General features: G+C 37.2%; 1 protein-coding gene across 2 annotated transcripts; it reads left to right on the plus strand.

The window, feature by feature from the left end:
• Positions 1-1,108: 1,108 nt before the first annotated feature.
• LOC309823294 (phospholipid scramblase 2) lies at positions 1,109-32,056 on the plus strand. 2 transcript variants are annotated; one of them, XM_082655481.1, is made up of 9 exons: positions 1,109-1,647; positions 7,792-7,817; positions 10,306-10,386; positions 15,004-15,206; positions 17,191-17,233; positions 19,965-20,185; positions 21,710-21,871; positions 28,524-28,685; positions 31,055-32,056. In XM_082655481.1, the coding sequence occupies exons 2-9, from the start codon at positions 7,805-7,807 to the stop codon at positions 31,106-31,108; spliced, it is 939 nt and encodes a 312-aa protein (XP_082511607.1). In that variant the 5' UTR covers positions 1,109-1,647; positions 7,792-7,804; the 3' UTR covers positions 31,109-32,056. The 2 variants fall into 2 exon arrangements, with proteins under 2 accessions (XP_082511607.1, XP_082511608.1); XM_082655482.1 differs by having other exon boundaries at positions 1,109-1,458.
• The last annotated feature ends 40,033 nt before the right edge of the window (positions 32,057-72,089 follow it).

Raw genomic sequence — 72,089 nt, forward strand, 5'->3', positions numbered from 1 at the left:
CCAAGTGGTTCTCAAAGTGAAGTCCATGGACCAACATTATCAGCACCACACATGAACTTATCAGAAAAGCACATTCTCAGGCTCCATCCCAAATCTACTGATTCAGAAAAACTGAAGATAGGGCTTCACAAATTGAGTTTTAACAAGAATTTCTGGTGCTTCTGATGCACATTAAAATTTGAGACCCACTACTCTACCATATAAAAGCAGATACTGAGTTTGGGGTAGGCAACTAATTGTTTATGCTATGCCTAGACATTTTCTAATTAAAGATATTTTCTAATTAAAAGTACTTTTCTTTAGAGATCATAACAAAATGAAAGCAAATACAGTTAAAACAAAACGAACAAAAAACCAAACATATAAAAAGCACAAGAAGAACAAGAAAATGTTAATGTACAGAGGGGAATAAAATCTTAACATGTTTGAGAAAATGGAAAGAGGCAGATGTGGTAACTATTTTATAACAGGAAGTTACAACGTGTGTATAGACAGATGTAAGAATAAAGAGATCCAACTTACTACCACAGAATCCCAGAGAGACTGAGGACTTAGTGACTTCAAGTAAAAGGGAGAATAAAGTTGAAAATTAAAGATCAAAATGAGAAATGCTTGAAAGTCTATATTCACAGGTCTATTCACCAACCCTCATTCACTCTCGCCACGGAGAGAATGTGGCAATGGTATATACCACCCTAAGCAAGGTGTAAGAGCTTTTTTCTGTTTAAAAGATAACGGAAACTTCTAGAGATTCAAAAACAATATTCATGAAGGAGGAGAGGTTAAAAAAAAACATTGAAAATGGAAGGTACTGGATCTCTACCGTTTTCCTATTCCTTCTGCAGCAGATATCAGCAGTCAGAAAGCTAAACGGCAAGGTACATATCACTTCTTTTCTCCATATCCAGCTTTGTTTGGAAGATCATGTGTTACTTTGGTAAATAAAAATTTTACTAGAAAAACAACAATGAATCCTTCAGGTCAACAAATATTTTCTTACTGCGCCAGTTTGCCAGTAGGGGCGCTGGAAATAGTGAACATTCTAAACACATCTGGTTGATTGGACTCTCCAAAGGAGTTAACATCATTTAGTGGAAAGAGAGAGACAGAGAGAGAGCGAGAGAGAAACAGAAAAGACACCATAAAGAAAAAACAAGTTTGACTCGCCCTCATTTGTACTCTGTACCGCTTCCTGCTTCCTGGCGAGGCCACCCCGGGGGCAGCCACTCCCCTGTTAATGACCAAGTTCCAGCTGGTTTCGACCTCCCAGTTCCTCGCGGCCCTGAACCTCAGAACCAACGTTTTTGGAGCCTCCCAGGGATCAGAAAGGGAGCTGACAATCTCTCCGCGCTGCACTGGGGCGGCGGTCCCGCCTTGGGGTCTCAAGCCTCCCGCAGCTACGCGGAAGCGCCAGTCCGGGGACGAGGGCGGGAAGCCCGTTTGGAACTCAGGATCTAGGTAAACGAAACCAGAGGCCACGGGTTTCGTCACCACGGTCTTTCGGATGTCTCTTTCCTGGTAACTTCAGGGAAGGTTGTGTAAGGAGCACTCTTGACTGCCAAGGGTCGGAAGCCGAGCATCGGCTCCGCGCCCGGGTTCCCCGAGCTCGTCTCACCGCAGGCAGCGCCGGAGCTGCGGCGGCCACAGGTTGGTGGGCGGCGTGCCCGGTCTCCTCCTGCCGGTGCCGGGCGCGGGGCTGGCGCGGGTTCCCAGGCCAGGCGGGGGGCACTGGGGGCTGCTTGGGAGCGAGGGGCGCGAGGGCCGGCGGGTTGCGTTTGCGCTGAGGTTGGGGGCGGGGGGCTCGGGCCCCAGTGGCCTCGGGAAGCGACCGCAGAAGCCGACCAGGGACTCAGCAGGGAGCCCGGCTGACCTAGTCCTGTCCCGGCCCGTCCCAGGACCTTTCCAAGGCCAAGGTGTTTTCTGCCTGAAACCGCCTCGTAGGTTCGAATGCGCTTAGTCCATCTCTTAATAGCGCGGAAGTGCGCTGGATCATGGCCAGAACCTGGGCTCAGCGGTATCTGCGAGCATTTAGGGGTATTCAGAGGGACGATTAATAGATCCTGCTAGCTGTCGTTGAACAGTCAGTATTAATGAGGAGTGTGGCTGCAGCCAAAACTATAGTAGGCACCCTGGGACACCAGACGAATTGGGAAGACAGGCGGTTTATCACATAGAGGCTAAAGCCAGTAGCTCAGGAGCCCACCTGCCTGACTTGAACCTGCCTCTACTACTTAATATCTGTGGACCCCCAGGCAGTTTCTTCCTACATGTTCCTTCCTTGGCTCATCTCTGAAACTGGGTGACGATCAAAAGTTACAAGAGTTAGAGTGTGACGTATAACTTTGGCACTGCAGAGTGTACTCAGTAAACATTAGATTTATTACTTTAAATATTTGAGCAAGTCCCTGATCCTCCAAGCTCACTGTCTGGTTCCCATGTGGTTTTATTTAGACAGCTATTCCAGCAAATCCTGGAATGGCCACTTCCCAGTTCCGGGAACAGGCAGTCAGTGTTTCTCCTAGTTGAGCAGTTTGAGATACATGGTTAGTGCAAGTGTCACTTGCTTAGTGTGAAGTATCAGGAGATTCAGGGTCCCCTTGTTCTTCCTGGAGCTTTCTTAACAATGGAACTTTCTCTTAATACCACCCTGGTGAGTATGACAATTGTAGGGCTTTGAACACTGAACAAACACAAGGAAATGAAAAATAAATGAAAAGGGAAGTGAGTGGGTTTCTGCAGTTGGATAGAAGTGTCACATGAAACAGCTGAGTCACAGATTAGCCAGCCTTCACATCTGTAAGGTAACTGTCCTTTCTGACTGAAGGGAGTGAAATAATACTGTACACAACTATTGAATCAGCAAGCACCAATTAAGCGTCTTGTCCTGACAGGCCATGCTCTGGCCTTTGAGAGCTTAGACAGGAAACCTGTAAGAACTGTTCCCTGTTCACCTCTCCATCCTCTGGTCCAGTGATCTCTCTCCTTCTATGCTCTGTGACCCACAGATCTTTATTCCCTTGAATGAGCCAAGCTCCCTCCCTCCAGCCTCAGGACTGCTACCTATGCAGTTCCCCCTGCCTCTAATGCCTCACCCCATCCAAATACACACCTCCATAGCCTAGTTGATTTTAAACTGCCTTTGGCTCTCAGATGTGACTTTCTGACAACCCCACTACACTATCTAAATTAGTGCCTCCATAACTCTTTTTATAGAACCATTATTTTTATTCATAGCGCTAGTATTTGTAATAATATATTGTTAATTGTCTGCCATTTTGTTCTAGTGATTGTTATAGTGCCTTACATGCTCTGTGCCTTCAAGCAATATTCCTTGGAAAGAGGCACAAACTTTATAGTGAGTGACTATTTACAGACACATTTATATGTGTATATGTGCATTTATATATGTGTACATGAGTGTGTATACTCTACTGCATTTTCTTTAATAGTGCTAAATTTTAAAAAACCAAAGCATTGTAGTTAAGCAGTGCTAACTATTGTGCTTTACATTTTTCAAATTTTTCAAATACTAAGTACTTACAAAAAACTCTTGCCTGGCCTAGTAAAAAAAACAAATAGGCAGCAGTAAATCTGAAATTCCTGCTCTCTGCCTTACATAAGAAAAACACCATAAAGATAGTCTCTTCACAAATTTCTCTGAAAATTGGCAATTTGGGATAATGTCTTTTTTTTTTTTTTTCCAGTGAATCAAGGACATGACTGCAAAGGAAATGAATCGTGAATCATTCATATGAGCTAGTTACTGAGCCGTATGACATTAAGTAACCATTAACCTCTCTGGCCTTAGTTTCCTCATTTTTAAGGAGGAAAGGGAACAACACAAATTTGTGAAAGAGCTCTCAGTTGTCAGGAAAGGCTCTTCAGGAGTAATAAAGCAACCAAACTAGGATAGCTGACATAAAGATTAGTTTATGTGTCTTTGGTCTCTTTGGTTTAGTTGCTAGTTTTATACAACACTTGACCACCTCTCTCTCTGTTGGTCCCAGCTGATGAAATGTCTACGTTGTTCTTCAAGGTTTACTATGAAATGCTATCCCAATGTGGTTCTGAGCATATTTGTTTTGATTTCTTGAATCTAAAATACAGAAGTGGTATTTTATAGGCAGAGTCTCTCTTATCAGGTTCCTTGCACTGGTGATGGCCTCAGCCACCCCACTTCGGTCCCCTGTCTTGGACATACGTGTACTGGTATATTCAAATCCTCACCAACATCTTGGCCACCTGTTTGTGTGAACCCATCTGTTTTTGCTCTGCTTGTGTTTTACCAAAACCACAGTTCAACAGATGAAGTGCTTTTGACCTTAGGTGTTAACCTTTCTAAATGCATAAAATTTACCTACAAACATAAGCTGAACAACATGGAAATTGCTTGATTTGTGACTTACCTCAGCAAGGGTTGGGTTCTCCGCTAGCTCTGTCTAATTCCTCCTCTCTCCCTAGTCTAGTATCTCATTTTCATTTATTCATAGGAAGTTAGGGATATAGAATTCTGGGATTGTGTTTAGAGCAGTAAAGTTTTGTTAAAATAATTAAGGACACATATCTCCATTTTGGGACTCTGAGAAAAATTGTCAACTGGCTTGGTTTTTGGCAGTTAAGTAAAATTGGATAAGTAACCCAAATCTAGTTTATGCCTAGTTCATAGGCTTAGTAGTTTCAGGATCTTTCAGAATTAGGGATGTTTCCCCTTTGGGTTGCAGGTTATACTTTAATATTTTTGACGAAATAAGATAGAAATTTCAGAACCCCAAGAGATGGGTCAAAGGGTTTCCTGTAATATGAATTGTGGAGCCACAACTGGATATCACGTGCACTATTTCCCCTTCACCCGGGTGGTAGAGGTTTATGATTATCTAGTATCCCATAGCACCAATAGAATAAGTCGTAATGGTGTCTGATAGAATAAATTTAACAGATACATGCTTATATGTATAGTATATGATGCCTTAATTTCCTCAGAAGCTCTCATTTAACAAGTTAGGATAAGTGTGTAGTAATCAGATTATAATTTGGAATTCTGTATTTGTCCTGAAGTAATTATGATTCCAGTGGTACAATGTATAATATGACTTCATTAGAGTTCTTTTTCTTTTAGTACAGGATAAATATGATTTTCTTGCAAGTCTTGCTGTGATTTGTTTCTTACTAGGAGTAGTGGAAGACATTATTTAAAAGTTATAATATTAAATTAATTAACTAATAAATTAATTCATCCAGGACACACAGCCCGATCATTCCCAAAACTGAGTGATGTTATGTCTTGTAATAGAACCATTAAGTTTGAGAAAACCAGACATCCTTAAAACAGCAAAGGAGAGCAGACAGGGATGAACACGGGGGATGTCTTTAGTCCACAAGTGCGTTATTCTGCCTGTGGCACACATACAGGTTCAACTGTCACTTCACATTTTGCACCAGAGCTTATGATGTAACATTTTTCATGCTTGAGATATTAGGAACTTGTGAAAATTCTAAAAACTACAGGAAAATGAGGACCCAGATTATACTGCAGTAGTTTTGCCAACAGGTACTCATCCTCACAAAACTATAGTTTAAGACTCAAGATATTGTGACCAAGTAGGAAGGAAAGAGTAAATACAAACAAATGAGCTCTGTTTGAGTCTGTTTCACTTCCTTTTCTTTGACTTCTGTGCAAGGAGAGAATTATCTCTGGCTTCATGAAAAGTAAATACTCATATTCATAGTTGGTACTCATTCTGCAAGGACTTGGGTACTTATTGCTCCATTGCTTAAGAGCCTCCACCTGTTCCTAATGTGATGCCTAGCACTCGTGTATGAATTCCCTCTCTTTCTAGCACATTCTTTATTTCTGACTGGCACTGAATTTCCCAGGCTCAAACAACTAAATGCTAAGAAGAAATATATTTTAAATTAAAACTAATTTTTTTTTCCTCTCAGATGTATAGACTTGCCCTCCAGAAACTATGGAATTTTTTTGCCAATTCAGTGATTTGTTCACAAAACTAAATTGTTTATTTCTAAAAATTAGACCTCAGGTATTATTTCGGATTTTTCCTTGAGCTGAGCGCCCTTCTGACATTTTAGGCAAGGCAGGAATGACTGAAACAGTAGTCCCTTAAAATTGCTAAGTTGATTGAAGGACCATATAACATTTTTTTAAAAAACTAATCATATTATGAAGTGGTCCTATGAGAAACAGTAGTTAAGTAAAATCTTGAGCTGTTTAGTCCAGTTTGTTAACTAAGGGATACTATGCATTTCTACTCCAGAAATGGAGTAGTTTTTAAATGTTTTATGTATGTTAGGGTATTGAAGATAATGGGTATGAATTTTAATATACAGTCTTTGATCACAGAACTGCATGTTGACAAAAGTAATCATGGTCTATTGTATATAAGAATTTAGTCTCCTTTCTTAGTTGTCCTTCATATGATAGAACATAAAACACAATAATGGCCTTTGAAAACTTTTGGTATGCTTTTGTTACATGTGTTTATTAGCTTATTGTTCACCTTCTTGAATAACTGCAGAAAAACATAAATCTTAATCTTTTTGTTCTTTTGTCCTGAGGAGGTCCATAGCACTTGGTTTCTGACCAGTTAATGCTAACAGGATAGTATTGTTCTAAGAAAATCCAGGAAGTCAAATCTGTAACAAAAAACATATTTTTAAATTTATTCCAGGGCCAAGAAAACCCATTACTGAACTCCTTGAGTATATATAATTAAGAGGTGACTGTAATTGGAATATTCTTAAAAGTTTTACTATATTATTAAATTTTATGCTTATAACAGGCAATGATAAATCGATAACTTAGAAAAGGAGAAAAGGGATATGGTTTCCTCTTGGGAACATTGGATTTTAGTTAAGGATATGGAAGGATCAGTTGACTTTTATTTACCATTTAGGATAACACAGTAGAAGGAGCTAGTAAAGGGGCAGCAAAAACTGGAGAAGGCCTGGGAAGGGTGGAGCCAATTCATATTAGTGTGTGGGTCCCAGATAAAACAACTGAGTAGCAAGTTTTTGCCTAATGTGTTAATTGTAATTAACAGGCAGATAGGGGTTGGGATTTAAAGTGGAGAGATAGGAAAAGTAGTGACTGGATAATTGTGGGAAAGACTAGGATGGGATCAAGGCAGTAGAAGGCAGAAGTATTGAGTATAATGTTTTTTATCATTATTTTTCTGTAGAAATAAGCAAGACAAAGTTTCAGTTGGATTATCATGGTGTTACAGCTACTATAACCCCTGAGTATATGTTTTTAGGCTAAAATCATGTATTGATACACAAACAGGGGGTCAGGCCTTCTCAAATTTGTTGCTGAAGCTGGGCAGAACATGTCCTCAGGACCTGGAATTTCCAGAGATATTTACAGCAGTGTGACCTGATAGCTAACCTTTTTCCTTCTCCTGCTGGACCACGCCTGCAGCCCAGCCCTACAGCTGGATGCTGGATTGCACGCTCCCTGTAGATTGTGTAGGTTGGAAGGCTCCAGTTTCTAACTGGAGGGCCTTGGGTTCACAGTGTTTCTGTCTTTCTGCCTCATTGAACCCTCTCTTCCCAAGATTTTTAGAAATTGTTCACCATCCTGGACTGACCTACAACTTGTAAAATCCTACTCAGAAACATAGCAGCGGGGAATACAGTCAAGACTGAAGGGTTTAAATGACCAGATTCTGGAAGACTAGATGAATAGAGGAATATCTCATGTGTATATAGTTTCAGAGTATCTTGTTTCAACTGTCATATTTGAATTATATATTTATATCAGGTCTTCTTTTTCAGAACTGTTTAAATCATGGACAAACAAAGTAAGTAATTTAAGTGTTCACTTTCCACCTATAATGTTAAATCTCTTGTTAATGTGTTATTTGTCATAATGTTCTATTCAGTTTCTGAAAGGATATAATTTGCTTTGTGTTGTTTATGTTCCAGAATCCTAAGTCTGGGCCAGTGTTTTGGCTATAGAGAAGATGTACACAAATATCCATGACCACTAATTTTTCCTTTAAAAATAAAAAAGCCTTCGATAAACCTAAGAAATTTTAGGCTTACTGGGAAATATGTTGTATAATTTATATTACATTTCATCTGAATTACATTTCATCTGAATCAAGCTTCCCTTTTCTTTGTGCATTTTATATACAGAAAGACTGTTCCTATCATATTGTTTAACAAACAATGACTTTAATATGCCAGGACATTGTAATAAAATGCTCAGATACATCCCCAATGTATATCTCATAAAATACACATGTGAATAGGTTTAAATAAATACAACTTTATTTTATGGCTTTTTTTTTCAAGAAAATTCTAAATAAGATGAGTATTAACCAAACATGTAAAAAAAGACTTTTTCTGAAGAGAAAAAAAATCCTATGGGAAAAATAGGGAAAACAAAATCCTGTTTTCTGAAGGATCTCTATTCTCTATGTTTGTTTAGATAGCTAAAGAGATGTTTATCTCTACCACAATGCCAGCCTTGCTACATATACTAGATACTCTTTAGGACCAGAAACCTTGACTTTCCTTCACGAAGTTTCATGATTTTTCTTAATGCTTGCTGTACTAATTTAATTGTATTAACAATACTTACTTTACTTTTTAAACGTAAATTTATATAGTATTAAGCTATTTTCTTTGCTACAAAAATAGGATGCTTCAAATCACTTAAAAAAATCATTGGGTCATGGTGACAATTAACCTTTTAACTCTTCAGCTTCCTATATACAAATGCATGTGTTTGTATGTATATGTGTGCATAAATTGAAATAGAATGTATGTATGTATATAAATATAGAGAGAAATAATAATAACTTGTTGACAGTATGAAAGTCCTGTGATTTTTGTAAGTTATTCTAAGTTGCATTTCACAAATGCAGAAATCCATCCATAATTCATATGCTCTCTGATCTACTTGAGCACTCGCCCATGCATTTATTTTCTCTTTGTATAAATTCCCCTGGAATTCCTGAAACCAGGATCATTGCTCTAGTACCAAAACCCCAGGGATTATGAGCTCCTAATTTCTTGAATATGTCAACTCCTTGATATGTGTGTATATTTACTCTTGTTTAAACAGTGGTACCTGTTAAGAGGTGCCAAAATGTGACATATCATTTAAGGATGGGTCTTTAAGTCTTTCAGGGCCCATGATACATACAGGAAATGTGTCAGATTGAAAGTTTGGTCAACTTTTTCTTCTGCACCGTTGCCATGTCCCCATTATTCAAAAATAAACTATTTTGAATTTACAGTTAATAAGCCATAGGGAAGAGACAAGAATGTGGTGTAAGTGTAGTGTCCACTAGACCATAAATTCCATGAAGGCAGAGCCAGTGTAGCCGGAGAGCCTAACTGAGGGTGACACAGGAGATGCTAGTACGAAATATTTATTTTCTGGCCAGGGTGCTTGCTAAAGGAATGATTAGGTAAACACAAATATGAAGAACTAGGAAACTGAACCATTTGTACATACATATTAAAGATTATTCAAACTACATTGATTAGCAGATAACAAAAGTTAGTATGTTTATTTATTGTAACTAAGTCAGTTATGATTTTTGTAGTTCAAAATCAGTCAAATACTGGGAATTTCCTATAGTTCAAACTTAATGGGGTAGTTTCAGAGTAAGCATAAAAAGGATATTTAAATACTGAATTGCATGTATTATTTTAAATATTTAAAACATAATTCTTATAGCAACAATTATAGATATCTTTAAAATCACCTATTATCCTTCTATTACCAAACCCACATCCAACTAGGTTCATTTATCTCCTTCTTCACAGTCTATGTAGTTGTTTTTTTTTTAACATTTTTATTGGAGTATAATTGCTTTACAATGTGTGTTAGTTTCTGCTTTATAACAAATTGAATCAGTTATACATATACATATGTCCCCATATCTCTTCCCTCTTATGTCTCCCTCCCTCCCACCCTCCCTATCCCTGAGAAAACCATAATTCAAAAAGAGTCTATGTAGTTTTGAAACAATCTATTTTTCCTAGTAACAACAAAATCAGTGTATGGGAGAGAACACTCATCAGGCATATTTGAAAACTAGAAATTCAGCCCCAGTAATTAGCTGCCTATTTTATCAGAAGGGAATTTGTTTGAAACAAGATTCTACTGCAGACTAACTCTGATAACAGGCATAGCTTTTGTTAAGTGAAGAATTCACTTTGTTTCAATACAACACAGGAGCATATAAATGAAATTATCTAAGAACAATGCATTTTTTTTTCTGATATGTATTTTTTTAAGAAGATATATGTTTACCTCTCCTTGAATTGCAGATGTGCAAATGAATGATCCTCACCCAGGAACACAGTTGCCAGGCGGGTATCCCCCTGAACATCCTCCGGCAGCTTTCCCAGGTAAAACACTGGCTTAAAGAATAAAAAAACAAAATTTATGAGTTATTGATATTCCCCAAAGGGTGTGTGTGTGTGTGTGTGTCTGTCTGTCTGTCTCTGTATTTTAGTAGTGTCTTTTACTAAAAGTTCAATAATGAAATTTGTAGCCTAGTTCTGGATATTTTTCTTTGACTATACGTTATCATAAATATCATTAAAATATTTTTTATTTATACAGAATAGTAAAAGTGTTGTGTTAATAAAAACAGTAATGAATTGACATTTAGCAAATAAGATATAAGGTTGCACATAAATTAAACCCCAAAATACACATATTAAGTAACAGATTTTATCGATTCTCCATTCGTTCTGAAAATTATCGTCATGCAGTCACATTTAGGAGATTTATCTCTGGGTGTTTTTGAGTCATTTATTATCTAGGGTTAATTATGTTAAGTGATTGTCATGCAAAAGAGATGACTGCTTAAGCCTGGAAGCTTCAAGCAATAGAAACATAGCTACCTGGGATAATTCTCATTTTTATTTTGTAACATACAAAAATGTGAAACCTTTGCTTTTATATACATGCCTTGCCTTTCTAAGAAAAGTAACTGAGTCATATCACTACAAACCAAGTAATATATTATTTCTTTTGAACCACTGCATAGAAGACTTCAGAGATTTTCATTTAGACAAATGCAGTTATCAACATTATCAGAACTTGGGCTTCCCTGGTGGCTCAGTGGTTAAGAATCCTCCTGCCAATGCAGGGGACATGGGTTCAGGCCCTGGTCCAGGAAGATCCCACATGCCACGGAGCAACTAAGCCCGTCACACCCACTGAGCCTGCACTCTAGAGCCCGCGAGCCACAACTGCTGAGCCCGTGTGCCACAACTACTGAAGCCCATGCGCCTAGAGCCCATGCTTCGTAACAAGAGAAGCCACCACAGTGAGAAACCCGCACACTGCAACGGAGAGTAGCCCCCGCTCTCCGCAACTAGAGAAAAGCCCGCGCGCAGCAGCAAAGACCCAACGCAGCCAGAAATAAAATAAAATTAAATTAAAAACGTTACCAGAACTTTACCAAATGGCAGAGTTCATGGTGCACCTACATTTGCAAGTAGGCTGGCTACCCACATCTTGAGAGACCATCCTGAGGACTTAGGATCAAAAGGAGTCTTGTTTGGCCAGAAGGGTGTATGCATTTCTTATTCTACTCTGAGCAAACAAATCTGTTTAGGAGCTGAATGGCTTGTTTAGTTGTCTAGCCAGAAACCTCAGTGGAGCCTGGATCTCATCCAGATGTTTGCATTTAAACGAAGGCGAGGTAGAAAGACTCCCAAGGCTCTAAGATGATAGTTCTCAAAGGTGCCTATACTTAAGTATTACTTGTAAACTGCTGAAAACACTAGTACCAGGGCACTATCCCAGGAAAACTGAAACAGAAGCTCTGGTTGTGGGACCCCAGGATTGGTCATTTTTTAATTTCGCAGGTGATTCTAACGTGCAGCCAGGGCTGAGAACTGCTGCTCTCAATTTTTAAATGGTTGGTGTTTGAAGAATTATTAGCAAGTCTATAGTATGCACCCAAGGCACTTGGAGGATATTTTAATCCACCCATGGCTAAATAATAGTAGGCGATACATAATTAAGTTATAATGAGACTTGAGAGTCTGTGAGAAAAATAGCTCAAATTTATTTCTCAAGTCGAAGGCCAGTATAGCACAGGTCTTTTATGACAGTGATGCTAACAATAGTAATAGATTAAAACTGAGAGTTTATTGTGCCTAATGTGAATTAACTCATTTAATTCTCAGACAATATTATGGGGTAAATACTATTAATTATCACCATTATGCAAGTGGGAAAACTGGCATAGAGAGGCTGGATCAGGCTTCAAGTTCTGGCTTCTGTACTTAATAGTTGTGTTGTGGTTTTAAGCAAGTTGCTGTACCTCCAAGCCTCAGTTCTTATCTATAAAATGGGCATAATATTTTCTAATTCAGGCGTTTTGGAGATTAAATGAGAGTATGTGTAAAGCAACTAGCACAATGCCTTACAATTAATAAATGACAAATATTTGCTAACTATTATATTAATAATATATTAAATCAATTGGGCTTTAGGTAAATTAAATTTCAGGTAATTCTATATGCTTAATCCATTGATTTGGGAAATAATTATCCTCTCTAAGAATCTCGTGAAGGTTTAATAATGCTAATAATGTAACCAGTTAATTCACATCTCCTCCCCCTCACTGGCTTGCCTGTGGTTTCATCTTTGCACTGTAGTCAGTGATGTTTAAAAATAGTTATCTGTTAATATTACAGACAGTACCCAATGGGTACATCATTGGCTTCCTTTTGCTTTCAGGATAAAGACCAAAATGCTTAGTTTGGTCCACCAAACCCAAGGGGCTCCCCTGCCTTCTCCTTATCTGTCTCTTAAGATTGTCTCTCCTGTTCAGGTAGACTGGCCTTTTTGCAGATTTTTAAATGCACTGTGTTTGTTACTATCCCAGGGCTTCTTTCTGAAATATTCATTCCCTGCTGCCCACCTACTCAACTCCTTTGTATCCCTCAGATCTCAGCTGAGGGTGGTCCTCAGGGAGGCTGTCCCAACTCCCTCCCTCTGTCTCTCCCCATCTAAACGCCCTCCTTTGGCCCATAAAACCCTGGTCCCTCCCTTCAAAGTGCTTGTCTCTGATTTTAGTTAATCACTTACTGACACTGGTGTTGTAGATCCCTAGAGTAAGGGTGAGTGTAAAATTCTCTCTCCCATTCGGCAATGAGGGCAGGGGTTGCATTTGCATTTCCCATTTTAAATCCCAGTGCTTGGTACTCCTAAAAACTTTGCAAGATATCACACAGATCATGGAACTCAGTCTTCTGTTTAAAATCCCTAAAGCCTGTCAATCACACTTGGAATAAAATCCACACTCCTTATTAAGGGGCTCTCAAGATGAATTGATCCTATTTCTTTACTGACAGCTGTTTCTGTTCTTCCTCTCCCTTATAACGTCCCTCTCTTTCTCAAACATGTCAGATTTATTCCTAAAGTCAGAGATTTTGTATTTGGTATTCCTGCCTCCTGGAATATTTCTTACCACATCTTCACACACACTTTTTCCCTTCTCAACTTTTAGGTGTCAACCATAAATTTTATCTATCTAAAGTAATTGGTTGATACCTTGCCCTTTTCCCCATGTATTTTCTCCATCAGGTCAATCTGAAATCTTTTTTTAAAATTTATTTTCTGTCTCCTAGAAGTTGCCTCTAAGCTCCCTGAGAGCAGGTTGCCTTGTTGATAGCTGTATCCTCTGATTCTAGACCCAATCACATTATAGATCATCTGTAAATATTTATTCATTTAAGAGGGAATAAGTTATAAAACTATACTTAAAAGACATTGCTATGAGGTTTAGTCTGTCTTCTGAGTCTTACTTTTTATTGTTGTATGTATTTTGTCGTCAGTATTCCACTTAAAAGTATTTACAATTTTCCTGCTCTAAGTGTTAAGTTTTGCATAGCCTTAACTGTTAAAATATTGTGGGACACAGTTCTTTGCAACTACATCCTCCATTCCTGTGGAGCAGCTACTCTGCAGACTATTCATTTAAGTTATAAAGTTATGAAGTTTCATATTTGTAATCACAAATTCATGTGGAATAGAGTATATACGCATTTCTTCCTCTACTGTGCTTAATAAGTACTTGAGACAATTTTGCCTACTATAAGGTTTTACCTTCCTTGGTTCTCAAACTGTATTTTCGAGAGAGCTTAGGGTGCCAAACTGTGAAATTTACATTTGTGACCTAATATCATAACTTAACTTTTTTTTTTTTTTTCACGTGGAGGGTTTTAACACCCATGGTGTTAAAACTTCAGGCAAATTGTTAACCCAGAGGAGTATCTGGGCAGTACTGGAAGGAATGACATACCCTTACCACTATACTAGGGTTTCTCAACAAAGATACTACAGTATTTCAGGATGGATAATTCTTTTTCTTTTTTCAAGGCACCGTTCTGGTCCTTGTAGGATATTTAACAGCAACCCTGGCTTCTACCCACCAGATGCCAGTATCCCCTTCCCTTCAATTATGACAGCCAGAAGGGTCTCCAGACCTTGCCAAATATGCCATGAGGGGACAAAACCACTATCAGTTCTATACAGATAAGAAATGTCACATGTTGGAATTCTAGAATTATCATTTTTTACAGGGTGGTTTGGTCCTAGAAATGCTGACTCAAAGCCTTTATTCTGGGCTTTCTACTCAATGCCATCCCTCTTTTCCTGGAAGCCATTCCAGAATTTTTATGTACCTGATTCTAGATCGTTGTTGACTTTCTTTCACTTTATTAGATTTCAAGCATATTTTCACCTCAGTTTTGAATGATAAGGGTAAGGCTGTGGGGCAACTCTAAACACAGCCTAAAACCCTCAGAATAGGAGTGGACCTGAAACCACAGGTATTTCATTGAAAAGTCACTGAGAGAGAAAAACACAAACCTTAAGCTTCATAGAAACAGGATTTCTAAGTAGAAATTGTAGTTTGTAGATAGCTGGGTGATCCTAAAAGAGTTGAAGTTTGCATTTTTCTCTGCAGTTACAAATAATTTCACATGTTCATATTTCAGGACCTCCAGGATATACTGGCTATCCTGGCACCCAGGCTGGCTATCCAGTCCCGCCAGCTGGCTATTCAGGTGCTGGCCCAGTCGGCTTTCCTGTCCCATACCAACCAGTGACTAGTCAGCCAGGCGCACCTGCAGGGGTACCATGGATGCCAGCACCATCACCTCCATTAAACTGTCCACCCGGATTGGAATATTTGACTCAGGTAATTCAATGCATAAAAGACTCATTAAAAACAAAACTGTGCTTCCAGTTTACTTAATGAGATTAACAACTGGCTAATTCACAAAAGTCTGAAATGGTAAAACAACATGTTTTGCTTACAGATTACTCTAATTCTTCTAGGTCAGGTTTACTTTTAAAGCAAAATGAAAATGTCTTAGGAAATTGTATTTTCTATGATCTTGAATATAATCTGCAATAATAGCTAATAGCAAACCTTTATTAAGCTTCCAGGCTTTGTTCCTAAGTATAATTCATGTACTTACTCATTTAAATTCTTTTTTAAAAATTCTGTGATATACAAGTGCTCTAATTATCACCATTTTACAGAAGAAGAAACTGAGGTCCAGAGAAGTTACATAATTTGCTTAACATCAAAATGCAGAGGAATTGGGAATGGCTTTTTACTTCTGGAACCTTAGTTCTGGATCCTGCCCTTTAATCCCAATACTGAATAATTTCCTAGGAGTTGGAAAGAACCATCAAACTTGATTTAGTGTTGATTTTCCGTAAGTGGTACCAAGAAAGGAGTTATTGATTTGTGTATAATATGACCTACCTTTCATTATACTTAAGAAAATTACATTTTTATGTTCCTTTTGTTCTTTGGAAGACCCAATTTTATTAATGCTACCAATAAGAAAAAAAAAATTCCTGGATTTTAATGTACTACATGATAGCTTATCTCAGCAATGTGAGATTTAGTATTTGTCTGCCATTAGAAATCTGGTAGGTTAGTTTTCAGTAAATGAATTGTCTCTCTTGCACTGTCTGCACTAATTTAATTTACCACAATGCACTTGGGCAGCCTATAATATAAGAATTTTGCACTGTTGGTGGGAATGTAAATTGATACAGCCACTATGGAGAACAGTATGGAGGTTCCTTAAAAAACTACAAATAGAACTACCATATAACCCAGCAATCCCAGTACTGGGCATATACCCTGAGAAAACCATAATTCGAAAAGAGTCATGTACCACAATGTTCATTGCAGCACTATTTACAATAGCCAGTATTTGAAAGCAACCTAAGTGTCCATCAACAGATGAATGGATAAAGAAGATGTGGCACATACATACAATGGAATATTACTCAGCCATGAAAAGAAACAAAATTGAGTTATTTGTAGTGAGGTGGATGGACCTATAGTCTGTCATACAGAGTGAAGTAAGTCAGAAAGAGAAAAACAAATACCGTATGCTAACACATATATATGGAATCTAAAAAAAAAAATATATGGTTCTGACGAACCTAGGGGCAGGACAGGATAAAGACGCAGACGTAGAGAATGGACTTGAGGACACGGGGAGTGGGAAGGTTAAGCTGGGACGAAGTGAGAGAGTGGCATTGACATATACACACTACCAAATGTAAAATAGCTAGCTAGTGGGAAGCAGCTACATAGCACAGGGAAATCGTCTCGGTGCTTTGTGTCTACCTAGAGGGGTGGGATAGGGAGGATGGGAAGGAGACGCAAGAGGGAGCAGATATGGGGATATATGTATACATATGGCTGCTTCACTTTGTTATATAGCAGAAACTAACACACCATTGTAAAGCAATTATACTCCAATAAAGATGTTTAAAAAAAAAAAAGAATTTTGGTAGCTCCTAAGTTCTCTAAGAAATACCCTAAGCAGATTTTTTTTTTAAATTAGGCCCTTACAAAATATTTGGGGACGTTGTCACCTACTACAAATGATGATATCAAAAGGAAGAAAAAATGTTTAGATTTGTAGAAAAAAGCTCTTTAAATGGATGAAAAGGTCTTAATATTTCTTAGGCCCTTCTGGAAGGAACATATTAACTTTAATTTTATATCTAGAAGTAATATAAACAATTATTAAATATTGATAAATGTTGATAATTGATTACATACATTCTTCTAAAATATAAGAACACTAATGTTAATTTGTTTGGCTTAATAACATATGGTTACAGCTTAATTTTTTTTATTATAATAGATAGATCAACTATTGATTCATCAGCAAATTGAACTTCTGGAAGGTATGTATTCATTGTATTTATCATATTTCTAGGAAGAGAGGACATTTATGCAGATAAAGGCATATCACCAACCACAGATATAACACCTTCAGTGATGCTGGATATTAAAACTGGTTATTTACAAATGTCTCTCTTCGTGATAATGAATTGATAAGGATTATCAGCAGCTCATTTCTTGAGTTAGGAGCCAAGTGGTAAAATACTATTATGCTAGACATCTCTCCTCATGATACAGACCCTAACTTAGAAGGAAACCAGTCAAAACTTACTGTTGTTCCCCCTTCTCTCTAGAAATCATTTCAGTGATTCTATCACTTTGCCTAACCTCTGTCCCTTCAACCGTTTTTTCCCCAGTTTGTGATGTCCTTGCAGTTGTCACAGAGCCACATGCAATAGTTCAGTTCCCTTAGTAAATATATTTCCAGAGCAAGTGAACTCTGAATTTGGATGGATGGGAATGTTTTGGAAAATTGCATTACTGCCCACAGTTTCTCTTGGGAGTCCAGAGGAACCCTATAAAACCCTTTTTTCCACAGGCTGTGGATATCACCTTGGGCACAGGGACACTGCACTGGAGGGTGTTGACCAGCCGGCCAAGAGGCCTGACTTCCTAGAATGCCACTGGTGCTCCTTTGAACAGGGCCTGACTCCTACAGCTGTTTCCTTAGGTCCAGTGCTCGTCAGGTGCAAAGTAAACTTAAGAAGCCACTAGATGTTTCAGGACTGCTGCCGGGGGAAAGGGAATCTGGGTAGATTCATGCACTACAGTATCCTCCTTATAGGTATAAAGAGGTCAGTGAAAACTCTAATAGATTTTAGAATATATCTATTAACTCTTTCTTCACATCTTTGCAAAGTTCTTTTCCATTGATAGAAATTATGTGAACTGTGCTACTGTAGAAATACGGTTGATATTTGGTTAGAATATATAATTGTTGCTTATTACACTTAAATTACTTGTAATGTACACATAGATATTTAGAATGTTCTCATTTTCATTAGTTTGTTTATATTACATTTTCTCTGGAAAGGAACTCTTCATATGATAATTTATATTCTTAACTTTTTTAATGATTCATTTTAGGGAATTTATTCTTGATATTATAAAAAACAAAAAAACAGACACTATACATTATATAGCACTCCATTTATAGTTTTAAGGTTTATAAGTTTTATGTATATATTTGGAAATATATATGTATTAATCATGAAATATAAATTTCAAATTTAGTAGTTATAAATTCTTCAGTTTTTTAAAGAAGGATGTCTAATTTTCTTTTCTTTTTGTCTCCAACTGAAAGTTTATATTTTAACATTATGAGCAGTGTAAAGAAATAAAGATTACTCAGTTCATTTTTAGCACCTGAGACTATGACAGGCACTTATACATTTCCCAATTCAAAACTTAATAGACAATAAAGACATAACCATAGAATTCTCTTGTTTTATTTGTTTTCATTTTTTAAGTAACTAGAAGGAAGCTTAGATTGTGTAAGCCCACTGATCTCATTACACAGATAAACAAGCTGAAGAATTTTCAGATTAAGCTACTTAATGAAACAGTTAGGTAATAGATCCCATTTCATGAATCAGTTTAATTTTTTCACATGAAATATTTGACTGGCCGATATTGAGGTAAAGGGTGGTTCTATTAAAGGCAGGGTCAGGGCCTGTCTGAGTCAGAGCAGAGATACTTAAGGGAGGTCATGGTGATAAAATTTGTGAAGAACATCTCTATCTGACTAAAAGTCCATCCACACCAATATTAGAGAGTGATTTTTTGTCTCTATGTTTCTTTTAATTGCTCATTATGTTGGTGGCTTCTAATACCCTATGACCCACGTTAATCAGGGCTATGGACAAGTGGCACCATGAATTGCTCCCTCCTGGCTTTAAGCAAGGAGAGGTTTCCAAAGTGTGGTTCAATGTGGGAAGCCCTTTGGTAAGATACCACGTGGGTGTCAGATGTCAGCCCATCTGTTTCCCCTGTGAAGAGATTAGCCCCTGCTAAGGTACAGAGTTCACTTAGGATGCCAGTGGCCTGGAATCCTCCGACTTGCAGCCTTGGTTGCCAAGGGCCTTTCCCCTTGTCTAACACCCATTTGCCACTTCTGAACAACCACTGCTGAGCTAAACAAGGGTGCCCTGGGCCCAGGGTGACGTTCTACCTCACCTTGCATTTTCACTCTCTCCCTCTTCACGTGTGCATTGAGAGAAAGCCCTCTCACACCTTCCTCACACAGTGCAGAAAGAGAAGCCATGACTGTGGTTTATAAAACTAAATCTCAAGCCAATTTACTTAATATAATACTATACGGTGCATAAACATAGCAATCTTCCTATATTCCCCTCCATAGCTGAATACATGAACAAGTAGACATTTTCTGCATTCACTTAAAAGGACTGTCGCCATCGGCAGCACTGCACCATCCCTCACAGCAAAGTCTCCCTTTCTGACATGGGTCTATGGAATTAGGAAGATACGAGTTGTTTTCTCTTTCATGTCTCATACAGGAATTCCTAATTTCTTTGTACTTTAATACCCTCTCATCCATTCCCTTTGCCTTTTTTTCTCTGTTTAGATCATCTCTAAACATCTTTCCTTTTCTTCCTCCTGTATTATATGAAGTATCATCTTAAAATGGTATAACTAGATATTGTAGTATCTTAGGATAGACTGATTATTCTTTTAACACAATAGTCATAGTGAATCCCTCTTTTATGTTTTTAGTCTTAACAGGTTTTGAAACTTGTAACAAGTATGAAATTAAGAACAGCCTTGGACAGAGAATTTACTTTGCAGCAGAGGATACTGATTGCTGTACCCGAAATTGCTGTGGGCCTTCTAGGCCTTTTACAATGAGGATTCTTGATAATATGGGCCGAGAAGTCATAACTCTGGACAGACCACTAAGGTGTACCAGCTGTTGTTTTCCCTGCTGCCTGCAGGAGGTCAGTGAGCAATTACCAGGGTAATTTTTACAAATACTTTGCAAAGTAGTTCTGCAAGAATTTTCACCTTATTGGTGAATTTATATAATCAAATGAGATTTAAAGGAAAAGTGGTCCACCAGCTATTGGTTTATGCTTGAGGATAAATGGTAGGAAGGAAGGCAGGTGGAAAAGAGTGAGCAGTTAGCCCCATGTCCCTGAGCAGTGTGCCCCCCGGGGGTGAGATCAGGGATCTCAGAGACCAGACTTCTTGATCTTCAGGGAGAGCTGAGAACGTAGGTCACCTTGGTCAAGTCCCTCACCTGAAATGACCATGAGGGCCTGGCCAAAGCCAGAGGAGGGCCCAATAGAGAATATCCTCGAATGCCATCCCAGAGGCAAATGGACAGAAGAGTGAGGGAAAGAACACATATGTTCAGTTCATCTCATTTTTTTAGCCAACCTACAAGGAGCAAACCTAGGAGAGGCCCCCTCTGAGAAATCTCAACTCCTGTATTTTTCAGTTCTCCATTTGAAAAAAACAAGTAATATATTTGAGTCCCTGTAATAGGGGTATGCGAATTGTGAACACCTTCAGCTCCATAAGGACCAGGTGTCTCTTTCATAGTACTTGACAGCCCTCTGATAAAGAACATGGATCTCAGGGGAGACGCCAGGGCACTGAGTGTTTATAGGAAGTTGGCCTTTGCCTGTATCTCCACTGGCCTGAGACCAGAGCTGCCTGGGTCACTCAGTCATCCTTACTGGTAGCTGTGAGAGCAGGGCACACAAAGATACAAGCACATAGAGATTTGATGTCTAATACTGCTCTTATTTTGAAAGGATAACTGAAGTTGTTCATACTGAATTATTTTGTTTTCCATGTCAGTTAGTTTAGATGTAATAATATTCATTGGAATAGCTGAGGGAAAACTGAGTGTGATGGAATATGCTCTATAATTTATAGAGCACCTTAGCATACATTATACAATTGGTCTTAATAAAGAGATCTAGGAAGTCCTCAGTTACAGATAAACATGTTGAGATGCTGTCAAGGTCACCCAGCTAATGTTCAGAGCCAAGATTCCAGGCCCCATTTTCTTTCCATGCTAGCACTATTGCCACTTATATTTGAAAACTGCCCCAGTGATCAGGGCTCTGTCCATACACTTAAGCCACTGTTTTTAAAGGAATTTGAGGAAATAGCTATTAATAATTTAGACATTTTTTATAAGTATGGAAATTTTAAAATATACAAGACCAGTAGAGCAGTGCTTCAGAATGGAGACAGTGCATGCAGCCTCCCCGAGTCTGTGTCTCATCTCTTCCACTTTGCAGCTGGGGAATCTGATACAAGTTAATTAACCTCTCTGTTCCTCAGTTACTTCCTGTATAAACAGGGATAATAGTACCAACGTGGTAAGGATGTGGAGTGAGTTAAGTGGTGCTTAGAACAGTGTCTGACACTTAGAAAGTATTCAGTAAATGAGAGTTCTTATTAGACATTGTTATGATTACAGTTTATATATTCTTTTGCTTTTGTAGATAGAAATCCAGGCTCCTCCTGGTGTACCAGTAGGTTATGTTACTCAGACCTGGCACCCATGCCTGCCAAAGTTTACACTTCAAAATGAGAGGAGAGAGGATGTGCTAAGACTTACTGGTCCATGTATTGTCTGCAGCTGTTGTGCAGATGTTGATTTTGAGGTAAGAGGTGTGATAACGTTTATGGGTTTTGCTTTCCTAGTATAAGAATAACATAAGCTGGGAGGATGTTACAAACATAGTAAATGAATACGTCCTGATATCTCAAGAGGGTCTCAGTGTCCTTCATATTTATCTTTGGTCAGAGAGATGGTTATTGCTCTGATTAAGCATCAATGTTGATTGTGTTAAATGGAAAAAAGAGAAACAGAGATTTGTAGTCAAATAAATATAAACAAAGCATCTAACATTGGTGGTTTTTGTGTAGAGGTACTGTACGTTATCCATTTTAAGTGGAACATTAACCTTGTCATCAAAGTCTGATTGCCAAAGCATATGGTTCTTCCTTAGCATGAAACACAGGCTGCCAGTGCTCTAGGCCCTCTTCAAAATCTCCGACATCTTTGAGTTCCTACAAAAAGCCCAGTTATGCAAAGAGAATTTTAACAAATATATGATGTACTACCCAATCATGCTTCTCTATGATCTCTCCTTTATCTTTGTATTAAATTCATTCATTAGAAATCACAATATATCTGTGTATTTACTACCTGGAGGAATTGTATCACAGCAGTTTTTCAACAAATGGGGCCCAGACTTATGGCCCAAATTATTTAGTTGCAAATACTTAAAAGTTGAGAGATTATAAAACTTAATCTTGATACCACGATTCTCTTGTATAAGCATAAAATCTGGTAAACTGGACAATTTCCACAGAAGGGACAAAAATCTAAAACTGAGCAGGACTGCCCCCTTATGATAAATAAGTGGGAACTCTGCCACTGCCCCTGACTTGACAAGGTTTTCCACTATCCAGCTTCATTCTTTTATATTATCTGCCTGTCTTTGCTAGTCATATGATTTTTAATTCCTCTGTTATATAAAGATGGATCACTCCTCTCATTGACTTCAGTGTCTAATGAGGCAGACAGGCAATTCTAAGAAAAGTACATATGATGTAATTAGAGACTTTATAAAGACTCTTACAAAGAATGCATAGTGTGTGGGGGGGATATAAACTATGTATGTTTAAAGATTTTATAGGTTTGTGTATAATAACAGTTCTCTATGTAGGGGTTATCATTCCCATAAAAGATTCAGAAGACTGAAAGGTAATTGTTGTTTCAGGGAATATTAATGGAAGTTTTGCTGACATATATTTTATCTATGTAAAATAAGTAAAAATACTGGTGAAGTAAGTCACACTGGAGTGTGAAGCTCTTATATTTAATGATAAGAAAGTTGGAAATCATTCAGCAACCCTTCTCAGTGGGTACCTTAAAGCATCTATTATAGGCAATGAATTAACTTCTCTCCTGTGCATCTAGAATGGTGCTAACTAGATAACATCTTTGAGGGAATTGAGAAAATAGTACCTTGAATCACTTTCTATATACTAGATAATAGAAATTTTGAAAGCAGGAATTATCAGTATGAGGGACCACTATGGAACATGGAAAAGAGTCATTCTAAAGGAAAAAAATAATTCAGAGACATTTATAAGTGTACCCAGTGGTACTGATTCATAGATTTGATGTCAGTGGAGGAAGAAAGAAAATTTAGACATGATTCTAAAGTCTTATTGGTCTGATGTCTGATGTCTGATGTTTAAGAAGCTGAATGTTTAAGAAGCTAAATGATGATGCCATTGACCAGGGTAAGAATCCTGAAGGAGAAACAGTTAATTTGTGGGAAGCTAATGATTTGTTTTTGAGTCATGTTGGTTTTAGGTGTGTAAGGGAAAATTTTAGAGTTTTTGGCATACTGGCATGGCAACTGGCATGGCAGTTGAAGCCATGAGATTATCCCACGGGTGAGTAGAAGAAGGACAAGTAGACTTTGTAACCCTTAGAGATGAGGGAATCTGTCTTATTCCAGGGCTATTAGGAGTAGGAAAAAAATATGCCTACATGAAACTGATATCCCAATCTAGCCCCCTCTATGAATTTGAGGTCTGAATTTATAACACCAGTATGGGGCTTCCCTGGTGGTGCAGTGGTTGAGAGTCTGCCTGCCGATGCAGGGGACACAGGTTCGTGCTCCGGTCCGGGAGGATCCCGCGTGCCGCAGAGCGGCTGGGCCCGTAAGCCATGGCCGCTGGGCCTGCGCGTCCGGAGCCTGTGCTCCGCAGCAGGAGAGGCCACAGCAGTGAGAGGCCCACGTATCGCCAAAAAAAACCAAAAACCAAAACAAAACAAAACAAAAATTTATAACACCAGTATGATTCATGAATCTTAAGACATAGAAACTGATCTTGAGTGGTGATACACATGGGAGAATTGAATGCAAAAACATACTAGATGGAGATTGATCACCAAGGTCACCCTCTATCCCTACAGAACAAACCTATCTCCACATGAGCAAATTCAAAAATTAACATACTGTTCTAGGAACTAATCTACCAAAACCAAACCGCATATAATAGAACAGTCTGTTACCAGTCATACAAGAAATACCTAAATAGACATTAAAGAGCCTAACAAAGAAACAAAAAGGGTCATAAGGGGAGGATGAAACAAATAATAAAGGCCAGGAGGATATAAAAACAAGCCAAATAGAACCTCCAGAAATGAGGAACAGTCATTGATAAAACCTCATTTGAAAGGATGAGCTACAGATTAGACACAGGTGAAGAGAGAGTTAGTGAACTGGATCACCCATATTAGGAATATAAAGAGGAGGTTGGTGGGCAAAAGATATAAACTTGAAGGAACATGGAAGCTAGAATAAACTACTGCATATGCCAAAGATGAGTTACAAAAAAAGAGGAGACAGAAATGTTTTGATACAATATTCAAAGAGATACATAGCTAAGAATCTTGCAGACTTGATGCCATTGGTTCTCAGATTCAGAAATTGCAAGGAGTTCTGGTAAGAAAAAGAAATAACACCCAGATACAGCTTAGATAAACTGCAAACTGCAAACTAAAATAGGAAATCTAAAATCATCAAATGGGAGTGGGGAAGATTATTTCTAATACGTAATTCTCTGACCATTAGGGATTATGAACATTTCTCTAAGTTTACTAGCTACTTGTATTTGCTCTTTGAATTATCTTTTAATATTGGTTGCCTGTATTTTCTATTGGGTTGTTTATTTTTTTCTTGTCAATTCATAAATATAGTTTGTGTGTTGAAGACATTGACCCTGCATCTGTATTTCTGTCCTCTGATCTGCAAATATTTTCCACAAATCTACCCCTTTTGTACTTTGTTTTATAAATATATCTCAGTTGGCTGGACAACTGTGTCATCACAATTTATTAAGTAAACTATTCATTTCTTGCTAAGCTGAAATGACATACATTAAATTTCCACAAGCAATTTCTAGATTCATTCTTCTATTGCATTGTTACCACTTTTCTTACAGTAATGCCTTATAATTCAATTATGGTAACAGTGATGTATCCTATATTTAGTCATAGCCACACAGTCACTAATCATTCTGTTTTATCATATTTTCTTGCTATTGTCAGATGTTCCCTTTCATGTGAACCTTAAGATCATTTCATTAAATTTTTCAGAAGTTAGAATCCAATTAGTATTGTATTGTCTATGATTTTTTTAAAATTAATATATTTATGATGCTAAACGTGTCTCATCCCAAAAGTGTAATATATTTTAATTCATTTATATCTAATTTTGTACTCTTCATAAGACCATATAGAACTTCTATCTCTTTTTTTAAATTTTTGTAAGTAATTTATAGGCATTATCACTACTAATCAGGAATATTTCTATTTGTAGGTACTTATTGTTAATATTGAGAAAAGCTATTTATTTTTGTTTACCTCTTATTCAGCCTTGTGACTATATTCTAGTATTTAATTTGGAAGGCATTTTTGCTATACTTACTTGGTTTATCTAGGTATAAAATCATATAGCAAATGGAAGCTCTTCTAATTTGCCAATTAACTTATTTTCTTTTCCAGCCTACTTCTTACAGCAAAACTGAATAATATTTGCCAATTTTGTGTATACCTACTAAGTTGATGATTTCAATTGAAATAGCAGCAAATGTTTCATAATTTAGAAAGATACTGGCTATTTTTCATAGTATTTTTCTATTCCTGTTTTACCTAGAGCAAGAATCAACATACTTTTTTTTTTTTTTTTGGTAAAGGAAGAGATAGAAAACATTTTAGAGTTTTGGGCCATATGGTCATTGTTACAACTACTCAGGTCTGCCATTTTAGCATGAAAGTAGTCATACACAATACACAAATATTGGGTGTAACTGTGTCCAAATAAAACTTACAAAAACAGGGTGCAGACTAAATTTGGCTCATTGACCTTTGCCTGCTGACCCTGACCTAGATTTTTATTAAGAATTGATACTTAACTTTCTAAACAGCAGAGCATCATAACAGTCATGAATATAGACTCTGGAGAAGAACACCTGGGTTTGAAATCCATTTCCATGACTTCTTATTTGTGTGAACTTGGACAAGTGACTCACCTCTCTTTGCTTTGGTTTATTCATATGAAAATTGTGTGTAATAATACTATATATCCTATAGAGAAATTATGAGGAAAAAATTACCTAAGACTTGTAAAGCATTTATATGCCTAGAATATACTAAATGTTATATAAATGCTTAATTAGTAAGTAAATAAAATACCTTTTCAGGACCTATGGATACACTCATATTTTTGAATTATATGATTTTTTTTTTTAGTATTTTGTACTTTATTATAGTATTTTTTATACTGGGCTCTATGTGCTAATGTACTATTTGGATTTTTGTATTTATATTTATGTTGTGAGATGAACCTATAGATTTCTTTTTAGAATACCTTTATCAATTATTTGTATTAAATTTATAGGTTTATAAATTTAATAGTAATATAATACCAGTTTATTACTTCCAGAAGTTGCAATCATTTTATTATGTAGATTTTCTGTTTTTAAAATATTTTCTAGAATTTAGCTAAAAATTATCTAGTCCTGTTGACTTTTCAGGTGTAGATCCTTATTCACTTTTCTGTTCCTTTCCTTTAAAACATTATATGTCTACCTCTTACATAAATTTTTGGTGAATTTTTAAATTTCTTGCTATAGTAATCAAAATGGGGAAGTGTTAATATCTGGTAAGTGTAGTAGTAGGATTATGATGGCTGATTATCTTTTGTATATTTTGTTAAAAATTATTTTTCAAAAATTAAAAATAATTGAATTAAAAAATAAAATGTAAGGTGTTATTACTAGCTTCAAATCCTTACATGACAGCTATGAGCAGACAAAACATGAAGGTGTGCAATAGGGAATTTGTATTAGTTTGTTTTGCCACAAGAGCGTAACAAATAATCCCTAAAGCTCAGTGGCTTAAGAAAACATGCTTATGGGTCTGAAGGTCAAATGATATACCTAGGCTCAGACAGATGGCTCTGATTTAGGCTTCCAGTTGGTCTCAGGTCTGCTCCAGGTATGTTCATCCTGGAGCTTCAGCAACAGCAGCTGCCTGGATCATGCTTTCTAGTGGCTGATCACTGGAGAGCAAGACCAAGGCAGAACCACTCAGCCATGTTTAAGGTCTCTGCTGGTGTCACATCCACTAACACTCCACTGGTCAAACAAGGCACAAGGCCAAGCCTAATTTCAATGTGCAGGAAAGTATACTGGGCTTACAGAGGGAGGGGACTGAAATGACTATTTGATGAACAGTAATCCATGCTATCACAGTTTTTTTCATATTAGAGGTTTCAAGTTTTTAAAGAACTTAACCACCCACATCCAAATAAAATGAGTCAACTGTTTCTAATTTGCCCACATTTATGTAGCTGTCCCAACCTAAGCTAGGTCTTCAAAGGTTGTTGCCAGCACGTGTGGTACCTTGTGCATATTTGAAAAGGACACTTCTCTTACTGGTTTGACACAACTCTGCCTATATATACCCTGACAAGTGTGGACTACATTCAGCCTCCACATGCCCACTTGGTGGGGTGCATTTCTCTGGCTATAAGCTGTTCAACTCTTTATCATGGCCCTGAGCTTTCCTCAGGCAGAACTGAAAAATTAGAAGAACTTTACTTTGGAGCTTTTTTTGTTCCATACACATTTCCTCTTTTGTTGTTCATCCTCCTCCTGTTGTCGAGTCGTACCCCAACCTTTGACCTGAGGCATCTCATCAAGTTACTATTGGTTACTTAACCTTCACTCAAAACTGCCAGTCCTCTTTACCAGGCTCTTGGCATTTCATGTTTTCCTCCTGACAGTGGGTGATAATGGGGCCTCCCATCACCTTTAAAACTCTGACTATATCAACTCTCTGTGCTTGTGTTAAAGCAGAAGTCAGATAGGAGTTTCACCTACTACCTTCCTGATGGCTTCTAGAAATTTCATCAAAGAAATATTTCCTGCTTAAATTTTATTTTGGCTCAATTCAACTAACTTATTACTGTATGTCTTAATGGAGAATAGAAAATGTTAAATATTTCAGCTAAACTACTTTCATATTCTCTGTACCAAAGAAACAGTTTTTTTAAATGAATCTATAAATGGATATAGGAATCTACATGCATGTAATGAGTGATATAATGTTCATAGTTATGAATGGCGTATAATTTTAATATAATATTTGTTTTATTTTACTCCTACTTGGAAAGCAGCTTTATTATTAGTTTTCTAGAATTCTTTGTCTTTTTTTAAAATTAGATTAAATCTCTTGACGATAAATATGTGGTTGGCAAGATTTCCAAGCAGTGGACTGGCCTTGTGAGAGAGTTATTTACAGATGTCGATAACTTTGGCATCCAGTTCCCTTTAGACCTTGATGTGAAAATGAAAGCTGTGATGCTCGGCGCATGTTTCCTCATTGTAAGTTTATTCTTGCTAATCTGGGGTATAGATGGTTTCTCTAGGATCATTCTGAAATAATTTGGTAAATTTTACATTTTTAAATGACCTTAAATTTGTAGGTTTTATTGAAAGTGGTCCTATTTAATTTTAGCTCTGAAATTCCATTTTCTTCTGCTACTCTGGGTTCACAAATGACTAGCTTCTCTCTGGAGGGTCTGTACAGTTTCACATTGTAACAAGAGGATCTTATATATTAAGGAGAGGCTCTGGTTTTAGTAAAAAAAAAAAAAAAATTGGTGATTTGGAAAAGAGTCTGAATCTTCCAGTGTGTTTAAATGGAATAAGTCTCAGTGAAACAAAGAGATTTATGCCTGATTCATTATTAAATTAAACCATCTAATACAGAAATACAAATTGTAGTAAGAATCTACATTCAGTCAAGCCTTAGACAGAACTACCAATTAAGAGGAAATATATGAGATACAGCAATGACTTTGAACTTGTCTTCACATTAAATTACCTAGGGAGCTTTTAGTAGTAGGCCATATTCCAGTTTAACTAAATCAGAAGCTCAGAATTAAAAGTTTGTGTAGCTCCTCAGATGATTCCATATACAGCCGATGTCAAGGGCTCCTGGGACAGAGCAGTGGTTTTCAACCTTAGCTGCACAGTAGAAACACCTGGGTAGCTTTCACACTCCCTGTGTCAAGACTATGTACCCAGATCTAGTAAACCAAATCCTGAGGTGGATCCAAGCCTTCAAGCTGTTCGAGCTATCATATGATTCCAAAGCAAGAAAGGTTTGGAGTCACTAGATTAATACCTTAAATATTGGCATATGGATGCAATCAGAAAAAAAATAAAAAGTAAAAGAACATACAGAAAAAGGATCCAGTTACTTCAACAAATACATATCAGAAAAATAAAATAAAAATAAAATAAAAAGAGAGAAACATCAGCTTAATGTAGTTTGTAGACCATGTTTGGAAACTGATTTAAACAAACCAATATAAAGAGACATTTACAAGACACTCAGGGAAATGTGAACATTGGCAATTTGATGATATTAATGAATTATTAAGGTTTTTTAAAAAAATATGATGTTATTGTGGTTATACAAAAACAGTCCATTTTCTTCAAGGGCACATACTGAAGTATTTCGGTATAAAATGATATGGTATCACAGATTTGCTTTTAAATAATGGGGGTGAGGGAAAAGGGACACAGCGGATGGAGTAACTGGTGAACCAAGCTGGGTGAGTGGTCATTGGGACTTTATTTATACTATTCTATCTACTTTGGGACAGGCTTAGTATTTTCTATATAAACTTTTAAATATAACCTTTTAAATAAACTTTTAAATATAACCACAGTTCTATCTAAAAACTATGTTTTCAGTAAGTGTTTATTTCACATGAGAAGAAAATTTTAACCTTAACTTGGGGAACTGTTTAACCAAAGGTTTACACAGCATAACCAAAGATACGGTGTGTACAGGGTGGAGAGAGTAGTCTGGGGTGTTTGGATAGGTGAGAAATGGGATAGGGGTGGTGGTGGTGCGGTTATTAGGAAGTGAATATGGGGTAGATTGGGCAGTCTTCCCAATCTTATAGACCTTGGGAAGATACTGAAAATTGTTTAGTTAACTGGTTAATTTTAAGCTATGCATAAATAAAAGAGTTATAAACCCAAATTTTAGAAAGATAAATCCTGGTGACTGTGTACCAAATGGATTGAAGAGAGGTAAAATTGTAATAGTGCAATTGCAAGTGAATGGTGATAAAGATTCAATTATTTCTTTGTAAAGAGAAAAAGGAAAATGATAGATGTGAGAGAGGTACAATCCACAGGACCTGACAGAAGTTGTAGGGGAGAGGGTCTGGTTAGAAATTGATGGAGTAAGACAAGCTGAGGAACACAGTGGACAACAAGTTTGGAAGAGAAATCATAAAACTGGGCCAAAAAATTCTAAGATGTTATTCTAACTCTAAGATGGCTGTCATTCTCCAGAAACAATCTAAAAATTGTACATGGAACTCCAGTCACAACACAAGTTATATTACTAGAGAAGGAGTACAAAAAGTTGAGGAACAAAGATTGAAAGAGGAACATTCTAAGAGGCATGAAAAAAGTGGAATTTAGAGAAATTACCAGAGGATTAATTAAGTTCATACAGGTATCAATAAGTGAAAAGAATTACAGGATTTAATTGCCATTAAAATGGAAAGCTGAAGCTATCAACCTTTCCCAGATCTACCTATTAGTTGATTTTTCTTGTTTAGCAGATACGTTATTGTGTTTCATCAGATCCCTTAGCATTTATGCATCTGAGAGCTGATCTCTGTTTTGTTGCTGAAAACCCATTTCCGTATTTTGTTTTTATCTAGGACTTCATGTTTTTTGAAACGACTAGAAATGAACAGAGAGCAGGAGTGTGGTAATGCATTCATTGACATCTCCTCAGAAAATCTGAAGTCCCTATATCGATTGGGACTATGTAAAAGAAGAACTGGTGGATTTTTCTCTTTATGTAAATGACTTATTATAGCATATGTGAATTACACTGTGATGCCTGAAGCTCCAGATATATGATTTTACTTTTCAAATTAAAGAGTTTATTTTTAATATCACTTACTTATAAATGTTTTTACACATTTTCTTTTATACATTTCCTGTTTCATTGTGTATTTTGGAGAAAGGATATAGAAATTTTTACATTTAAACATAACTTCCTATGATTAATTACTTTGAACTACAGTCTCTGCTTTATTTTCAATTTGTATCGCAAAATTAATTGAAGACTTTTTAAAGTAATTTTAATATAAACTTACACATTATTTTATTAAATCTAGTTACAATTTATTTCATATGTAACAACTGTTATTTTGCAAATACCGTATATTCAAAAGAATTCAAAATGAACATAATTTCAGTGTTTTTTTAAAATTACATTCAAATAATACTCAATATTCTTATGTCAAGGGAAAGTAAAATCATTTTTTTGATCAGAAAATCACACTACATTTAACTTCTCCTGTAAGCTAATCTGCAACTATAAATAACATTTTCATTTTGACAAGACTATAAATTACCAATTTTTGATAACGATTTTTCATGAAAAAAGAATGATTCTGTCCCCAAGAAAGACACATTTAAAGACTCACTCACTCTAAAACTGGGATATTGTTATAAGTTTTGAAGTAATTATTTATATATGGAATGGTTAGCTCCTGTTCTGTATTCTGTCATTCATGGAACATTAATAGTTTTCAGATCACTCAGGTGTTAATTAAATAGAACATATATATTCTGAGTATAAATGCCTACAATGGTCTATTAGATTATTTTTACCAACAATCAAATAACTAAAATAAAAAATTGCTGATATATTTCTTTGCATATTTGATTTTTGTTTTTAAACAAACTGTGAACAGTTAACTCACATGATATTCTGAACTTTACACATTTACCTTCCCTTTCGAATCTTCTTTAAAAGAGCAAAAGCATAGGATAATCTTTAGCAAAATATATACCTGTGCTGGAAACTTAAGTTTTCTTCCTGTCAGAAAGTTAAAGGAATTTTTATACTTCCTGTCAGAAAGTTAAAGGAATTTTTATACCCTGTTTTGTAGGGAAAACTGAATCAAGTGAGAGGAGATGTCCAACCCACAGTTTACCTCATGGAAAGGAAAAGTGTGTTTAGGAAATAAGAACTTAGGGGAGAGATTCCCTTTCATCCTCAGCAGAACTCCAACACCATCAGCTCCTAATGTTGAGAACACTGGGATGGCAGGAAGCTGCAGAAAAGGTGATGTCCAGACCACCTTTCATTAGCCTAAATAATGCACCAGATGCCAGATTCCTATGATGACGTGTAACCGAGGCATTCACATTCAGTTTATAGTTGGTACAGACAGCATGCCAGGTAAGGCGAGGTACTTGCACAGCTGGACCTAGTGGCATTAGCTATGCCAGTTAGAGAAGGGAGGGTTTTCCAAGCCCGCTGTCAGGTACCACAACCAACCCAAAATGAGGCTAAGAGACTGACATTATCCCTGTGACAGCTACATCTTGCTTTCACTTCCCCCTCCTCCTCCCAATCTCCCCTACTCCTACTCCTTCTTTGCATAGGACTCAAGATCTCTGGTTAAGCAAAGTAAAACTGCAACTTATCTGAACAGCTCCTTCCTTCTTCAACTATGCAAAGAAGGTCTGAGCAGAAACCCACACACTATCAGCAGAATCTATTTAAGTTCAAATACTAGAAAAATGTGCTCTCATTAAATATTTACAAAGAAAAGACTCATCATACATGGAAAATTAGAAATTTAAGTGAGAAAAATATCAGGACTTGAAACAAATGTCTTCATTTGTAATCTCAATGAGATTTGAGGAAATGTTGCATATTTATTTCTGGAACAGGCAGTAGAGAAAAAGGAACATTCTGGGCTTTCCTGGTGGCGCAGTGGCTGAGAGTCCGCCTGCCGATGCAGGGGACATGGGTTTGTGCCCCGGTCCGGGAAGATCCCACATGCCACGCAGCGGCTGGGCCCGTGAGCCATGGCCGCTGAGCCTGCACGTCCGGAGCCTGTGCTCCGCAACGGGAGAGGCCACAACGGTGAGAGGCCCGCGAAAAAAAAAAAAAGGAACATTCTGATGATGCGAAATTTTAATAAAGTCGAAAAGTATGATAACCACACTTTAAAGTATGATGGTGGCACTGGTATAGTCGATTGATTTAGGTAGAAAAGTAACACAATAAGATAAAAGAGATTTTTAAAAATTCTCCCAGAAGTCAGATAAACACAAAGTATAGAGAGGAAAAGGTGATTCCTGAGGAACAGATACATTCACTTCATGTTATGCACAACAGAAATTCCACAAGCAGAAATTAGATGAGGTCAAGAGAATATTTCCAAACAGGCTGTCATCGCTAGGTGAATGGATTTATCACATACCAGACAAAATTAATGAAAATGATCCATTTCTTTGTTACTTTTGAAGAATAATTTCACCATATACAGAATTCTGGGTGGTTGCGTTTTTTCTCTCACTCTAAATATTTCACTCCACTCTCCTCTTGCTTGCGTGGTTTCCAAACAGAAGTCGGGTATTATCTTTGTTCTTCTATAGGTATGGTGCTTTTTCCTCTGTCTCCTTTCACAATTTTTTTTTATCTTTGATTTTATGTAGCTTGAAAATAATATGCTAGTGTAGGGTTTTTCACTTTTTTCCTGCCTCATGTTTGCTAAGCTTTCTGAACCTGTGGCTAGGTGCCTGACAATATGAGGAAATTCTCAGTCATTATTGTTTCAAACATTTCTTCTGTTTGTTCCTCTCTTTCTCTTCCTTCTGGTATTCACATTACATTTATGTTGCACGTTTGTATTTGTCCCATAGTCCCTGAATATTCTGTTCTGGTTTTTTTCAGTTTTTGTTCTATTTGCTTTTCAGTTTTGGAGGTTTCTATTGAGACATCCTCCTCAGATATTCTTTCTTCAGTTGTGTCTAGCCTACTAATAAGCTCATCAAAGGCATTCTCCATTTCTGTCACAATGTTTTTTATCTATAGCATTTCCTTTTGGTTCCTCCTTAGGATTTCCATCACTTTGTTACATTGCCCATCTATTTTTGCATGCTATTTTATCCCTTAGAGACCTTAGCATATTAATCACGGTTGTTTTAAATTCCCAGTCTGGTAATTCCAACACCCCTTCCATGTCTATTTCTGATGCCTGTCTCTTCAAATTGTGTGGGTTTGGGGGGGGGGGGGTTGTTTTTTATTTATTTATTTATTTTTTTTTTTTTTTTTTTTTGCGGTACGCGGGCCTCTCACTGCTGTGGCCTCTCCCGTTGCGGAGCACAGGCTCCGGACGCGCAGGCTCAGCGGCCATGGCTCACAGGCCTAGCCGCTCCGCCGCATGTGGGATTTCCCGGACCAGGGCACGAACCCATGTCCCCTGCATCGGCAGGCAGACTCTCAACCACTGCGCCACTAGGGAAGACCTCAAATTGTGTTTTTTGACTTTTGGTATTCCCTGTAATTTTTTCCTGATAGCTGGTCATGATATATGGAATAAAAGGAATGCTGTAAATAGGGCTTTTCATAATGTAGTGGTGAGATGCAGGGGAGTGGGAAGTGTTCTGTACTCTGATGATTACATCTCAGTCTTTTACTGAGCTTTCCCTTCTGGACTGGGAACTACACAGGTGTTTTTTCAGTATTTTTTCCTCCCCTCTTTGATGGAACAGGATGGCTATAGTGGGCTGGAGTTGGGTATTTCCCTTCTATCACATGTAAGGCTACAGCTGACCGGAGTTGGGTTATTTCCTTTCCACCAGGTCATTTAGGCTGTGGGTAAGTACTTTTTCCTGAGGGCAGACCTTGTTAAGAACAGAGTGCTCTGGTGTGTTTCAAAATGATACCTTTTCCCCTCCCACGCAGGAAGCACAAGGGGATTTTATCTTTTTAATTTACTGTGAGAACTTGATTGAGCTTCTGAGGGAGAATCTCACAAAATTGTGTCCCCCATCTCCCCACACCCACCAATGACAGGGTCCTTGCAGAGTTTCTAACTCACTGACTTGTGCACACTGAGTGTCAGTACATTAATACATTTTCCTTTTCTGGCACTGGTTCTGCAGTGGTTTCCGCTCCTGAGCCTTAGCTCCAGTAAGCCGTGACTCCCTGTGTTCACCTGTCTCTCCAACCTTGGGGACAGCAGTTGGCCTTGTATCCTCACTTCTGTTGCAGATCCTAGAAGAGCTGTTAACTTTTCAGTCAGTTCAGCTTTTTACTTGTTAGGATGGAGAGCGACTTCCAAGCTCCTTACCTGTGGAACTAGAGTCAGAAGTGGCTCTTCATTTTTTTAATGTCAAAATTGTTGCTACATCAGAATTCTCTGATTTTCGTTCAGTCTGTATTTCTTCTTTTCATGCCATAAATAAAATGGTAATTTTATTATGAATATGAGCACATTTTACCCTATATTATAGCTATGTATCTTCTGTTTATGATTTATTTTCTTTACTACAGTGTGTACTCCTTCTGGGCAGACTCTGCCTCAAAATCATTTTTGTACCTATCCCCAGTGATGCCAAAACATTGTGACTTGCATATAGTTAATTTCAATAAATGTTTCTCTTCTTGTTGTGGAACAAATGAAAATTTTAAACAGATACATGTAACATCTCAGACTTGACTGAAAATCATGAAAAATTTTGAAATTGAGAGATACCAACATTTCATGTAAAAGGAGAACAGGAGTTTATTTAATGACAAACCCAAGAAACCTCCAAAAAAACTACAGTTTTTAAGGATGAACTGACATAAATATAATGTGCACAACAAGATTGGTAGCTATGGCACTGGATGTGTCTATAATCCTCATCCTGGGTGTTATAAATACTATAATAATACTATAATAAGAGTATCCAAACTCTTAGAACTCTGGCACCTGAGAAAATATGATTAAAAGGATGAAGAGTGTGGAAACCATGTTCTTTGAAGAATGACTAATGGTATACAGCCTCAAGAAGGGAAAATGTGGGTGCTGAACTATGGAAGTGGGATAAGTTTATTCTTAACTGCTCTGTAATGCCCCAGATTTCTCAGCTATAAAACTGATACAATAATTGTATAACCCTCATAGAGTTGTTGTGAGAGTTAAGTCACTACATGTTAAGCTCTTAAAATAGTTCCTGGCACACTGTAAACACTATAAAAATGTTAGCTACTATTACCACTATTATTCCTCCAAAGCGTTGAACAAGGACCAATGATATACATAGACAGATTTTTCTTTGTATAAGAAAGTGCTTCATCATAATTAGAATTTTCCAACCTCTCAAAATAGTGAAACAGTTCAACTTTCAACTTAAATGCTTCTAGGTCAGAAACTTAGAGTATTTTAGTCTTGGGAAGAAGTCAGACTACACAACCTCCCAGACTCTATGTAGGGACTACTGATGACCTGAATGCAGCTGTAACCATAAGTGACAAGTGCCTTGGAAAGTCACTAGTGAGCACTCTGCATGTGTTTGCAAGATGGTCTGGAGCATTCCATGTTCCCCTCCCGGCGCTGAGCTGCAATTACTTATGCTTTCAGTCAGCAATGTCTTCATACTGGTATGTTTTCATGGTGAGATTTATGACCATATGAACAGAACACTAAAATTAGGATTCTTTAGACATAACGAACAATGAGGGTATGGGTTTAAGAGAAAGCTAGAAGGAAAAAATAAGGCATTGACAAGGTGTCTACTTCATGACTCTAAAATACACTCTAAAGTACACCTTTTTTATAGAGGCTAAGCAAAGGCATCAGTTGGAGAATATGCCATTGAAAGCATAATGTCCCTAATCTGCCTGGAGTTCTCTGATCATCCAGGAGATAGCCAACTAGAGTACCTAACAGTGTTTTATTTCTACCTAGAAAATCCACAGTCATGTAGAGGAGAGGCTATGTGCTGGTGTGTGTGTGTGTGTGCACGCGTGTGCGTATTGGGGTTACTAGAAAGAACTATGAACAGAATATGTTCTTTTTCCATATTACTCATTCTGTTGTTAAAAAGGATAACACGAGAGACTCCAGGATTCAATTCAGCACTAAAAAAGTGAGCCCTAATTCTTCATAAAGGAAATAGTTCATGTCATAAGCTCAGTAATTACACTGAAGTCATTAATTCCACTTACGTTACCCTAAATTCTGCTGTCTCAAACCATTCAGTTATTTGCACATGGAAAGATGTCAAATAAGTTCTCTCCCATCCTACCCTTGGCAAACACCATAATGAAAATAATAATCAAGTCATATTTAATATGGGCATTACACATATGATAAAAATGCCATCTTAAAGCAGTGGTAAGAAGTCAACTACTTTTAAGATGACATTAGGATAATCAGAAAATATTTGAAAAAAGAAAGAAAAAGTTAAAATCCTTGTATGTGTCACATAGAAAAGTAAATATCAGATGAAAAACAAAATACAAAAAACAAAACTTTATAAAAAGAGTAGAAAAACCAAAAGAGTTTACTTTTTTATAATCACTCTTTTGATGAAGGTGTCCCAACAAAAAACTCAGGAAAATACTGAAAATTTTTAATTTTATATTTAGAATCTTATATTGTTGACACAAAATGCCCGAAATTAAAAGCAAAAAGTTTAAAGATAATATTGGTATCAATGAGCTATTTAAATTTCCCAGAAATCTATAAAAGTTAAATACAAGTCAAAATAAATAAACAGGAAATATATGATAACAATCATTAAGTATCCAGTGTATTTACAAATAAACATTCAATCTCACTAGCAATCAGAATCATAAAGACTGAATTTTGGTTCTTGAAAGAAAATCCCGTACATATTATTTCAAGCAGAAGTTGTAAAAGAAGTTGTCTTCTTTTCCATGTGTCAGCAATGGTTGTTTTTTATACTTTTAAAGTATCTTAACTGTCTGCTTTTCCAAAATTATAATGACTTTTGAAAACCTGAAATTTTCAAACAACATTAAAAGCCTTATTAAATTACAATACATTTACAACTTCAAACCTCTAAAGATGTAGCTATTTTAGAAGGCTAAACTTCTCATATTGAAAAAGAAACAAAAATACTAACTTGCACACATTTTTTAAATTACCGAGTTTAAAATGGTAATATACGTTACATATAGTCATTATAGACATACAACTTATGCGTCCCTGCCACTAGACTGCACTACTTTCAGTCAAGAACAGAGTCCCTTTCAATTTTTATTCTCTAGTGCAAAGCACGGTACCTGATATGATAGAAGAAGCCTGATAAATATCAGTATTTGCCAAATGAAAGTCAATCTGACTCAGAATGAAAGCCTCTGACTCAAAATATATGTGCCAAATTTCCATTATACTTATTCCCTATAAATATAAATGGAATAAATAGCACAGATAGATTTATTTGGATTATGTAATAGTGGATATATATATTTTGTAATCCTCATCTGATTGTGAATACCTATGGATAAATTCTGGTATTATGATAGAGCTACATCTATTAGTAGTTATATATGTATTATCTCAAGTTAAGTCTTCAGAACTCAATTTAATACAGAAAGGCAATCTGGAAAATTCCTAGACTGTTATCCCAGTTTAACTATAGTTAGTATGTTTGCTATCAACTGATTTCTAAAGCACAGTAACAACAAAATATAAATTAACAAGTAAATAAATATAAGAAATGTGTTCATGTTTGTTTTCTACAATGGCCAGTTTTAATGAACTCAATAAACAAATTAAGAAAACCCAGAGGGTACTAAACAGAAACAGATTACAATTAAAAAGCAAGCCGATTTCACACATAAATTTCCCAAATCTTTTAGATTTCTAACTGGTGGAAATGAAAAGCATCTCTCAATTGTAAATATGATATTTTCAACCATAAACAAAGATTGCAAATAGTATAATTTAAATTATAGATAAGGAATGTGGCTGCTTAGTGCATTGTGTTCATCTTTCCAAGGTGAAAATTCACCTCCTACTTTGTCTAGTCAGCTGTACTTCTTCTCACTAATATAAACTGTTCATTTAATTTGGCAAACTTTATTCTACAAACATGGCATTGAGAAATGAAAAAGGGTGAGAAAGAAAGAACCTATCAGCAATAAATCCAAGCACATTTTCTACCCCGGTAGATAATAATGATGATAATACTTAACAGATACTGAGCATTTAGTATGTATTAGACGTGTACTAAGACTATATATTAACTTATTTGACTCTAATATTTTTATAATATTATCTCCACTTTAGAGATGAGACAGCAGATGAGGAAAGTGTGCAGAGTGGTGGAGGTACCACACAGCATCTTTGTAGACTTTACAATTGAGACAGCACTGAGTCAGTTAAGCTCACACCTCATACTACTTGTACATGAACAACCAGTGAACGTTAAGAAGTTTGATATGTCATGACCCACTGACCAAGTGGTTCAGTAAACGTAGCTTGTAGTACATACATCTATACATATTTGTGCATGAGTGTGTACTCATGTATGTATGGGATCTTCAACTCACGTATGTATGGGATCTTCAACTTTTTTTTTTTGAGAATGAGGGTGGAGAAGCACTGATGATGCCATCTAGTTGCTGGGGCAATTACAGAGATTAAGGCATCCACTGAATAATCTGCTCTTATCCTTTCTTCTCCTTTCCTGTGTGACGTGCCCCATGTGACTAAAGAAAAGGCAAAGCAGCTGTGCTGAGATGGTAGACGTTTATCTCATATTGAAATTATTTTCCCTGACTGATTTTATGAAAGGGGGTTTCTTTTATATTTTGTTGCACATGAGCTTATCAAATAAACACATCCCAAAACCCAATTAAATCAAGAATTTTATATGTTGGAATCATGGCTACTTTACTCAGTAAAACAAGGGAAAAGTTGAACTGGTAAGTCTCATAAATGGATATATTTGAGCCAAGAAGGAACATACAATGTTTAAGAATGTTGGCCCTGGAAGGTGTACTGCCTGGCTTCAATTCTATCAGCTGTGGTCTCTATAAACATCCATTACCTGTCAAATCGTGATAAAATTCAACTAAAACAGGGCTACCCTGGTGGTGCAGTGGTTAAGAATCTGCCTGCCAATGCAGGGGACACGGGTTTGATCCCTGGTCCGGGAAGATCCCACGTGCCGCAGAGCAACTAAGCCCGTGCACCACAACTACTGACCCTGTGCTCTAGAGCCCACAAGCCACAACTACTGAAGCCCACGTGCCTAGAGCCCGTGCTCCGCAACAAGAGAAGCCACCGCAATGAGAAGCCTGCACACCACAATGAAGAGTAGCCCCCATTCACCGCAACTAGAGAAAGCCCGCGTGCAGCAACGAAGACCCAACACAGCCAAAAATAAATAAAATTAAATTTAAAAAAATTAAAAAAAACACTTAACTAAAACACAGTGAATTAAATTTTTATAATCAATATAGCATTCAAATCAAGTTCTGGCATGCAGTAAGTGCTTAACTGCTATTTTACTTACAAAAATATGCAAACTCTTTCCTTTACAGCATTTCTAATCTCTTAACCTTTGTAAGGGCTCTGACTGTTCACTAAGCTGGATCCAAGAACCTACTACGTCTGGGGACTTATAAGAGTGAGACATAGGTAGAAAACTATGAAGTTCATATTATTTCTATTTGTGTCTGCTATTACCATTCCACAGTTATCCTGAAATAATTAAAGTCTAAACCCTGAAAGAGAATCTGTGAATTTACTTTGCTATCTAGTTGATACCTAAGATTCAATATCATATATTTACAACTCACTTTTTTAATAAAATAACTGCACTGCATTTTTTTCATTTTGGAGCCCATAGATGACATCTTTCATATATGGATTTAAATTAACATTTACATCAAAGAACTCTTTAGAAATACTGCCAATGAAATATGAGGTTTATTGGGAAACCAATTTTAAATACTTTTTCAACAGTCCACTAGTTTCCCTGTATCCTGTCTTTGTATGTAGTCTGCATACCAAAAAATGATTATCAAAGTACAACTGCCTACAAATTTCAAATATTTAACATATCTGTAATTGTAATTAATCCTGATTAAATACATCACATGATGCACAATACAAATATGAACATACATCCACAATATTCAGTATAATCAAAAAAGAATAGGAGAATTCAAATAAAAAAACCCAGCAGGAGCTTCAAGATGAGTAAGAAGAGTAAGACGTGGAAATCACCTTCCTCCCCACAGATACATCAGAAATACATCTACATGTGGAACTGCTCCTATACAACACCTACTGAACGCTGGCAGAAGACCTCAGACCTCCCAAAAGGCAAGAAACTCCCCACGTACCTGGATAGGGCAAAAGAAAAAGGAAAAAACAGAGACAAAGAATAGGGATGGGACCTGCACCAGTGGGAAGGAGGAAAAGTTTCCACACACTAGAAAGACCCTTCCCGGGCGGAGATGGGGGGTGGCGGAGGGGGGAAACTTCCGAGCCACGAAGGAGAGCGCAGCAACAGGGGTGTGGAGGGCAAAGTGGAGACATTCCCGCACAGAGGATTGGCACCGACCAGCACTCACCCGCCCGAGAGGCTTGTCTGCTCACCCGCCGGGGCGGGCGGGGCTGGGAGTTGAGGCTCGGGCTTCCGTCGGAGCGCAGGGAGAGGACTGGGGTTGGCAGCGTTGAACACATCCTGAAGGGGGCCAGTGCGCCACACCTAGCTGGGAGGGATTCCGGGAAAAAGTCTGGAGCTGCCTAAGAGGCAAGAGACGTTTTCTTGCCTCTGTTTCCTGGTGCATGAGGAGGGGGGATTAAGAGCGCTGCTTAAAGGAGCTCCAGAGACGGGTGCGAGCCGTGGCTAAAAGCGCGGACTCCAGAGACGGGCATGAGACGCTAAGGCTGCTGCTGCCGCCACCAAGAAGCCTGTGTGCGAGCACAGGTCACTCTCCACACCTCCCCTCCCGGGAGCCTGTGCAGCCCGCCACTGCCAGGGTCCCGTGATCCAGGGACAACTTCCCCGGGAGAACACACAGCGCACCTTAGGCTGGTGCAACGTCATGCTGGCCTCTGCCGCCGCAGGCTCACCCTGCACTGCGTACCCCTCCCTCCCCCCGGCCTGAGTGAGCCAGAGCCCCCGAAATAACTGCAGCTCCTTTAACCCCGTCCTGTCTGACCGAAGAACAGATGCCCTCAGGCGACCTACACGCAGAGGCGGGGCCAAATCCAAAGCTGAATCCCCGGAGCTGTGCGAACAAAGAAAAGAAAGGGAAATCTCTCCCAGCAGCCTCAGGAGCAGCGGATTAAATCTCCACAGCCAACTGAATGTAGCCTGGATCTGTGGAACACCTGAATAGACAACGAATCATCCCAAACTGAGGAGGTGGACTTCGGGAGCAATGATACATATATGTATTTTTTCCCTTTTTCTCTTTTTGTGCATGTGTATTTGTATGATTCTGTGTGTGATTTTGTCTGTATAGCTTTGCTTTTACTTTAAAGTTCTGTCTGTCCGTCTTTTTTTTCTTTTTTCTTTTTTTTTCTTAATATAGTTTTCAGCACTTGTTATCATTGGTGGATTTGTTTTTTGTTTTGGTTGTTCTCTTCTTTCTTTCATTCTTTTTTATTACTTTAAAAATATTTTAATTATTATTTTTTGTTTTTTATTTTAATGTTTTTATTTCATTTTATTTTATTTTACCTTTTTCCTTCTTTCTTTCTTTTTTTCTCTCTTTTATTCTGAGCCGTGTGGATGAAAGGCTCTTGGTGCTCCAGCCAGGCATAGGGCTGTGTCTCTGAGGTGGGAGAGCCAAGTTCAGGATATTGGTCCACCAGAGACCTCCCAGCTCCATGTAATACCAAATGCTGAAAACCTCCCAGAGATCTTCATCTCAACGCCAAGACCCAGCTCCACTCAACGACCAGCAAGCTACAGTGCTGGACACCCTATGCCAAACAACTAGCAAGACAGGAACACACCTGTTAGGAGAGACGCTGCCTAAAATCATAATAAGGTCACAGACAACCCAAAACACACCACCAGATGTGTACCTGCCCACCAGAAAGACAATATCCAGCCTCATCCACCAAAAGACAGACAATAGTTGCCTCCACCAGGAAGCCTACACAACCCCCTGAACCAAACTTAGCCACTGGGGGCAGACACCAAAAACAATGGGAACGGCGAACCTGCAGCCTGAGAAAAGGAAACATCAAACACAGTAAGTTAAGCAAAATGAGAAGACAAAGAAAAACACAGCAAATGAAGGAAGAAGGTAAAAACGCACCAGACCTAACAAATGAAGAGGAAATAGGCAGTCTACCTGAAAAAGAATTCAGAATAATGATAATAAAAAGAATTCAGAATAATGATAATAAAGACAATCGAAAATCTTGGAAATAGAATGGAGAAAATACAAGAAACGTTTAACAAGGACCTAGAAGAACTAAAGAGCAAACAAACAATCATGAATAACATGATAAATGAATTCAAAAATTCTCTAGAAGGGATCAATAGCAGAATAACTGAGGCAGAAGAACGGATAAGTGACCTGGAAAATAAAATACTGGAAATAACTACTGCAGAGTAGAATAAAGAAAAAAGAATAAAAAGAATTGAGGACAGTCTCAGAGACCTCTGTGACAATATTAAATGCACCAACATTTGAATTCTAGGGGTCCCAGAAGAAGAAGAGAAAAAGAAAGGAACTGAGAAAATATTTGAAGAAATTATAGTTGAAAACTTCCCTAATATGGGAAAGGAAATAGTTAATCAAGCCCAGGAAGCACAGAGAGTCCCATACAGGATAAATCCAAGGAGAAACACGCCAAGACATATATTAATCAAACTATTAAAAATTAAATATAAAGAAAAAATATTAAAAGCAGCAAGGGAAAAAGAACAAAAAACATACAAGGGAATCCCCATAAGGTTAACAGCTGATCTTTCAGCAGAAACTCTGCAAGCCAGAAGGGAGTGGCAGGACATATTTAAAGTGACGAAAGTGAAAAAGCTACAAGATTACTCTACCCAGCAAGGATCTCATTCAGCTTTGACGGAGAAATTAAAACTTTTACAGACAAGCGAAAGCTAAGAGAATTCAGCACAACAAAACCAGCTCTACAACAAATGATAAAGGAACTTCTCTAGGCAGGAAACACAAGAGAAGGAAAAGACCTACGATAACAAACCAAAAACAATTAAGAAAATGATAATAGGAACATACATATCGATAATTACCTTAAATGTAAATGGATTAAATGCTCCAACCAAAAGACATAGACTGGCTGAATGGATACAAAAACAAGACCTGTATATATGCTGTCTACAAGAGACCCACTTCAGACCTAGGGACACATACAGACTGAAAGTGAGGGGATGGAAAAAGATATTCCATGAAAATGGAAATCAAAAGAATGCTGGAGTAGCAATTCTCATATCTGACAAAATAGACTTTAAAACAAAGACTATTACAAGAGACAAAGAAGGACACTACATAATGATCAAGGGATCAATTCAAGAAGATATAACAATTGTAAATATTTATGCACCCAACATAGGAGCACCTCAATACCTAAGGCAAATACTAACAGCCATAAAAGGGGAAATCGACAGTAACACATTCATAGTAGGGGACTTTAACACCCCACTTTCACCAATGGACAAATCATCCAAAATGAAAATAAATAAGGAAACACAAGTTTTAAATGATACATTAAACAACATGGACTTAATTGATATTTATAGGACATTCCATCCAAATACAACAGAATACACTTTCTTCTCAAGTGCTCATGGAACATTCTCCAGGATAGATCATATCTTGGGTCACAAATCAAGCTTTGGTAAATTTAAGAAAATCAAAATCATATCAACTACCTTTTCTGACCACAACACTATGAGACTAGATATCAATTACAGGAAAAAATATGTAAAAAATACAAACACATGGAGGCTAAACAATACACTACTAAATAACCAAGAGACCACTGAAGAAGTCAAAGAGGAAATCAAGAAACGCCTAGTAACAAATGACAATGAAAACACAATGACCCAAAACCTGTGGGATGCAGGAAAAGCAGTTCTAAGAGAGAAGTTTATAGCAATACAATCCTACCTTAAGAAAAAAGAAACATCTCAAATAAACAACCTAACCTTACACCTAAAGCAACTTGAGAAAGAAGAACAAAAAAACCCCAAAGTTAGAAGAAGGAAAGAAATCATAAAGATCAGACCAGAAATAAATGAAAAAGAAATGAAGGAAACAATAGAAAAGATCAATAAAACTAAAAGCTGGTTCTTTGAGAAGATAAACAAAATTGATAAACCATTAGCCAGACTCATCAAGAAAAAAAGGGAGAAGACTCAAATCAACAGAATTAGAAATGATAAAGGAGAAGTAACAACTGACACTGCAGAAATACAAAGGATCAGGAGAGCCTACTATAAGCAACTCTATGCCAATAAAATGGACAACATGGAACAAATGGACAAATTCTTAGAGAAGCACAAACTTCCAAGACCGAACCAGGAAGAAACAGAAAGTATGAACAGACCAATCACAAGCACTGAAGTTGAAAGTGTGATTAAATATCTTCCAAAAAACAAAAAAGCCCAGAACCAGATGGCTTCACAGGCGAGTTCTATCAAACATTTTGAGAAGAGCTAAAACCTATCCTTCTCAAACTCTTCCAAAATATAGCAGAGGGAGGAACACTCCCAAACTCATTCTATGAGGCCACCATCACCCTGATACCAAAACCAGACAAAGATGTCACAAAAAAAAGAAAACTACAGACCAATATCACTGATGAACATAGATGCAAAAATCCTCAACAAAATACTAGCAAACAGAATCCAACAGCACATTAAAAGGATCATACACCATGATCAATTGGGGCTTATTCCAGGAATGCAAGGATTCTTCAATATCAATCAATCAATGTGATACACTATATTAACAAATTGAAGGATAAAAACCATATGATCATCTCAATAGATGCAGAGAAAGTTTTTGACAAAATTAAACACCCATTTATGATAAAAACCCTCAAGAAAGTAAGCATGGAAGGAACTTACCTCAACATAAGAAAGGCCATATATGACAAACCCACAGCCAACATCGTCCTCAATGGTGAAAAACTGAAACCATTTCCACTAAGATCTGGAACAGGATAAGGTTGCCCACTCTCACCACTATTATTCAACATACTTTTGGAAGTTTTAGCCACAGCAATCAGAGAAGAAAAAGAAATAAAAGGAATCCAAATCGGAAAAGAAGAAGTAAAGCTGTCACTGTTTGCAGATGACATGATACTATACATAGAGAATCCTAAAGATGTCACCAGAAAACTACTAGAGCTAATCAATGAATCTGGTAAAGTAGCAGGATACAAATAATGCACAGAAATCTCTGGCATTCCTATATACTAATGATGAAAAATCTGAAAGTGAAATTAAGAAAAAACTTCCATTTACCATTGCAACAAAAAGAATAAAATACCTAGGTATAAACTTACCTAAGGAGACAAAAGACCTGTATGCAGAAAATTATAAGACACTGATGAAAGAAATAAATGATACAAACAAATGGAGAAATAGATATACGATGTTCTTGGATTGGAAGAATCAACATTGTGAAAATGACTCTACTGCCTAAAGCAATCTACAGATTCAATGCAATCCCTATCAAACTACCACTGGCATTTTCACAGAACTAGAACAAAAAATTTCACAATTTGTATGGAAACACAAAAGACCCCGCATAGAAAAAGCAACCTTGAGAAAGAAACACAGAGCTGGAGGAAGTCAGGGTCCCTGACTTCAGACTATACTACAAAGCTACAGTAATCAAGACAGTATGATACTGGCACAGAAACAGAAATATTGAATCAATGGAACAGGATACAAAGCCCAGAGATAAATCCACGCACATATGGTCACCTTATCTTTGATAAAGGAGGCAAGAATATACAGTGGAGAAAAGATAGCCTCTTCAATATGTGGTGCTGGGAAAACTGGACAGCTACATGTAAAAGAATGAAAGTAGAACACTCCCTAATACCATACACAAAAATAAACTCAAAATGGATTAAAGACCTAAATGTAAGGCCAGACACCATCAAACTCTTAGAGGAAAACATAGGCAGAACACTCTATGACATAAATCACAGCAAGATCTTTTTTGATCCACCTCCTAGAGAAATGGAAATAAAAACAAAAATAAACAAATGCGACCTAATGAAACTTAAAAGCTTTTGCATAGCAAAGGAAACCATGAACAAGACCAAAAGACAGCCTTCAGAATGGGAGAAAATATTTTCAAATGAAGCAACTGACAAAGGATTAATTTCCAAAATTTACAGGCAGCTCATGCAGCTCAATATCAAAAAAACAAAAAACCCAATCCAAACATGGGCAGAAGACCTAAATAAAAATTTCTCTAAAGAAGATATACAGATTACCAACAAACACATGAAAGAATGCTCAACATCATTAATCATTAGAGAAATGCAAATCAAAACTACAATGAGATATCATCTCACACCAGTCAGAATGGCCATCATCAAAAAATCTACAAACAATAAATGCTGGAGAGGGTGTGGAGAAAAGGGAACCCTTTTGCACTGTTGGTGGGAATATAAATTGATATAGCCTCTATGGAGAACAGTATGGAGGTTCCTTAAAAAACTAAAAATAGAACTACCATACGACCCAGCAATACCACTACTCGGCATATACCCTGGGAAAACCCTAATTCAAAAAGAGCCATGTACCACAATGTTCACTGCAGCACTATTTACAATATCCAGGACATGGAAGCAAACTAAGTGTCCATCAACAGACGAATGGATAAAGAAGATGTGGCACATAAATACAATGGAATATTTCTCAGCCATAAAAAGAAATGAAATTGAGTTATTTGTAGTGAGGTGGATGGACATAGATTCTGTCATACAGAGTGAAGTAATTCAGAAAGAGAAACACAAATACCATATGCTAACACATATATGTGGAATCTAAAAAAAAAAAAAAAATGGTCATGAAGAACCCAGTGGCAAGACAGGAATAAAGACACAGACCTACTAGAGAACAGAGTTGAGGACACGGGGAGGGGGAAGGGTAAGTTGGGACAAAGTGAGAGAGTGGTAGTGTACAAAGGGACGTATATACACTACCAAATGTAAAATAGATAGCTAGTGGGAAGCAGTCGCATAGCACAGGGAGATCAGCTCAGTGCTTTGTGACCAGCTAGAAGGGTGAGAGGGAGACGAAAGAGGGAGGAGATATGGGGATATATGTAAATGTGTAACTGATTCACTTTGTTATAAAACATAAACTAACACACTATTGTAAAGCAATTATACTCCAATAAAAATGTTAAAAAAAAAACAAAGATTCCAGATCCAAGTGAGATGGTGTAAGCACATGGTGTAAGCACACTTTCAGATTAAAGGAATCTGAAAATGTAATAGTAGAAGGCAGATTATGTTAAGACCTCCAAAAAGCTTTTGTTTATATGCATTGTATCTAGTGATATTTACGAGAATTAGAAATTTAAACTGAGATATTGTTAAAACACAGACTCACACTCCAATAGCTGTCAGAGCAGTGATGTCATCACCAAATATCACAAACCTCTGGAAACTCCCACTGTACACTCATAGAAGAGTGAAAAAAGCAAATAACATCTTAATGATATAGTAAATAGTTCTGACCACATTTTGAGAATGCCTGCTCTATGTGCAATGAATGAAGAATATTGTTTTGAGGCACATATGAAATATTCACCAAAATCTACAACAAAGGATCTTTTGACAAATATTTTTAAAACTAATTTCACATTAAAAAAATAATGAAAAAGAACAAAGCAGAACAAAACCAAGAACACAAAACAGAATACATTAACAAAGAGCTATAAAAATGTTTGGAAAATAAAAGACGTTTCTAAGAAATAAGGACACATGTCTATTTTGTGTTTTCTTCTGCCTTGGTTCTTAGCACTTTACTTTCTTAAGTCTCTCCATTCACATAGGGTTAAAAGAATACCAGATTCATGCTTTGTCAATACCTTTTTACACATGTGCTTACATTGCTACTGAGGAAGACCTCACTGTAAAAATTTAGGTACTTATATTTAAGGAACTCTTTATATCAAGCTTACCCATTTTTTTTTAACAAATTCAACACTTACAAGGCCATATCTTGGGTAATGAAGGTGACCCACATAAGCACTCAAATGCCCTTGCACAGTCTCAGCATTCCAGAAAGAAAGCCTATTTGTTCAATTTCTTGTTATCTGAGGAAGACTCTGAAAAAGACAAATGGTTCAACAGTTACCAAGGTACATCTGTGAGAAGTTATCAGATATTACACCTATTAAAAATGATCAACTTATCATGATCCATCTAGAGTAATATTTTTGAAACCTGTAGGAAAAATATTATGTAGATTACCTTTGATTTTACATGGCAGCATTAATTTCTAATGTTTAAAAGACTTTTCAGCAAAAATAATTTTCCTTACCTGGCTTAAAATATGTCAGGGGTAGAGAAGTTTCAATACTCAAATGACATGTTATATATTTTCAAAGAAATTTTTAGTTCAATAGAAAATATATAAACTTTAGTTTTAGAACATATAAACAAGTATAACATATGGTAGAACACAAAATGGGTTTGAGCAATATTAAAATGTGATGTTAATTTTCAACTTTAAAATATCTTATGATATTTTAGGTCTGGCCATGATCTGAACCCAGGAGAAAGGACAGTCTCTTCAGTAAGTGATGTTAGGAAAACTGGATATCCATATGCAAAAGGATGAAACTGAACTCTATTATACCATACAAAAAATTCAACTCAAAATGGATTAAAGACTTAAACACAAAATCTGAAACCATAAAACTCCTAAAGAAAATATAGGGGAAAATCTTCTTGAGGTTGGTCCTGGCAAAGACCTCTTGGCTGTGACACCAAAAGAACAGGCAACAAAAGCAAAAATACACAAGTGGGACTATGTCAAACTAAAAAGCTACTGCACAGCAAAGGAAACCATTAAAAACATGAAAAAACTTAGAGAATAGGGAAAAAATATTTGTAAGCTGTGTAGCTGAAAGGGTTGATATCCAAAATATACAAAGTACAGCTCAATAGCACCAAAAAAAAAAAAAGAATGTGCAAATGGACTGAATAGACACCTTTCTAAAAAAGACATACAAATGGCCAAAAGACACATGAAAAGTTGCTCAACATCACTATTATCAGGGAGATACAAGTCAAAACCGCAATGAGCTATCATCTCACACAAGTTAGGATGTTTATAATCAAAAAAAGCAAAAGATAACAAGTGTTGGTAAGGATGTGGAGAAAAGGGAACATCTGTACACTGTTCATGGAATGTAACCTGGTGCAGCCACTATAAACAACAGTATGGAAGTTCCTCAAAATACTAAAAATAGAACTACTATATGATCCAGCAATTCCACTCCTGGCTGTATATCCATAGAAAACAAAATCAGGATCTTGAAAAGTATATGCACTCACATGTTTACTGTAACACTATTCACAATAGTCAAGACATGTAAGCACCTAAATGTCCATCAATTGACATATTGATAAAGAAAAACTTACTGAATTGTTACTTTTAAGTGGTATAAGTTGGAATATGAGTAGTCAGATGACAGACTATGTTCATCTAAACTACAGATATATAGATATTAATTATAATAAGTGAGATGACACGAGGAATCCAAATGTAAAATCAAACTCACACAAACAAGAGATCTTATCCAGTATCAAGCTTTACTAGAATTTTTCAAGATATAAGTAGTCTGGGCTTCCCTGGTGGCGCAGTGGTTGGGAGTCCACCTGCCAGTGCAGGGGACGCGGGTTCGTGCCCCAGTCCGGGAGGATCCCACGTGCCGCAGAGCGGCTGGGCTCGTGAGCCATGGCCGCTGAGCCTGTGCGTCCAGAGCCTGTGCTCCGTAGTGGGAGAGGCCACAACGGTGAAAGGTCCGCGTACCGCAAAAAAAAAAAAAAAGATATAAATAGTCTATTTGCCACACAGAGGTGAAGCTTCAGGAGGAGGCCCAGGAACACTGACAGAACTCCTTGGGTCCTATCTTTCCATTTCAGGACACACTCTGGCCAAAATTAATGTAACAGATTGCTAAATAATTTATGTACCTACATTACTTAACAGAAGGGAGTTATTTTGGTCTGAAACATCTCCATTTTATACCCAGACAGTTAAACAGCTCATTTGACATTTTCCAGGGAGAAGTGCTCCCTAAATCCACAGATTCTAGATTTGCTCACAGTATAAACCCTAGACAAGACAGCTCCATCCTATTATAAGCATAAACGGATAAAATCTTTCCTACTAGCAAATACTTTTAGTTCCTTGGCCAGGAGATCGGTCGTTAGTATTTTTACATGAAGATTTGACCAGGTCACATTTTTTCTTGAGGGCCAAGATGGTAAAGTGAAAGACTAAATCACAGAATTGCTACTTACATTTTTCCATCCCAGACTTATTATGAAGCAGTCAAAGATAAATATTAGCACCTTTGATCTTGCTGAATTATAAAAAACTTTTAGACATACTCCCAAAATAGTGGTTTGGGGATTTTTTAAATTATTGACTTTTATTAAAGCATTTTATTTTTTATTACTTTGTCATTAAGTTTATAAAGAACAAAGAGTGATCTATATTTTAATCAAACAATCCTCAAATAATTATTCAAGCACCCCAGCATTTATTTTGTAGAGACTGAAAAATCTTTTTATATGTTGGAGACCAACTGAAGAAGCTTTGCTCTTACTTACTGAAGTCTGATCTAAATAATATGTGAACCAAAGCACCTCACAAATTATCCATTTTTCAGTTTCTAATTTTTCAAAAAGGTTCATTTTAATTTCATTAGAGTTCTTCTCTAGATTAAGAATCCAAAATTTTTTTGTTACAATAGTGTGAGAAAAATGATAACATTTCTAATTTCATTGTATACAGTTAAGATAGGCCCTCTGAACTTCTACCGAACTGGGTTGTTAGTAGGAGAAGTCGTCATAATAATAATAGTAGTCAAAAGGACACATATACCCCAATGTTCACTGCAGCACTATCTACAATAGCCAGGACACGGAAACTACCTAAATGTCTAATGACAGATGAATGGATAAAGATGTGGTACATACACACAATGGAATATTACTCAGCCATAAAGAGGAATGAAATTGGGTTATTTGTAGAGATGTGGATGGACTCAGAGTCTGTCATACAGAGTGAAGTAAGCCAGAAAGAGAAAAACAAATATCGTGTATTAACACATATATGTGGAATCTAGAAAAATGTTACAGGCGAACCTACACCTACAGAAATAGAGACATAGACGTAGAGAACAGACATGTGGACACAGTGGGGGAATAGGAGTGTGGAACGAATTGGGAGATTAGGATTAACATATATACACTACCATGCGTAAAATAGCTAGTGGGAACATGCTATAAAACACAGGAAGTTCAGCTCGGTGCCTAGATGAGTGGGATGGCAGGTGGGGTGGGAGGGAGGTCCAAGAGGGAGGGGATACAGGTATATATATGGCTGATTCACTTCATTGTACAGCAGAAACTAATACAACATTGTAAAACAATTACACTCCAATAAAAAAAAGATAGTAGTCATGGAAACTGTAGCCATAACAGAAGAAGTAATTTGTTGCCATTTCCAAATCTACAAATGTGGATTATTATCTCTCTTACTCTCCAGTTAGCTGTGTCAAACACTGGAGTCTGAGGTGAGCCTTTGAAAGTGGGTGAGAAGGGATAACTGAAGCGTGTCTCCTAAATCTGTGTGTTCTGTGTTACAGTTCATGAGAACACTTTTTTAAATGAAATGGTCCATCTCTTCTGTGAAGATGTGTAGACAATTTGTGAGAAAGCACTCACTATTATTTTGCAAAGAATGGATCAACTCATTATTATATTAGGACACAATGCTCTTATTTTGAGAGATTGTTCCATATCCCAATTCACTAAGCCAAATTCTATGGTTATCCAAGTTCTCAATTCTTCTCCAAAGAATGGATTCTAAATTTTCACAAACTCTAATTCAAAATAGGACTCTCCACAACACACCACACAGAAAACTTCTGGTATCATTTGGAGTTACAGCAGATTTGTGTCTATTTATTATCTATGATGCCAAAGTTAAACCCTGAAAAAAGCAGCAGCACTTTTTCAAATCTGAAAGCTTAAAGTAAATATTTCTTATAGGCACAACAAATGGTAAAGTTTAACTTGAATGACCCTGAGAGGCTGGCCTCCCAGGGAGTCAGTGAGCCTTGCAGAACTTCCAGTAGAGGACTGAGAGGGAATCAGGACTGGTCCACATGACAAAACAGGTGTAAATGCAACGATACACCCCACCCAGTCATGCCAGGGCAATAACTGGTGCTACCTCAACCAGGAGTAGTGAATAGAGTAATGGGGTGGAGAATCAAGGATATGACACATTTCACTGCTTATCAGCATCAGATTATATTCAGGAATGACAATGAAAAGCACAACTGGTATGTCATGTGACCAAAGTGATCATAATAAATGCTGAAGTAGTTAGAATTCTAAAGAGTGAAATCCTACTTTCTTCACACTGATACCATCTACCTACCATGCTTCAGATTGTAGATAAGACTGTAAATAATGTCTTCTGACTGGTGATCTCCCTTCCCTTCTGGAACTGGGGAAGAGAAGGGCACAATGAATTAGACATTGTTGTTAACCAGAAGGTATGTGTGAGCACTGTTTCCTTGTCATTAGGTACAAACAAAAGGACATGACCCTGTGACCTGAGCAGCAGGACTAGACCACCACAGCCACAACTTCTTTTACTTCCTGTATCTTGTGCCTCGTTTGACCACCTCTCATTCAAAGTCGCTCCCATCTGAGTTTCAGAACCATCACACTTCTGTTTTACAAATTTCTTCTTGCCCTCCCTTTCAATCTTCTTTAGGCAATAGATGAAGAACCAGTGCTCTTTACCTACCAGTTGTCTCTACTTTGATGTCCCACAGGCATCTTAAATTCATTAATTTAACTGGACTTTACCCCGAATCTCATCCTGTGATCCCTCTCTACATGTGTGCATTGCCACCCATGCAACTGCTCAGCTGGAAACCTTCTTAAAATAATCGTCTTCCCTTCCCCTCTCCCAAATCTGTTTACTCACCAAACACCATGTTTCTTCTACTCCAATTTCTTTCCCTCTTCCTCCTCCTCCTTCTTCATCTCTGAACGCCCCTCTCCCCTTCTAAATTTACTAAACAATACCTAGCTTTTTAGGATTACATTATTTTGCGTCTGGAATTGTCACTAAATGATTTCCCAGCTGCTGTTTTACAAATCATCCTGCACCCCGTCACTAATTTAGTTTTTCTAAAGCAAGAGTCTAATAGTGTCTTTCTCACACCAGGAAGTATATCATTCTTCAATCCATCCTCCAAAATAAAATCCAATCTCTCCAGCGTAGTGTATGGCCTTTTATAAATGTTGCCTGCCCAACTTTTCCAAGAGTGATTACGTCGGATAGTGGTAGCTACGATTAGAAAATTTCAATGGTTTTTCCCAATAGCATTGTATTTCTCTACTAAAAACTATCAAAGTGGGTTTCTGATCTGTAGGCAGCTTTTATCCACATGGTTTCAGGACCACAATAACCTGTTTTGTAGTTCTTTTCTTCTTCACATCTCACCTGCATCAAGCCAACTGCAATGGGGGGTGGGGGGAACAGCATGATGAAGGCTCATCTACTTCTGAGAACCTTGGCCTGGAGGTAACATATTTGATTCATCTCACGTCTGTTGCCAGAAATTCACTCACATGGTCTCATCTAGATACAAGGAACTGTAGTTCTAAGCTAGACCTCCAATTCTCAACAACAATTCTATACCATGGAAGAAGGAACACAGCTGATGTTAGTTACCATACAATTTAGATTTGACCAACAGAATATGAGAAGTGAAATAAGTGAAATAGTTAGAGTGAAAGTGAAATAAGTTAGAGAAGGCAAATACTGTATGATCTCACTTATCTGTGGAATCTGAAAGAAACTAAACTCAGAGAATAGATTGGTGGTTGCCATACGTATGGGGGTAGTGGGTTGGAGAAGGTGGTGAAAAGGTACAAACTTTCAGTTATAAGATAAACAAATATCCTAGGGACATAATGTACAGCATGGTGACCATAATTAACAGTACTATATAGTGTATTTGAAAGTTACTAAGAGAGTAGATCTTAAAATTTCTCACACAAGAAAAAAAATTTTGAATGTATGTATGGTAAGGATATTAACTAAACTTGTGGTATTCATTTCACATATACACAGATATCAAATCATAATGTTGTACACCTAAAATCAATACAATGGTCTATGCCAATTACATCTCAATAAAAATAATTCAAAGTATCATCTTAAAAATTACTTATATATACATTATTATTTATAAAATTATTGAGTTTGTTTAGTTTTTTGAATCTAAGTTTTCTCTGGAAAGGAGCTCTTTAATGTTTGATAGTTTGTATTCTGAATTTTTTTAACATTTTATTCTAAGGTATATTTCATTGAGATTATAAAACTCAAAAGACCAGATATGACACATTTTACAGAATTCTTAGATTAAAAAGTTTATATTGATGTGTGAAAACACATATCTTTGGCATGAAATGTAAAGTAACAAATTTACTAGTTGTTAAGTTTCAGTTTTTAAAATAGATGTCTTTAATTTTCTTTTTTTCTCAAATAGAAGTCTATATCATATTTTAACATTGAGTAGTATAAAGTGATAAAGTTTACTCAGTTTATTTTTAGCATCTGAGACTAAGACAAGCACTTATTTATAGCTGTCCCCAGTTCAAAATTTAATACACAAGAAAGATATAACTATAGAATTCTTATATTTGTTTTCATTTTTTTCAGTAATTAGAAGGAAACTTAGAGATTGTGTAAAAACATTGATCTCATTTTAGAGATGAACAAACTAAAGACTTTTGAGATTAAGGTACTTAATGAAATCAGCTAGATAATAGATTCTATCTCATGAATCAGTTTGATTTTTTTCTCATTAGACATTTGACTGGGAGATAGAGAGGTCAAGGATGGTTCTTTTAAGGCAAAGCCCAGGGCCCGTCTGAGTAAAAAACATTTAAAGGAGGTCACGGTGATAGAACTTGTGAACGATATTCCTATTTGACTAAATCCATCGACACAGATATTTAAAAGTGATTTTTGTCTCCACGTGTTTCTTTTTGCTCATTATTTTCATGGCTTCTGATATCCTATGACCCATGTTAATGAGGGCTGTGGACTCATGAATTGGTCCCTCCTGGCTTTAAGCAAGGAGAGGTTTCCAAAGTGTGGTTCAATATGGGAAGCCCTAAGATACCACGTGGGTGTCAGATGTCAGCACATCTCTGTTTCCCCCGTGAAGAGGTTAGCCCCTGCTAAGGTACAGAGTTCACTTAGGATGCCAGTGGTCTAGATATCCTCTGACCTGCAGCCTTGGTTGCCAAGGGCCTTTCCCCTTGTCTAACACCCATTTCCCACTGCTGAACAACCACTGCTGAGCTAAACAAGGGTGCCCTGGGCCCAGGGTGACGTTCTACCTCACCTTGCATTTTCACTCTCTCCCTCTTCACATGTGTGCATTGAGAGAAAGCCCTCTCACACCTTCCTCACACAGTGCAGAAAGAGAAGCCATGACTGTGGTTTATAAAACTAAATCTCAAGCAAATTTACTTAATATAATACTATATGGTGCATAAACATAGCAATCATCCTATATTCCCCTCCATAGTTGAATACATGAACAAGTAGACATTTTCTGCATTCACTTAAAAGGACTGTTGCCATCAGCAGCACTGCACCATCCTTCACAGCAAAGTCTCCCTTTCTGATACGGGTCTATGGAATTAGGAAGATACAAGTTGTTTTCTCTTCCAAGTCTTACATAGATGCTCTTAATTTCTCAGTACCGTAATACCATTTCCTCCTTTTTTTCTTTGCCTATTTTTCTCTGTCAAGATCATCTCTAAACACCTTTCCTTTTCTATCTATTCGGTAAATATAATCTAAAGTAATGTCCAAAAATATGTAAGTCTAAAATATTTAGATTCTAGATAGTTTTAACATACTGGTGATTACGGTTTCCTCTTCTATGTTCTTAGTCATATTAAGTTATGAAACCAATAACAAAGATGAAATTAAGAACAGCCTTGGACAGAGGATATACTATGCAGCAGAGGATACTGCTTTGTGCACCCGATTTTGCTATGGATCTTATAGGCCTTTTATCATGAGGATTCATGACCTTAAGGGCCAAGAAGTCATAACTCTGAAGAGACCACTAAGGTATACCAGCTGTTGTTTTCCCTGCTGCCTGCAGGAGGTCGGTGAGCAATTACCCGGGTACTTTGTAAAGTAGTTCAGTAAGAATTTTTACCCTATCATTGAATTTATATAATCAAATGAGATTTAAAGGAAAAGTGATCCACCAGCTATTGGTTTATGCTTGAGGATAAATTGTAGGAAGAAAGGCAGGTGGAAAAGAGTGAGCAGTTAGCCCCATGTCCCTGAGCAGTGTGCCCTCCGGGGGTGAGATCTTAGATCCTTCAGCTCCATGAAGACCAGGTGTCTCTTTCATAGTACTTGACACCCCTCTGATAGAGAACATGGATCTCAGGGGAGACGCCAGGGCACAGAGTGTTTATAGGAAGTCGGCATTTGCCTATATCTCCATTGGCCTGAGACCAGTGCTGCCTAGGTCACTCAGTCATCCATACAGGTAGCTGTGAGAGCAGAGCACACAGACATACAAGCACATAGAGATTTGATGTCCAATACTGCACTTATTTTGAAAGGATAACTGACCTTATTCATACTAAATTTTGTTTTCCATGTCACTTGCTTTAGAGTAGGTGAGGAAAAACTGAGAGTTGGACGGAATATTCTCTACAACTTATAGAGCACATTAGCATACATTATACATTTGGTCTTAAAAAATAGACCTAAGAAGTCCTTATTTACAGAGGAACATGCTGAGATGCTCTCCAGGTCATCCAGCTAAGGTGCAGAGCCAAGATTCCAGGCCCCATTTTCTTTTCATCCTAGCACAATTGCCATTAATATTTGAAAATTGCCCCAGTGATCAGAGCTCTGTCCATACATCTAAACCACTGTTTTTAAAGGAGTTTAAGAAAAGAGTTTTTAATAATTTAGATATTTTTCATAAGTATGAATAAAAGAGAAAATTTTTAAATATAGGAGGCCAGTAGAGCAGTACTTCAGAGTGGAGACTGTGTATGCAGTTTGTGTCTCTTCCCTTCCACTTTGCAGCTGTGGAATCTTAACACAAATTAATTTACCTCTCTGTTCCTCTATAAATAGGAATAATAGTACCAACCTGCTAAGAATGTATTATGAATTAAGTGGTGCATAGAACACTGTTTTGTACTTAGAAAATGAGCAAAGGATCCAAATAGACATTAAAGAAATGTTTTTTTCAAAGAAAACATACAAATGGCCAAAAGATATATATGAAAAGCTGCTCAAAATCACTAATGATCAGAAAAATGAAAATCAAAACCACAATGACATATCACATCACACCTGTTAGAATGTCTGTTATCACAAAGACAAGACATATGTTGGCAAGGATGTAGAAAAAAAGGGAACTTCTGTACACTTCTGGTGGGAATGTAAGTTGGTATAGCCATTATGGAAAAAAGTATCAAGTCTCCTCAGATAATTAACAATAGAACTACCATATGAGCCAGCAATCCAACATTTCAGTATATATCCTAAGGAAATAAAAACAGGTTTCAAAGAAGTTTCTGCACTCATGTGTTTATTGAACGCTTATTTAGTAGCCACAATATGGAAACATCCTTAGTGTCTATTGACTGATGATTGGATAAAGAAAATGTGAGATGTGTATGGATATATATAAATAACTTTATATATGTGTGTGTATATATAAATGCATGTATATATATACACACATAAAATATTATTCAGCCAAAAAACAGAAGAAAATCTTGCCATTTGTGACAATATACATGCACCTGAAAGCATTATGCTAACTGAAATAAGCCAGATAAAAAAGACAAATACCGTATGGTATCACGTATAAGTTGAATCTGAAAAAAAAATGTCTAACTCATAGATACAGAGAGTATAATGGTAATTGCCAGGGGCTGGGTGGTAGGAGAATTGGGGTATGCTAGTCAAACACTCCAAACTTTCAGTGATAAGATGAATAAGTTCTGAGGATCTAATGTGCAGCATGGGGACTACAGTTAATAATACTATACTGTATACTTGAAATTTGCTAAGAGATAGATCTCATGTGTTCGTACCAAAAAAAAAAAAGTTACCAATATGACGTGATGGTTGTTTCATTTAACTTAAATGTGGTAATCTTTCTACAATGTGTATGTATACCAGGTCATCACATTGTACACTTTAAACATACTACAATTTTGTATATCAACTGTACCTCAGTAAAGATGGGAGAAAAGAATATGACTAATTGAAAAACAAGTATTCAGTAAATGAGAGCTATTATCAGACATTGTTATGATGATGATGATGATTACATATTACCTGTACTCTTTTGTTTTTGTAGATAGAAATCTATGCTCCTCCTGGTATACCAATAGGTTATGTTACTCAGACCTGGCACCCATATCTGCCAAAGTTTACACTTCAAACTGAGAATAAAAAGGATGTTCTAAGAATTATAGGCCCATATTTTGTGTGCAACACTTGTGGAAATGTTGAATTTAAGGTAAGAGATGTGATATATTTATAGGATGTGCTTTCCTAATATAAGGAGAATATAATTTTGTAGGATGTTATAAATATATTAAATAAATATTTTTAAACTGATATCTCAAGAGGAAGATAATGTGCTCATGTTTTTAACTTTGATCAGAGGTAGTTATTGCTCTGATTAAATGTCAGTGTTGATTATATTAAAAGGGAAAAAGAGAAGCAGAGCCTTATAGTCAAAAAAAACATAAGCAAAGCATCTAACATTTAAATATGGTGGGTTTTGTATGGACGCACTGGATATTATCATTTTAAAAAGAACATTAACCTTGTCACTAAATCTGAATGCCAAAGCACATGGTATTTCCTTAGTCTGAAACACAGACTGCCAGACAGACCCTCTTCAGAAGCTCTGACATCTTTGAATTCCTATGAAAAGCTCACTTACACAAAGAGAATTTTAAGAAAAATGGTGTAAGACATACGGTGCAATTATGCTTCTCTATGGCCCTGGTCTTTGCATTAATTGAGTCACTGTAAATCACAATATATCTGTGTATTTACTACATGAAGAAATTCTATCACAGCAGTTTTCCAGCAGGTGGTCTAGCCTTATAGCCTTTATATTATTTAGATGCAAACGTATAAAGTTTGGGTGCCTTATAACTTAATCTTAATATAATGATTCTATTAGAAAATCATAAAATCTGTTCAATTACATCCACATTTCCACAGAAGGGACAAAAATCTCCTAACACTGAGCAGGACTGTCCCCTTATGATAAGATGTGGGAACTCTGCCACTGTCCCCTAACTGCCTAAGATTTTCCACTATCCAGCATCTTTCTTTTACATTATCTGCCTAGCTTCCCTAGTAGTTTTCAATTCCTGTGTTAGACTGGTTATTTAAAGATGAATCACTTCACATGGACTTCCTAGTCTAATGAGAGAGATGGGCAAACCTACGAAAACAACAACTAGTATTGTATAAAGAGACTTTATAAAGGCTCTTTTAAAGAGATACATATAATGTGTGTGTGATATATACGTAAATGGACTTTATAGAAGTATATATAATATCAGTTCTCCATGTAGAGGATGGTATGTCTGTCAAAGATTCAGAGCAGTGGAAAGATAATTATTCATTCAAGGAACAGTATTAACAGAAGTTTAGCTGGCAGATAGTTTATTTGGTGGAGATAAGTGAAAACACAGAATACATTTTGAAACTCTGATATTTAATGCTGAGAAATTTAGATTTCATCCAGCAATCCTTCCCAATGAATGCCTTAAAACATACATTATATGTAATGAATTAACTTCTCTCCTGTACTTCTAGAATGGTGTTAACTAGGTATTCTTTCAGATAATTCAGAAATAGTCACTTGAATCAATTTCTGATGGAAAGCTCGACACCTTAAGGCTGGATTTATCAGTATGAGGGACCACTATGGAACAGAGACTCCATCATGGTATCAATGGTCTGTGAAAGTTGAAGTAGAAAGGGATAAGAGCCTGAACATGAAGGAGCAGGTGTTATTCTAAAGGAGAAAATAATTCAGAGATATTTTATAAGGAACTGAGTGAAACTGATTCATAGATTTGATGTCATTTGAGGAAGAAAAAAATTTGGAGATGATTCTGATGTCTCATGTTTGAGAAGCTGAATGAATAATGATCCACTGGCCAAGTTAAGAACATTGGAGGAGGGCTTCCCTGGTGGCACAGTGGTTAAGAATCTGCCTGCCAATGCAGAGGACACAGGTTCGAGCCCTGGTCCAGGAAGATCCCACATGCCACGGAGCAACTAAGCCCGTGAGCTAAAACTACTGAGCCTGCCCTCTAGAGCCCACGAGCCACAACTACTGACCCCGTGTGCCACAACTACTGAAGCCCACGTGGCTAGAGCCCATGCTCCACAAGGGAAGCCACTGCAATGAGAAGCCTGCGCACTGCAATAAAGAGTAGCCCCTGCTCGCTGCAAACAGAGAAAAGGCCATGCACAGCAATGAAGACCCAGTGCAGCCAAAAATAAAATAAATAAAATATTTTTTTTAAAAAAAAGAACATTGGAGGAGAAACAGTTGATCTGTGGGAAGCTAATGATTTGTATTTGTGTCATGTTCAATTTTAGGTATGTAGAGGAAAAGGTTGGGAAGTTTTCAGCATACAGATGGTAGTTAAACCCATGAGAAGATTATCCCAAGAATGAGTAGAAGAAAGCCAAGTAGACTTTCTGTCCCATGGAGATGATAGGCAAATCTGTCTTCTTCCAGGACTCTTGGTGGGGGAAAAAATATGCCTACATGAAACTGAAACCAATCCAGCACGCTCTGTGACTTTGAAGTCTGAATACATACCTCCATTTTAGTTCAGGAATCTCAAAACATAGAAATTGACCTGGAGTGGTGATACAGATGTCAGGATCGGATGCAAAGCACACTAAAAGATTTTCATCAACGGCACCTTCTATTCCTACAGAAAAAGCCTATCTTCACATGAGCAGATTCATAAATTATATACTGCTCTAGGAACTAATCCACCAGGAATAAACTGCATATAATAGAACAGTCAGCAATCAATTATATAAGAAATACCTAAATAAATATTAAAGAGACTAAAGAAGAAACAAGGAAGATCACAAGAGGAGAATGAAAAGAGTTTGAAAACAAGCCAGAAGAACCTTCAGAAATAAGGAACAGTCACTGATTAAAAAAACAACAACAGGGATTCCCTGGTGGTGCAGTGGTTGAGAGTCCGCCTGCCGATGCAGGGGACACAGGTTCATGCCCCGGTCTGGGAAGATCCCACATACCGCAGAGCAGCTGGGCCCATGAGCCATGGCCACTGAGCCTACGCGTCCGGAGCCTGTGCTCTGCAACAGGAGAGGCCACAACAGTGAGAGGCCCGCATACCGCAAACAAACAAACAAACAAAAACATTAAAAAGGTTGAGCTGAAAATTAGATGCAAGTAAAGAGAGAATTAGTGAACTGGATGATCCATATGAAGAAAATAAAGAGGAGGTGGGAAAAAGACATCAATTTGAAGAGACAAAAATAAAATTGAGGGACATAGAAGCTAGAAAAAATTGCTTGTGCATATGCTACAGAGGAGATACAAAGAAAGACAAGACAGAGAATGTGCTTAAATAATATTTAAAGAGATAAATTGCTAAGATTCTTTCAGACCTTACGCTATGGATACTCCAATTCAGAGATGCCAGGAGTTCTGGGTAAGAAAAAGAAAGGACACTCAGGTACAGCTTAAATAAACAGCAAACTTCAAACTAAAAATGGAAATCTAAAATCAGCAAGTGACAAGGGGGAAAGTTATCTCTACTTTAACATGTAATACCTACAATTAAGATTTTGAGCATTTTACTCTTCCTTTACTAGCCGTTTGTATTTGCTCTTTTTGCATTGTGTATTAATATCCATTTATCTATTGGGTCATTTACATTTTATTGTCAATTTACAAAAATAATTTGTGCATTGGAGACATTGATCCTGCATCTCTTCTCTGATTTGCAAATTTTTCCACAAATCTACCCTTTGTTTTCATATTTTATTTTTATATATTTGCCGTACAGAAATTTTATTTTTTATTTTTTAATTAATATTTATTGGAGTATGGTTGTTTTACAATGTTGTGTTAGTTTCTGCTGTACAGAAAAGTGAATCAACTATACATATACATATATCCCCTCTCATTTGGATTTCCTTCCCATTTAGGTCACCACAGAGCACTGAGTAGAGTTCCCTGTGCTATAAGTAGGTTCTCATTAGTTATCTATTTTATACATAGTAGTGTATATGTCAATCCCAATCTCCCAATCATCCCACTCCCCCTTACCCCCTTGGTGTCCATACATTTGTTCTCTACATCTGTGTCTCTATGTCTGCTTTGCAGATATGTTCATCTGTATCATTTTTCTAGATTCCATATACAAGCAATATTATACGATATTCGTTTTTCTCTTTCTGACTTACTTCACTCTGTATGACAATCTCTATGTCCATCCACACCTTTGCAAATGGCACAGTTTTGTCCCTTTTTATGGCTGAGTAATATTCCACTGTATATATGTACCACATCTCCTTTATCCATTCCTTTGTTGATGGACATTTTGGTGGCTTCCATGTTCTGGCTATTGTAAATATTGCTGCAATGAATACTGGGGTGCATGTATCCTTTTGCATTATGGTTTTCTCTGGCTATATGCCCAGGAGTGGGATTGCTGGGTCATATGATCGTTCTATTTTTAGTTTTTTAAGGAACCTCCATACTGTTCTCCATAGTGACTGTATCAATTTACTTAATGTGGTTAAGTATGGCTATTTTCATAGCTTCTGGTTCTCTTGTATTAATTATAAAGGTACCTCTCAAACCTTATGTTTTATCTAACTTTTTTAATATTTTATATTTAAATCTTTAACTCACCAGCAATTTTATTAGAGATTCTATGCTCTGTTGCAGTGATCTATCTCTTTTCACAGCAATGCCTTATGATGCTTATGATGCCTTAATGATATGTCCTCTGTCTAGTCATAGCAAAATGATCGCTCATTATTCTCCTTCTCATATTTTCTTGAATTATCTGATATTTCCTTTTATATGAACAGTAAGACCTTTTCATTCAATTTTTCAGAGGTTAGAATCTAATCAGTATTGTGTAAAATCTGTTTATCATTTTTTAAAATTAGCATGTATGAGATGCTAAACCTGTCCCATCCCAGTAATGTTATGTCTTTTAATTCATATATTATTTTGTATTCTTCATAAGGCCATATAGTTTTCTTCATACAGAACCTCTGCCTTTTCTGTTAAGTTATTCCTAAGTAATGTATAGCCATTCTCATTATTAAGAAGAAATATTTACATTTTGAGGTGCTTATTTTAAATGATGAGAAAAGATATTTTTCTTTACCTTTATTCAGTCATATGACTGTATTCTAATATTAAATTTAGGTGTTTTTGCTTTATTTACTTAGTTTTTCTGGGTATAAAATCACAGTGCAAATGAGATGGTAGCTGCTCTAATGTTTATGTGCCAGTTTGTTCATTTTTTTCCAGCCTACCTACACATCAGTAATAATAATGATGACGATAATAGTGGGAATACCTACCAATTTGATTATTTCAATTGAAATAGTAACAAATATTTAATAATTTAGAAAGATATTACTATTGTTTTCATACCATTTTTTTCTATTCCTATCTACCTAAAGCAGGAATGAAAAAAAAATTTTTGTGTAGAGGGCCAGATAGAAAACATTTAAGGTTATATGGGTCATGTATTCATTGTCACAACTACTCAATTCTACTGTTGTAGCATAAAAGTAGTCATAGGCAATATATAAATGAATGGTCATGTTTGTGTACCATTAAACTTTATTTACAAAAACAGAAGGCAGGCAGATGTGGCCCACTGACCATTGTTTGCTACCTCCAGACTAAGATTTTCATTAGGAATTTTAAAAGTTAAGTATCAACTTTTTAAAAGGAAGAATGTTATAACGATCAAGAGCGCAGACCCTGGAGCCAGAATGCCTTGGTTTGAAACCCATGACTACAATTTCTTATCTGTGTAACATTAGACAAATTACTTAACCTTTCTTTGCTTCTGTTTTTATATATGGAAAATGTATATAATAATAGTATGTAACATGCAAGGTTATTATGTACATTAAGTTACCTAACAATTGTAAAGCCTTTGTATGTCATCCATATACTAAATGTTATATAAATGCTTAATTATTAAATAATATCTTTTCAGCAACCACTGATACGATCATTTGTTTTTAATTGTATCAATTTTCTAGCATTTCACACTTATGATAGTATATTCTTTTGATACTTACCTAGCTTTATGCGCTAGTTTTCTATTGGGATTTTGCATTTATATTATGTGAGTCTATAGTTTTCTTTTTAGAATATCTTAATAGTTATTGGTACTAAATTTATGGATTTGTGAATTCAATTCAAATGTAATATACATAACGCTTTTATTTTATTATTTTTTTTTTTGTGGTACGCGGGCCTCTCACTGTTGTGGCCTCTCCCATTGCAGAGCACAGGTTCTGGATGCGCAGGCTCAGTGGCCATGGCTCACGGGCCCAGCTGCTCCGCGGCATGCGGGATCCTCCCGGACCGGGGCACAAACCCGTGTCCCCTGCATCGGCAGGCAGACTCTCAACCACTGCGCCACCAGGGAAGCCCCATAATGTTATTTTTAACCCACAGTTCTGACACCAAATGTATGAATATTTTTCTCACACCAAACAATTCTCCAACTCTCTAGGCACCAACTGGTTGTCCTACAATTTGACACTAATTGGGGTTGATGCATACCCCACAGGTTAAGGACTCAGTCACACTAGACTGCCCCTACTTCAGATACTAATCACAAGTCCCAGAACTCCTGCACTTCTGACCAACCTTCTATAAAGCAGCGGTTCTCACAATTCCATTCTCAGAGGCAAAAATTTGCTGGAATGGATCACAGAACTCAGAAACACATTTTACTCATGATAATGGGTTTTATAAAGGATATTATCAGGATACAGATGAACAGCAAGATGAAGTACAAGCATACCTCTTTTATTTGCATTTCACTTTATTGCACTTTGCAGATATTGCACTTTTTACAAATAGAAGGTTCATGGCAACCTTGAGTGAAGCAAGTCTACCAGCACCATTTTTCCAACAGCATTTGCTCACTTCATGTCTCTGTGTCACAAACTGGTAATTCTTACAATATTTCAAACCCTCCACCAGCAAAAAGATTATGACTTACTGATGGCTGGAATGTGGTTAGCATTTTTTAGCAATAAAGTATATTTAATTAATGTATGTACATTTTTTTAAGACGTAATGCTATTGCACACTTAATAGGCTACAGTATAATTTACAAATAGCTTTTATATGTACTGGAAAACCAGAATTTCATGTACTCACTTTATTGTGATATGCACTTTATTGCAGTGGTCTTGAACCAAACCTGCAATATATCCAAGGTATGCATGTATATAGGGTGAGGTCTGAAAAGGTACTGAACAGAACAACATCTGTCTTCATGGTGCTGGGATGCACCAGCCTCTAAGAATATGGATGCATTCACCACCCTGGAAGATCTCCGAACCCCATCATTTAGTTTGGTTGACTAAATCATTGGCCATTGGTTATTAGGTCAATCTGTAGCCTCTCCCCGACTTCTCCCCCACAAGCCCCACTCCCTTTCCACTTGCCAAGTCTCTAATCCTTGGCTTGGGCTTTCTGGTGACCAGCCCCAATCCTGAAGCTCTCAGTGGCCCACAGCCAGTCATCTCATAAGCCCACTAAAGATTTATCACTCAGAAGTTTCCAAAGCTTTTAGCATATGTGTGCCAGGAACCTGGGACAAAGATCACATGTTATAATTTTAAAACTCTCCTACAATTCCTATCACTCAGAAAGTTATAAGAGTTTTAGAGCTCTATGCCAGGAATCAGACAGAAAAACGAAATATATATTCCTTCTTGCATCACAAATACCAATTAATTTTTTCAAAGTTGAAATAACTTTATTATAGGGATTTTCTCTTTTTAAAAGGCTATCTGAAATTTAGGTAAGTATCACCTAGTTCTGATTACTTTTCAGTTGTAACTCATTGTTCATATTTGAAGCTTTCCATAAAGAATTATAATTTTTACTTTTTGAATGACTTTTGATGAAGTTTAAAATTTCTTGCTATAGGAATCAAAATGGGGAAATGTTACTATCTGCTATGTCCAGTGGTAGGATTATGGTTGTTGGTAAATTATCTTCTATATTTTTTATTTTAAAAAATATTTTTAAATTAAAAATAAATTTTAAAAATAAGATTTCTTTACTAACTACAAATGCTTAAATGGCAGCTATTAGAAGATGCAACACTGAACTGTACAAGAGATTTGTGTCCGTTTTTGCCACAATAACGATGCATAAGAACCCCTAAAGCTCCGTAGCTTAAAACAGGCAGGGAGACGAGGGGAAGATGGCGGAAGAGTAAGACGTGGAGATCACCTTCCTCCCTACAGATACACCAGAAATACATCTACACGTGGAACAACTCCTACAGAACACCTACTAAACGCTGGCAGAAGACCTCAGACCTCCCAAAAGGCAAGAAACTCCCCACGTACCTGGGTAGGGCAAAAGAAAAAAGAATAAACAGAGACAAAAGAATAGGGATGGGACCTGCACCAGTGGGAGGGAGCTGTGAAAGAGGAAAGGTTTCCACACACTAGGAAGCCCCTTCACGAGCGGAGACTGCGGGTGGTTGGAGGGGGAAAGCTTCGGAGCCGCGGAGGAGAGCACAGCAACAGGAGTGCAGAGGGCAAAGCGGAGAGATTCCCGCACAGAGGATCGGTACCAACCAGCACTGACCAGCCCGAGAGGCTTGTCTGCTCACCCGCTGGGGCAGCCGGGGCTGGCAGCTGAGGCTCAGGCTTCGGTCGGATGCAGGGAGAGGACTGGGTTTGGTGGCATGAACACAGCCTGCAGGAGGTTAGTGCACCACGGCTAGCCGGGAGGGAGTCCGAGGAAAATTCTGGACCTGCCAAAGAGGCAAGAGACTTTTTCTTGCCTTTTTGTTTCCTGGTGCGGGAGGAGAGGGGATTAAGAGTGCTGCTTAAAGGAGCTCCAGAGACGGGCGCGAGCCGCGGCTAAAAGCGCGGACCCCAGAGACGGGCATGAGACGCTAAGGCTACTGTTGCCGCCACCAAGAAGCCTGTGTGCGAGCACAGGTCACTATCCACACCCCCCTTCCGGGGAGCCTGTGCAGCCCGCCACTGCCAGGGTCCCGGGATCCAGGGACAACTTCCCCGGGAGAACGCACGGCGCGCCTCAGTCTGGTGTAACGTCACATGCCTCTGCCGCCGCAGGCTCGCACCACACTCCGTGCCCCTCCCTACCCCCGGCCTGAGTGAGCCAGAGGCCCCAAATCACCTGATCCTTTATCCCCGTCCTGTCTGAGTGAAGAACAGACACCCACTTTCGACCTACACGCAAAGGCAGGGCCAAATCCAAAGCTGAGCTCCTGGGAGCTGTGAGAACAAAGAAGAGAAAGGGAAATCTCTCCCAGCAGCCTCAGAAGCAGTGGATTAAAGGTCCACAATCAACTAGATGTATCCCGCATCTGTGGAATACATGAACAGACAACGAATCATCCCAAATTGAGGAGGTGGACATTGAGAGCAAGACTTACGATTTTTTCCCCTTTTCCTTTTTGTGAGTGTGTATGTGTATGCTTCTGTGTGAGATTTTGTCTGTATAGCTTTGCTTCCACCATTTGTCCTAGGGTTCTATCTGTCCTTTTTTTTTTTAATCTTTTTTTCTTAATAGTTATTTTTTATTTTAATACTTTATTATATTTCATCTTACTTTATTTTACTTTATCTTCTTTCTTTCATTTTTTCCTTCCTTCCCTCCTTGCTTTGTACCTCCCTCCCTCCTTTCTTTCTTTCTTTCTACCTTTCTATCTATCTTTCTTTCTTTCTACTTCTACTAATACTTTCTTTCTACTTTTTCTCCCTTTTATTCTGAGCCGTGTGGATGAAAGGCTCTTGGTGCTGCAGCCAGGAGTCAGTGCTGTGCCTCTGAGGTGGGAGAGCCAACTTCAGGACACTGGTCCACAAAAGACCTCCCAGCTCCACATAATATCAAATGGCGAAAATCCCCCCAAGATCTCCATCTCAACACAAGCACCCAGCTTCATTCAACGACCAGCAAGCTACAGTGCTGGACATCCTATGCCAAACAACTAGCAAAACAGGAACACAACCCCACCCATTAGCAGAGAGGCTGCATAATATCATAATAAGTCCACAGACACCCCAAAACACACCAACAGACGTGGACCTGCCCAACAGAAAGACAAGATCCAGCCTCATCCACCAGAACACAGACACTAGTCCCCTCCACCAGGAAGCCTACACAACCCACTGAACCAAACTTAGCCACTGGGGACAGACACCAAAAACAACGGGAATTATGAACCTGCAGCCTGCAGAAAGGAGACCCCAAACACAGTAAGATAAGCAAAATGAGAAGACAGAAAAACACACTGCAGATGAAGGAGCAAGATAAAAACCCACCAGACCTAACAAGTGAAGAGGAAATAAGCAGTCTACCTGAAAAAGAATTCATAATAATGATAGTAAAGATGATCCAAAATCTTGGAAATAGAACAGACAAAATGCAAGAAACATATAACAAGGACCTAGAAGAACTAAAGATGAAACAAAAAATGATGAACAACACAATAAATGAAATTAAAAATACTCTAGAAGGGATCAAAAGCAGAATAACTGAGGCAGAAGAACGGATAAGTGACCAGGAAGATAAAATAGTGGAAATAACTACTGCAGAGCAGAATAAAAAAAAAAAAATGAAAAGAACTGAGGAGAGTTTCAGAGACCTCTGGGACAACATTAAACGCAAGAACATTCGAATTATAGGGGTTCCAGAAGAAGAAGAGAAAAAGAAAGGGACTGAGAAAATATTTGAAGAGATTATAGTTGAAAATTTCCCTAATATGGGAAAGGAAATAGTTAATCAAGTCCAGGAAGCAGAGAGAGTCCCATACAGGATAAATCCAAGGAGAAATATGCCAAGACACATATTAATCAAACTGTCAAAAATTAAATACAAAGAAAACATATTAAAAGCAGCAAGGGAAAAACAACAAATAACACACAAGGGAATCCCCATAAGGTTAACAGCTGATCTTTCAGCAGAAACTCTGCAAGCCAGAAGGGACTGGCAGGACATATTTAAAGTGATGAAGGAGAAAAACCTGCAACCAACATTACTCTACCCAGCAAGGATCTCATTCAGATTTGATGGAGAAATTAAAACCTTTACAGACAAGCAAAAGCTGAGAGAGTTCAGCACCACCAAATCAGCTTTACAACAAGTGCTAAAGAAACTTCTCTAGGCAAGAAACACAAGAGAAGGAAAAGACCCACAATAACGAACCCAAAACAATTAAGAAAATGGGAATAGGAACATACAAATTAATAATTACCTTAAATGTAAATGGACTAAATGCTCCCACCAAAAGACACAGATTGGCTGAATGGATACAAAAACAAGACCCATATATATGCTGTCTACAAGAGACCCACTTCAGACCTAGAGACACATACAGACTGAAAGTAAGTAAGACACATACAGATGGAAAAAGATATTCCATGCAAATGGAAACCAAAAGAAAGCTGGAGTAGCAATTCTCATATCAGACAAAATAGACTTTAAAATAAAGAATATTAGAAGAGACAAAGAAGGACACTACATAATGATCAAGGGATCGATCCAAGAAGAAGATATAACAATTGTAAATATTTATGCACCCAACATAGGAGCACCTCAATACATAAGGCAAATACTAACAGCCATAAAAGGGGAAATCAATAGTAACAGATTCATAGTAGGGGACTTTAACACCCCACTTTCACCAATGGACAGATCATCCAAAATGAAAATAAATAAGGAGACACAAGCTTTAAATGATACATTAAACAAGATGGATTTAATTGATATTTATAGGACATTCCATCCAAAATCAACAAAATACACATTTTTCTCAAATGCTCATGGAACATTCTCCAGGATAGATGATATCTTGGGTCACAAATCAAGTCTTGGTAAATTTAAGAAAATTGAAATTGTATCAGGTATCTTTTCCAACCACAAGGTATGAGACTAGATATCAATTATAAGAAAAGATCTGTAAAAAATACAAACACATGGAGGCTAAACAATACACTACTTAATAACGAAGTGATCACTGAAGAAATCAAGGAGGAAATCAAAAAAATACATAGAAACAAATGACAATGGAGACTCGACGACCCAAAACCTATGGGATGCAGCAAAAGCAGTTCTAAGAGGGAAGTGTACAGCAATACCATCCTACCTTAAGAAACAGGAAACATCTCGAAAAAACAACTTAACCTTGCACCTAAAGCAATTAGAGAAAGAAGAACAAAAAACCCCCAAAGTTAGCAGAAGGAAAGAAATCATAAAGATCAGATCAGAAATAAATGAAAAAGAAATGAAGGAAATGATAGCAA

The sequence above is a fragment of the Grampus griseus genome (assembly GCF_964374135.1).
Source record: "Grampus griseus genome assembly, chromosome: 5".
NCBI lineage: Eukaryota > Metazoa > Chordata > Mammalia > Artiodactyla > Delphinidae > Grampus > Grampus griseus.

Bases quoted from the DNA above. Each gene is read 5' to 3' on its own strand.
- LOC309823294 (XM_082655481.1), top strand. The intron at 15,207-17,190 runs GTAATTCAATGC...TTATTATAATAG, and splicing joins GATTGGAATATTTGACTCAG to ATAGATCAACTATTGATTCA. The intron at 21,872-28,523 runs GTAAGAGGTGTG...TTTTAAAATTAG, and splicing joins GTGCAGATGTTGATTTTGAG to ATTAAATCTCTTGACGATAA.